We start from the raw sequence: 72089 nt of genomic DNA on the forward strand, positions 1-72089 counted from the left end.
TAGCTCTCAGGCATCCATTTCAAATTCTCTCCACTTTTGACCTAAGAATGCTCAGGAGAAGTGAATGAAACTATAGTCTTTTGTCTTCCCCAGTTATTTCTCACTCCCTACTTCCCTAAGCAAACTTTGTCAAATGCACATGTACATGAGAGGTAAAAATCTCACCCTATCATCCTAAGAAGTTGAAAACCTGCAGGTTATCTTTGGCAGGCTTCCAAATTAACCGACCTGGTGGAGGTCCCGTGATTCATGGCAGCATCTTGTCACTGAGTAAAGAATATTATCATGATTTCTTTAAAATTATTGATGTACTGATTACTATGTAACCTACCGACACTGAAAAGGATGCTGATTTGTTTCTGAATCATGAAGTTTTGCTGATCTGTTTCTAAATCAGGAAGTTTTCCTGATTGTCCTGCCCATAGACATTTTAGCCTAGATGCTGCAATCTGTACCCAATGATTGCAACCTCTATATTGCACTCTCCAGTGAAAAAGGACATCTCCAATATGAGAAGCCACCCTCCCTTCTCCTAAACATTCTGATAAAAGCCTTTCAATTTCTAACAGGCCCTGAAACACTGCCAACTTTGTTGGTGTGTCTCACATTTGGCATCCAATTAAACCTTCATCAAATTATTTCTGTCTCAACAGCCTTAATTGTAGTTAATAAAGGGAACATCTCTGGTGAAGAGCTCAATACTTCACAAGCCCATCTCCCATTCCTGGGAAAACAATACAGTGGATCCCTGAGTAAAAATTCTTGAGAATCTATGACTGAGTAAAAGTAGCCTTTCTTCCTGTCTTTGCCTACAATTGCCCATCAGTACTTTGTTCACAGAGTAAAATGTAATTTCCTTAAGGACAGACTTCAAAGGCGTTTGATGATTAATAGGGCTGATACAGCCAGTGTAACACCTGTGAAAACTGCCTTTTCCTAAAATTCAGTTTGAGCCTGCACAATTTGCAAATCAAAGACTTTCAGTAGATAATATATATCGAATAATTATATTGTACTAAGAGTTTATGTACATTGTCTTACTGAATTCTCACAATATAAGAGAGAGAGTTTGATTATCCCTGTGTACAGATGAGAAAAGCAAAGCTTAGAATTTTTAAGTAATTTGCCCCTGGTTCCATTGCTATTAAGTAGCAGAACTAGGAGGAGATCTGTGTGATTTTATTTGCCAACCTAAAGATTAAAGGCAAAGAAGAATAATTGGCAAAGTCTACTAAAATAACCACTGTTTTTTTCGAACTTAGTTACCAAAACCAGCAGGGGAAGAGAAGGCAAAAATTTATTATAAAATATAAACATTTTTAAAACGTATAATCTGATTTTTTTTCTTGATTTAGTTACAGTTCTGCCAACTGCCTTCTGCCACCAAACTAGAGAAAGTTGATTCATTTTAAATGAGCTATTTCCTTTTACCTTTCTTCATTTCAAACTAGTAGCATATTGTATTTCTTTATCTTTTAATTTTAGTTTAGGTTCAGGGGTACATTTGCAGGTTTGCTATATAGGTAAATTGTGTGTCTCCAGGGCTTAGTGTACAGATTATTTGTTCACCCAGGTAGTCAGCATAGTACTGAGAGGTGAAGCCAGCTGGGCTTCTGGGTCGCATGGGGACTTGGAGAACTCTTCTGTCTAGCTGAAGGGTTATAAACACACCAATCAGCACTCTGTGTCTAGCTAAAGGTTTGTGAACGCACCAATCAGCACTCTGTAAAAGTGCACCAATCAGCGCTCTGTGTCTAGCTAAAGGTTTGTAAACGCATCAATCAGCACTCTGTAAAAATGGACCAATCAGCACTCTATAAAATGGACCAATCAGCGCTCTGTAAGATGGACCAATCAGCAGGATGTGGGCGGGGCCAAATAAGAGACTAAAAGCTGGCCACGCAGCAACCCGCTGGGGTCCTTTCCTGTGGTGTGGAAACGTTTTTTCGCTCTTCACAGTAAGTCTTGCTGCTGCTCACTCTTTGGGGCCACAGTACCTTTATGAGCTATAACACCGCGAAGGTCTGCAGCTTCATTCCTGAGGCCAGCGAGACCGTCAACCCACTGGGAGGAATGAACAACTTTGGATGCACCACCTTTAAGAACTGTAACACTCGCTGCAAAGGTCTGTGGCCTCACTTCTGAAGTCAGCAAGACCACGAACCCACCAGAAGGAAGAAATTCCAGACACATCTGAACATCTGAAGGAACAAACTTCGGACAGACCATCTTTAAGAACTGTAACACTCACTGAGAGGGTCCGCAGCTCCATTTTGAAGTCAGCGAGACCAAGAATCCACCGGAAGGAACCAATTCTGGACACAGTACCTGATAGGTAGTTTTCCATCTTTACTCTCCTCCCACCCTCCACCCTCAAGTAGACATTGGTGTCTGTTGTTCCCTTCTTTGTATCCATATGTACTCATTGTTTATTTCCCACTTACGAGTGAGAACATGGGGTATTTGATTTTCTGTTCCTGTACATCCTGGCTTAGGATAATGGCCTTCAGCTCCATTTATGTTACTGCAAAGAACACAGTCTCATTTTTCTTGCATAGCTGCATAGTATTCCACAGTGTATATGTACCACGTTTTCTTTATCCAGTCTACCATTGATGGGCATTTAGGTTGATACCATCTCTTTGCTATTGTGAATAGTGCTGCAAGGAATATATGTATGCATGTGTCTTTATGGTAGAACCATTTATATTCCTTTGGGTATATACTGAATAACGGGATTGCTAGGTGAAATGGTAACTCTATCTTGGGTTATTTGAGAAATCACCAAACTGCTTTCCACAATTGTTGAACTAATATACATTCCCACTAGCAGGGTATAAACATTCCCTTTTAGCTGTGGCCTCACCGTAACATTATTATTAGTATTTTGCTTTTTAATAATGGCCATTCCAACTGATGTGAGATGATAGCTCATTGTGTTTTTCATTTTCATTTCTCTAATGATTAAAGATAAGCCTTTTTTAGATGCTTTTTGGCCATGTGTATATCTTCTTTTGAAAAGTTTTCATGTCATTTACCCACTTTTTAATGGGATTGTTTGCCTTTTTCTTGTACATTAAATTCTTTATAGATTCTGGATATTAGACCTTTATCAAATGCACAGTTTGTGAAACTTTTCTCCCATTCTGTAGGTTGTCTGTTTACTATGTTAATAGTTTCTTTTGCTCTGCAGAAGCTCTGTAGTTTAATTAAGTTCCATTTGTCAAATTTCGTTGCAATTATTTTTGGCATCCTTGTCATGAAATCTTTGTCAGGTCCTATGTCCTGAATAATATTTTCTAGGTTATCTTCCAGGGTTTTTATAGTTTGAGGTTTTACATTTAAGTCTTTAATCCATCTTGAGTTGCTTTTTGTGTATTGTGTAAGAAAGGGGTCCAGTTTCAGTCTTCTGAATATGGCTGACCGATTATCCCAACATTATTTATCGAATAGTGAGTCCTTTCCTCATTGCTTGTTTTTATTTATTTTGTCAAAGGTCAGGTGGTTGTAGATACGTAGCATTATTTCTGGGCTCTCTATTACGTTCCATTGGTCTATGTTTCTATTTTTGTATCAGTACCATACTGTTTTGGTTACTGCAGTCCTGTAGTATATGTATGGTATTTTTATTAGGCATGTGGAAAACCCACACATAACAAAACAAACAAAAGAAACAAGAATGTGTTCTAAATAACACACTCATTTTTGTTGTAGTCAGTAAAAATACTCAGCTATTATCAGAAATTCACATTTTAATTTTTATTGTAAAGGTGCAAATAAATATAATATTTGAAAACATATTTGAATAATAAGTGAATAACACCGAGAGTTGAATTAATTATATGTGTGTTCATAATCCAACAAAGGGTTGTTTTGCAACTGAAGGGAATCTTCATTTAAAAAGATTCTTCCAATAGTAAGTTCTGGTTAAAACAGATATATACCTTTACCCCCAGATGCAGTTCTTTGCTTTGCATTAGCCTAAACTGTTTGAGGATGCATAGGCATTTATACTGAAACGATCCAGACTAAATACCTGTTTTAAGTTCTTTGCCTGGAAATGGTTTCATTATCAGTATATTGCTTCTTCAGTGTTTAAATGCTGCACTATTTCAGCAAAGGAGGGCAAAATTAGCCGTGGATATTGAATAGTTCAAACTGTTTTATATAATAAGTGTCTACTTTCAACATTTCCTGAGAGGTTATTTCACTTCTTGCTACCTCATGAAGAGATAAAACTGTGTATAAAGTCAGAAATGTGTCTGCCCTCCAAATTTCAGAGCAAAATAACTCACAAAGGATAAATCATCCACAATAATGAAAACAATGTTCTCTGAGGGACTCTTCTTACATAATACAGAGAAAAGATAGTAAACATTTTAATTTTTCATCTGAATCTATTGCTTTAGGCCATTAGCAAAGACCATTACATCCCTAAACAAAAAATCAAACTAATGTTCCATTGTCACCTTTCAAGTGAGCAGGAACCATTTATCATGTTCAGAAACAGAAAGTGATGTTTCTTTAATCAAATAGGCATGAATAAATTCATAATCTATAATATGAATTACAAAGTGTGCTCTTTCAAGAGAAAACTGGCTTTTAGAGTTAAGCAACTGGTTTAATTCCTTTTTTTTAATTTTTGCTTTTCCTTCTCTATTGAGTATATTAGTAGCATTTATATGAATGTGAACCATACATAGATACTTTATAATAATAATAATAGAAAAAGAAAAAATGTATTTTTTAAACCGAGCCAGAATTGTCCTAAATGCTTTATATACATAAATGTATTCAAAATAGATTTAATTTTAATGAAATGCCACTTCAACTGTCATCTGGTATATATACCTCTGAAAAATTCCTTCTAATAATTGACCTATAATCTAAGGAAAATAGAAAGGCTGTATATGTCAAGGAAAAGTGACCCTGGATGTCATATTTACTTTTGCTTGTCCATACATTCAACAAATGAGAGGCCACTACATTCAACTCCCTGCAGATGTAAGACTTAGAATCGGCCTTTGAGATGCTTATGAGCTAATACAGAAATTTGTGTTCCAATAAGCTTCCTGTGTTTTCAAAAATTTCAAATCCTAGAACAACTTATGTAACCTTCCAAATTATCAAAATTTTCATAAAAATGAGGATAATTATAGGTTCCTATTGTAAAGTTTATAAAAATATTATGCAGCAAGTCTTCACTTAAAGAATGCTCAATAACCGGCAGCTAAAACTCAACAAATCATGTAAATCTTCTCTTTCCTAGAATCTTAGATAACTTGTAGGACAAACTTGTCAGAATTCTGGTGTTCTGGCATTGGACAGGAGAATACCTAGAGACCAATACAAGTGAGTAACTGACAGGCATAGCATCTGGAAAGTAATGATGAACGCCTTTATTTTATTATTATTTTTTAATTCTAAAGATAAAACAAGGTCACATGTAATGAGCTTTACATGAGAAAATAGCTCTCCCTTTTGACCCTTTCCTAGCATTGTGAATGATAGGAAATTGTCTTAGATATATCTCATGTTTTCATTTTAAGAGGATTAAATGAACCTTTCTGCAAAACAGCTGTGTGTTCCATACAGGACAGTAAAAAAAAAAAAAAAAAAAAAAAAAAAAAAGATGGATCTTGAAATTTTACCTGTTAGGCTTACATGGCATTTGAAGCTGCTGTTTCATTTCCTCTACCGCCCTATTTCCATCAATTTCCAAATTCTGGGAGGACAGATGCAAAGCCAAATTCTCTGTTCTTTATCAAACTTTTCTGTAAGAATTGTCCTCATTATCTCCAGTGATTTTGTATTGCATGTTTATTGCCTGAAGTCTGCAGATAAATGAAGGTTTTTATTCAGCAGAATATTGGGGATAATCTAATCTGTTTCTTCTCTTGAGTTTGCATAATATGTTGTTTTCTGGCATATCTTTTGTCCATAAACTTTGAAAGTTTTAAGTAACTTTAAGTCGTTAAAGCAAAAAGGCACATTGTAACAGTGGTCCAAGATTCAAAATTAAGAAAATATTAAGGAACAATAGGTAGGAATTTAAGAGAAAACAGTAACCTCAAATCTGAATTTAAAAAAACCTTGAAACAACAGGAAAAGAAGACAGACTCTGGAAAGTTGATAATCATCATTCATCAAGTGGCAGGGGAACCAGAACAAAATCAAAGATGATGTATAGACTTCAGATAATTGCATGGGTGAATTTTAAATTTAAGACAATAAGATTTGAGGGATTGAATTTTGCAAAAGTTTGGGCATTTAGTCAACAGATTATTTATGAAAGTTTATTAGAAAAAATTGGACCATTTCTTACTGAGGCAGGAAAACATGAAAGACTGAAATATATATAATCCTAACAATATTTGAGCAAAATTTATCTGCCACATAAGGCAGACATTTTAAATAGACCTTGGTCAAGAGGCATCAGAACTAAAAGCATAATTTTTGACCAGTGAAGTGTAATAGAAACATATTTTCTTAAATGATACTATACAATGATATATTGTCTCCCGTATCCAAGACTTCTATAAATATCTTTCGTGAATGTTTACCTTTGAGAGAGAAGTATGTGTAGGTAGCAGAGGAAAATTTTTTGTTTTTGTTTTTGTTTCTTCAGAGTTTCTCTTATAATGTATTGCACAGTTGTGTCAAATTTTAAATCAGTTTCACAATATAAGAAATTAGTCCTCCAAAGAGTTGATTCTCCACAATTCACCCAGTAGGTCCAATTTAACAGAATTAAAGCAGAAAACTCCCACCCCCAAATTCGTTAAAAATTCTTGGTTGCATTATCAAAAATCCAACTCAAATTGATTTAGACAAGTTAGCAGAGTAATTGTAGAGTGCATGTAGCCAAGATAAAGGCATATGGTAGCCAGGCATGGTGGCTCACGCTTGTAATCCCAGCACTTTGGGAGGTTGAGACAGGAGGATCACTTGAGGCAGGAGGATCACTTGAGGCCAGGAGTTCAAGACCAGTCTGGGAAACGTTGTGAAACCCCGTCTCTACAAAAAAATACAAAAATTAGCCAGGCGTGCTGGCATGCTTCTGTAGTCCCAGCTACTTGAGGGGCTGAAGCAGAAGGATGGCTTGAGCCCAGGTGGTCAAAGCTGCAGTGAGCCGAGACTACACCACTGCACTCCAACCTGGGTGACAGAGTGAGACCCTGTCTCAAAAAAAAAAAAAAAAAAAAAAAAAGGCAAATGGTCTCAGCGACACCAGGAACAAGGGGCAGGACTGCTTACCAAACTCTCTTTCTCTCCCCTGCCAACATTCCATTCTATCTCTTGTCTCCCTCTTTACTTCTGTCCTCACTCTGCGCTCCAGATATGCATGCTGCTGTCTTGGTTTTCTTTGTCTAAGCTAGTTTCCAAAGCAGAAAACAACTGCTGCACCACACCCATCTCACCATTAGATGTGGGATAGGACACTTCTCTATTCTCTAGTTTGAAAGCCCCATGTCATGCTCTGAACATCTGAGCTGATTTGTGTACTCATTTTCATTGAAATGAAAAGTTGTTGAATCCCAGGGTCCTATGAGAACATGGAGGCCCCCTAAAGCCAAAGCCACATGGTTGGAATGAAATAGCTCTTCCAGAAGAGATGGAAATGAATGTCAAGGAGATCCTCAATCCTTTATTTATATGGCTCTATCCCCTATTTTATTTCAAAGGAGAATAGGGCCCCCCCCCCGGAAACTATTAACAATTGGCCATGCTAGATATACATTTAGCCTTGCTGCTTATAGTGGGCTTATAGTGGTTCCACAGCTTGTTTTCTGATTGTCCAGCTCCTCCCTGCTTAGTTTTACCAGCATAGCACTTTGTGAAGCCATAGCTGTGGGGAAAGCTCCCAGCAGAATTTGGTAGTGAGCATTAGTTTTTTAACCTGCTCAACTTACCTAGAATACCTGGGCAAAGGTGCTTAAGCGATGCATAATGTTCATGGACAGTTTACAATTCACCGTGCTTTTCTTCGGGTCAGGAGTCAAAGGGAGAAATTAGCAACATACGCTATATATTTATTTATTTATTTTTTTGACAGATCTCTGTTACAAAAAAGCAAATCTGAGTTGTTTAGAATGGCACTTTAGCAACCCAAAGTGGAAAAAAATTACTTTTCTTTCAATTTTTTAAACACAGTGAACAATATTTCCATTTATATCTAATGCAGAATTTCTCTATGTATTGTCTTGGTCCACCAGCTATACAGGTGTTGCTAGTTTTGTTAAATCCATTAAATTGAACCTTTAGGGGTTGGCCTCAGTATATCTGTACTTGTAAAAAAAAAAATACCTCAAGTGATTCAAGTATAAAAACCATTGAAAGTATAAATGTTCTGTATATTTCAGCTCATCACTGCTTTTCACATACCCAGTACAATGTCAAATTTTATCAGTATTTTTTTTTCACCGCTGCTTTATCCATTCAGCACACACTTTTTTTCTTGAGACAGTCTCCCTATATTGCCCAAGCTGGTCTTGAATTCCTGGGTTCAAGTAATCTCCTGCTTCAGCCTCTCCAGCACCTAGGAGTACAGGTGCATACCAACATACCCAGCAGCACACGCTTGTTGAGTGGCTAATATCTATTGCACAGTGTGCATCTCCCTTGTCCTTCCCTTCTACTGCATCAGTTGTAACTAAATAATAATCCAACATGACGGGATCATTTCATTTCTTCATTCATTTGCTCACTTCATTTATCTGCTCATTCTGCCATTTAAAAAATATGAAGCACTTGTTTCATGCCACATGCCTTGTAGTTACTGTGAATAAAAATAAACCAAACATATAGCCCCTGTCTGGGCTCACAATACAAGGGCAATGACTGACATTGTGTGGAAATGCATTACACAAAGAGGGATATTTGGCAAAACGGGATCTTCAGACCATCCTTTGCCCTCCTTGGATGCGCCAAAGAAGACATCACCTACTCCGATGCTTTAAATAATGACATGTATGTCTGGAAAAGGCTCAATTTAGTCCGCAGTATTCAAGGCACCAATAGTGCTAGAATCTTTAGCATGTATGCTTGTGAAGAAGGCTTTGCCTTTGGTAAGCTAGTTGGGTGTCTATGACTATAGGATACTGATTTCAAACCAATATCCAAATTTGATCTCAGGGAGAGAGAACAAGGATATAAAGATAATACATGTATTAAGCTTACCAGTAACTTTGGGTGTAAAATGTAATATAAAGTTGTAATATCTATTACAATGAATATGTAATATCTGTTGTATTATATATGTATATACAATATGTATATCTAACTGTGTGAAATATAATGTGAAGTTCTGTATTCATATGTGTTACTCTGTACCCCACCTTATTCTGCAAAGGATTTAAGACAGTTTACATAGATACATTGAATAAAAGGTCAAAAATATGTTAAAAATAAATGGATACCCCTTTTCCTATATATATATATATATATATGAAAATACGTATAAAAATATAAACATATATTTGTATATGTATAAATACAAAATATATATATGTGTATATATATATGTGTGTGTGTGTGTATATATACTCTGCTGCAGAGGGTTGAGTGTTGTAATACAAAAGTTGCTGTTGAGGTAAAAGAAAGAGCGATTAATGGGAAAACATTGCACCATCTTCATGCAATCATCTACCTACTCCAAACATCGTAATTATCTTGATTAATTTTACTAAACTTATATTTTGAGATCATTATTTCAGTAGATCCATAAAATGTTCCTGAACACTCATTTTGTACAAGGGAGTATTCTGAATACTGCTGGAAAAACACAAAATGATAAAGATTTGTTTTTAAGCTTAAATTGCTAGTGACATAGTATACCAGCAAATGGAAAGATATTTAGACATCCTGCAATGCATTCCTATTATCCAGTGGATTGAGTCTAAAATATTCACATGTCACCTTAAAGCTTTTTACTGGGGCACAACCTTTACAGATAACATTAATTCTTTTATTCTGATTTCTGGAGCCCTCCCTCAAACCTACCCAAGCATTCTTGTTAAAGGCAATGTTCATAAAGTCACCTGCTTTCTCTCTTTGAGCTTTCTCTTACAGTTGTTAGTCCCTGAACATACACTAATTTTCTAAACAGATATAAGTGCCAAATTTTCATTTGCCCCAGAAATATAAAAAACAAGGGAAATCAGACTGTTATGTATCTACATATGTTCCCTTGTTTTATTTACCTATTCTGAGCTGTTCTTTAAGAAGACATGTCTTTATGCTTTTTCTGCTTTCAGGGATGCTCTTCACCTGAATCCTTATTTGACTATCCTTTCCTCCTTTTCAGGTCTCAGCCTCAGTGCCTCAGCCTTAACCATCCTAATCATCCAAACCCAAATCTGTTTTACTGTTATATTTTCTCTAGCAAGTTGTACTTTCCCTTTAAAGCACATAGAACAAGTTATGTTATTGGTTGTTATGCATGTTTGTTTAATATGCTTCCTCTTTAAAATATAATTCCATAAGGACTAGATTGGCACTTTTTTAGTTGCCACTGTGCCTGCAGCACTAAAGACCCCTAGCTGGCTTACTGTAGTATACAAAAACTAATGTGGAGTGGATAAATTCTAAAAATATATTTAGAAATTTTGTTATAGAAAACTGTCAGTATGTGAGAGACTCAATGCCAAGCTTCGTTATATAAGATCTTAACTATGATTGCACTTATTATCTCTCTCGCTCCTTTTGCAGTTAAGAATTTATAGAATAGCAAATATTAACTCAAATTTTATGCTGCTATTTCGTAAGTTTATGTGTTGTACTTTCAATTAAATTATGTAATACTTAAGGTTAAGGGACTTTGCCTTGCTCATATTCTTCATTGCCCAGTGTATTTAGGATGACATTGAGCACATTATACATTCTTATTACTGCTTAGTGAATCAAATTGAGCTGAATTGAATTGAAATGAATCAAAGAAGAAACTTTCATAACATTTTGCCTTCTGGGTTTGGCAGATAGAACAGTGAAGTGCTAGTTAGAATTACTGTACTTAGCTCTCAACCAGCAAGTAATTTTGAGTCATTTGAAAGCTTTCCAATTCTCCATCTAGAGAATATGGATGATGCCTGTTATCTTCAAGAGGATGCCATGAAGATTATATACCATCTCTACATCAAAAAAAGCTTAATAAATATGAAGTATTCTCATTCAATACCTGGACACGTTAAGCACAGAGCTGCAAGTGATATAATTAAGGCCTAATTAAGATATATGAAAATTTGTTAGGGTGGATAAAAATGCATAGAAAAAAAGTCGTAAGATAAAACTTTTGTGATTTGGCTGCACCTGTCTTATTAGCTTAGTAATTCTGAGAAGCCTCTGAGTTCTTACCTATTTTTGGATCTTGGAGATGGGTATAAAGCTTGCATTAATACCATACTCCCACATTTTACTATAATCTTCATCATACACAAGGGGGCCCATATAAGTGTACACATGACTCAAGGAAGGCCAATCAGAAGCATGGCAGGAAAACCAATAAAGGCATTAGATGGAAGAAGTATTCCTTCAATATTGCAAATCCCATGAACATTGACAGCTTAGATCAACTACTGGATCTCATCATTGCATATAGACAAAGGCTAAGATTAAAGTCACCACAGTGGAAAACAGAGCTGAAAGATAGAGAGAGAAATAAGCAGATATTTAATGGCATGGTTGGAGGAGTGAAAACATCTGTTATTGCAGCAATTGTCCACCATTGGACTTCCACATGGTTATACATAAACACATCATCTATGTCTTAAATAAATTTGAGTTGGGTTTCTATAACTTGCACCTGAATAACCCATTCTTATAAGCTCTATCTACTGTAGAACATGAATCTTCTGTCCCATCTTCATGCTCCTCCATTCCATAGCAACAAACCCAATAGTATTCGCCATAATTTGGAAGCTTTACGGGTATAATTTTTCCAAGAACTCTGAAATAATTTGGTATAAGTATCAGTGAATAATATGAAACGTGAAATTTAGGATTTCTTGTTGATTGCATTTAGTCTAAGCTTGTGCATAAAAGTACTTCATATTTGCTTATATTATTATCATAACATTTCCTTTGCATTGCACCTGACTAAATATTATCTTGTCCTCAAATGAAGAAACAAAAATAGAGATATATTGATAAGACATTAAGGAGTGACTTTAGGACTTTGCTCAGTCCTTAAATTTCCAAACACATGGCTATTTGGTCTGAATTATACCTCCAGTAGCAAAAACACATCAGCTTTAAGGAATTCATTCCGTTTGGGTGCATTTTTGTTTAAGAGAAAGGCTTCTCTATATTGATCTAAAATCACCTTGTATTGACTTTACATTGGCCAATGATCTTTCTCCTTTTATTCTATAATCTTGAATACACAAGGGGCCATTTCTCTTTTGTTCATCATTGCATTCATATTACGCAGAAAGTGTGTGGATTATTATATATGCCCAGTAAATATTTCTGAATAAATAAAATTATAAATTAATGCATGAATAAATAAATTGATAGGTAATCTCTGGGACCATGTAGAATAATTCCAATACTGAAAAATGACTGTTATACTAACCCTTCAGTTTTTCAAGCTGAACAGTTCCTTTCTTCAAGCTGTTAGTCAAATTCCTCACTCATTGTTCTTCTATGAATACTTTCTAATCTGTTAATGCTTCTTTAAAGCATATTCTTCTATAACTCTGTGATTGCATCTTAAGGCTCAGCTGATTTTTGCTTTTACTTTACTATTTGTTTAATATTTGTTTGGTTACTGACCATATTATTGACTCAACACGAGTATGGAGTAGGATAGAAATCCTAGAATGTTCTCAAACTGTACTTGTGTAGGTCTTTATATATCAATATTCTCATTGCTAGATTGGATCCATTTATCCAGTCATCCAAAATAATTTCTGATAACTTTGTCATTGAACAGATTTATCGTTTAGTTTGATGACTTTGGTAAACTTTTGCCTATTGTGACATTTACACAATTATATTGAATGGTGGAAACATTGTAAATATTTTCTAATAAATGAAATCCGGGAATCTAATGAAACCCATGCTATATCTGATGCAACTGAAAGTTAGAATGAGCATGAAGTTAAAGCTATTGGGAATCTTAGGTTTGGTACTAACCAGTAGAGAAAACTTTCTTTGTCATATCACTTTCTGCTCTCAGTATTGCAATATGCTAGTGAGAAGTACAAATATACTGGCCAGAACAAATATCAGGAGAAGATTTGAACTTCTAATCTTTGTGTTTTATTATACTCAGCGCTACTTTGTTTTTATCTGATGTGTTGCCAATTTAGTGTTTGTCTGACTGGAGTAAATTTTCTTTGACACACATTGAATATAAGCTGTTAGACACAATGAACCTGAAAAGAAAAGAGAGGATTCTCCTGCTTTGGCTTCCTCTTTCATCTCACAGATAGAGTTTAGGAATGAGCAACAGGATACATACAAGAGAAGTGTATGCAAAATGGAAAGAAGTGGGTCTTTGCTATGGTTTGAATGTATCCACCGAAGCACATGTGTTGGAAACTTAATCCCCAATGCAACAGTGTTGACAGATGGCACTTATAAGTGGTGATTAGGTCATGAGGGATTAATGCTGTCATAACAGGGGTGGGTTATTTATCACCAGAGTGAGTTCCTGACAAAGGAATGAATTCAGTCCCCATTCTGAGACAGTCAGGTGGGAAGGGCTGCCTGCCAGAGTCTCCAACAGACCTGTGCACTGGAAGAAGTGCACACTGGGGTGGAGCCAGAGAAGTGTGTGCCATTTGCAGTGGGTAGGAGTCTGGTTCCTTCTCTTCCGGAATGGAACCTGGAATTCAAGTTGTGAGACGGGAAGCACACTAAAGGAACTCTGGCCTTGCAGAAAGTCCGGGTTCCCCCATTTTTCCTTTTCACCCAATAAAACCCTTTTTAACTCACTCTTCAAATCATCTGCGAGCCTAAATTTTCATGGCCATGGAACAAGGACCCTGTCTTTAGCTGAACTAAGGAAAAGTCCTGCAACAATGTTCTCACTCTCTCACTCTCTCGGGCTGTCTTGCCTTTCTGCCTTCTGCCATGAGATTGTGCGTCAGGAAGGCCATTGCCAGATGCCAACAACTTAATATTGAACATCCCAGTCTCCAGAACTGTAGAAACAAGTTTATTTTCCTTATAAATTACCCACTCTGTGGTATTCTGTTACAGCAACAGGAAACAGTCTAAGACGGCCTTGAAAATATCCAAGGGAACTCCAGGCCATGAAATGACTAATTAGTGTCTTCATTAGTGCTTCACAACACAAGAAATATGAGCATAGAGGGAAGAAACTTCTTCATTTCTCTAGAGAAATGATAACAAAGTACTCCTTGATCTGATTCTTCTCTTTATGGACTAATAGGAGACATAAATAAGCTCCCACCTTCTGCTAAGCTGCAAAGGCTGCACCAATTGCTGATTATTTAAATGAACAGGGAGGAGAGATGCCTACTGGAAGTGCACTTAGAAAGAAAGAGGCCAAAATACCTCTACCATGGTAATAATAGGTTCTGTTCCCCTTTACTCACTTATATGTGTACATTCAATATAGAAACAAAGGAGCCCTGAGCTCTAAATTCTTGTACCTTTACTTTCCACAGGCTTGACTGAATAAGCACTTAGAAGAACCAGTTACCTAGGTACAGCATTCAATTAAGTCAAAGAAAGGGAGATTGTGCCTATCTCCTGCAAAATATCTGTTTTCTTAGAATCCACATCTTCCTGAGAGTGTAAAGTTAGTATTAGGTCATGTTTACCAAAATATTCTTATTGCCAGGCTTTCCTGAAAGGTGACAGAATTTAGATTTTCATCTCAAGATTTCTCAGTAGAATAGTGAAAGCTAACATTGTAATGTTGGCAATGTGCCAGGCCGTATTCTGAGCACTTTGTATATATTGATTCATGCACAGATGAGGAAACTGAGAGTAAATAATTTCCTCAAGTTCTTGCAGCTGATACATATTCGAATTGGGATCAGAATCCCTGCACCCTGACTACTGTATCTGTGTCTTAATCATCCTGCTAAAATGCTTATTTAGTGATCAGCACACTTAGTTATATGCCAACCATAGACCACCATCTAAACCATACGCAGGTAATGTCACTGTAAAGAAATATATGGCTTCTTTTTACTCATTCACCACGTAAACTCTTTAACAAATAGTAACAATGACATAAAACTTATGTCAAGTTTCAAATATCTAATAAAACCTTTTCATATTCTATGATTTACACATTAGAAAGAGCTAGTGAAATGTATTGCATCCACGCCTTTTCTACAATTTTTAGTATGGTAAGATACATATAACATAAAATTTTTCCATTTCAATCATTTTTCAGTATACAACTTAGTGGCATTAGGCACATTTGAATTCTTGTGCAACATTCACTACCATCTATCTCTGTCCACCTCTTTTATCTTGCAAAACTGAAACTCTGTATCCACTAAACAACCCTCTCTTCTTTCCTCTCACAACCCCTGGTAATCACTCATTCTACTTTCTGTCTCTATCAGTTTGTCTCTAGGTGCCTTATGTATCTGGAATCACATAGTATTTGTCTTTTTGAGACTGGTTTATTTCATTTAGCATAATGTCCTTAAGGTTCAACCTTGTTGTAGCATATGTCAGAATTTCCTTCCTTTTTAAGGATGAAGAATATTCCCTTATATGTATATACCTCATTTTGCATATCCATTCATCCATCAATACTCAGTTGTTTCTATCTTGTAGCTATTGTGAATGATGCTGCTAAGAACATGGGTGTCATCTGCCACTCATTAAGCACAAAAGATACTCCTCAAAAATTATTACACAAAATATCAAAAAATAATTTTAATTAAATTTTTAAATCAGTGATTAAATTATGAAACTATTATGCCAGCTTATCATAAAAAATATTTGCTTTAATTTATGTACGCATGTACTGAAGGAGTTCAGAACACATTATCCAAAAATATGTCATCCCGGCACATAAATTGTTTTGAGTTAAAGACATTTAAAAAAAAAAAAAGCAGATACAAAAAGGGTTCTCTGGATTTCCTAAAAGCTAGGGAAGAAATCTTCCGTGTGGAAGATGTGCTCACTGACTCTGAAGGAAGGAATGCATTCTGATCACCAGAGACGGAGAGCTAAAGCTGGGAGAAATCTGCTTAAACAAATCTTATTAACTAACCCTTATTTTTTTTGTCACTTCTTGATGATTAACTACTGTAGTCTAAACCCCCTTGCCTTGTCACATTTTCACAATTTACTGCTCTTTGTCCACACAGTATATAAATGTTTTGTCCAGATTAGTATATAAATGTTCAGCTCTAACTGTGTTTGGGGATTTTTTATTTCTTTATGAAGGCTCCTGTGCCACATAAAACATGTATTAAATAAATTTGTATGATTTCCTCTTGTTAATCTGTCATATGACAGTTTAATCCTTAGCCCTAGCCAAAAAAAAAAAAAAAAACAAAACACTAAGAAGATAGAAAATTTTACCTCCCCCATAATACCATTGGGAATATTAATGATAAGTTTAAAGTCTATTTATTTCACAACCACTAAAGAATGCTAATTTTGTGCAGAGTACTTTGAATAAACCGATGACTTCAGTGATTTAATGGTGATTAAAAGATGACCCTTTCCCAGATAGGGCCCAAGAGCTAAACTAAAGTTTAGTTTTGAAGTTAAATCAATAAGATAAATAATGTGTAAACCCACATAATAAGATACATATGAAGTATTTGTCTAATAATTCATTCAAAATAGTAATCTAGCACAGCATCAATATTTTTGAAAGAATTATTTTGTCACATATCCTCAGAATAAGATGAGAACTGCAGTAACAGAAATATAAACTAAAATTATATTTGTGTGGATATATCTGATTGCCATTGCTGTATGACAAACCACCTCAGAACTCAATGGTGATCTAAGCTATGCTCAGCTGAGCAGCTTGGTCTCAGGCTGCAGCAACTGGGTGGCTCTGGTTCTCACTGCAGGTGCACGGGCTGCTAGCTAGCCATTGCATGTAATTTTGACAGCAACGTCGCATGTGCAAGAGAACAAGTGGAAACATGGAAGGCCTCTAAGGGCTAGGCTCAGAAATTGTACCTTGTCACATCCACCTTATTCCTTTGGCCAACCTCAGAGTCAAAGGTAAAAAGGATAAATATATACTTGACTCCAACCCAGAAGAAATGCAAATTCACGTGGCAAAAGGTATGAATAAAGAAGGAGAAAAACTGGCACAAATAAGGTGAACAACCACAATGGGAAGTACCTGTAAATTCTGACTACAGTATTCTCAGTTGGCTTATAGGGAAGGCTTTATCTTAGCAGGGAACCAGAGTTAATGAAGGTTATATGAGATGAAAATCACTGTTATGTTATTAGATGCACCTTAAAGCAAATACCTATCACAGATTGTGATTAGACATCACTCACGGTTTTCAGTGTAGCAGCATAATGTCTGAACTTGCAGTATCTGAAATGGGAAGGACTATAATTAAGGATGTGAGGGGTAGAGGAAGGTAGGTATTCTTGGAGTTGTGTATGGTATGATTAAAAGTAAAAAAGAATAATTGAGGGAATGGTCAGATGTAGAACAATTTGTTTAAGGAAGTAGTGGGAGATAGGGAGTTTAAGAATGTTTTTAAAAAGAATATTTAGTTTTAATTCAAAGTGTTCTGTGGAATCTTAAAGACTTTTGAGCAAGTGATTAAAATAGTCAAAATAGTGAAATGGGAGAAAAATAATCTTGCTGGGCATGTAGGACGGAAAGGAATGGGAGAGTCTCCAAGGCAAGGATTCTAGGTAGAAGGCTGTTCAAATAATTGAGGAAGATGTGGCCTTGAACTGGGTGAGAATAGTGGTGACCAAGGTAAAAAGATGATTAAGAGAAAGCAGTTAGAGTGGGATGGCATTGGGAACTTGCAAGGAAGGCAGAGAACTGGAAGACTTAAAGTTTTCAAATCTGTGTGACCAAAGAGACAATCATAAGTTTACTTATCAAAAATCAAGAGTAGGGCTTATTTTAGACATTTTTCTCAAAAGAAAAGATTGTGAGTGTCCTAAGGTGAAAGAATCTATGACCAGTTAAAAGAATTTAAAATACAAAGACCAATATAATTAGAGTTTAAGAAGTTAGGAGTTGAGAGAGTAAAATAGAGAAAGTGTTAACTGCCAAGACTGGAGAGGTAAGAAGTCACATAGTAAGAGCTTTTTAAGTCAGGTTAAATAATTGAAATTTTGTCTGAACAAGAGTAGGAAGTTTTAAACACAAGTAAAACATGATCTGCTTAACATTTTTGAAAGATCAGCCTGAAAGCTCAGTTGACACAGGTAAGAAAATTACTAATTAAACCTATTATATACATTGTACAGAGTCTTTCAGCAAAAACATTTCAACACTCAGAATATGTCAACATGCTTTCTTTATAACAAGATAACTAAAATGAGTTGAACCTATTTTTCTGAGTTACAGAAAAAGAAGGTAGAATCTCTATTTTTAAAATTAATTCATGCATTTTTTTGCATTGTAATACCATTAACTATTTGGGGACAGGTTAAATATGTCTATGATTTTGGAAATAGAAAATTTTAGTCTAAAAAATGCAAGTCCTTTTGGTTATCAAACTCAGACATTGAAATGAAAGTGCAGTTAGTTATGTCATTCTCCCCCTTTAAATTATGTATTCATCTCTTGAAACTGTTCACTATTGCCACAAGTAAATATATATTAAACTAATGATACTGCATTGGACACTGTATCTCATACCCTAAACCAGAAAGATATATGTCTAATCAATAACCAATGTTATTTCTTTAAATAAATAAAAATTTCTGACAAAAAAAATGCAGTGCAATTTGTGACAAAAATAAAGCAATAGCCAGGCATTCAGATATATCAAAAGTCATTTCCTAGCAGTGACAATATAGTTATCTAAGAAGGGAGATGTAAGAAAGTCTTAGAAGCTCTCATAATCTTACCTAATCAAAATGTATTGTATCTGGCCAGAACACGTTGGTTTTGGCATGCCAACAATACCAGTAACTTTGTTTTCAGGTTGGAAAAATGGGTATATTATTTTGGTTATAATTGAATATTCCTTTACTTATTGCTGCATAATTTCCCAGTTTTTCTTCTTACCTTGGAATTTTGACATAAAATCACAAATGTATAAAATATTCAGGTGATGTAAAAAAAGAACATTTTGATTAAGTATTGACTGCAAGAAAAGGAGAGTGAAATACATGGTGTACAATATCTCAGTTTTCAAAATTATCTAAACATATTTTGGATACAAAATTGACATTTAAATATATCATAACTTTGCATAATGTTTCTCACTAAAGATTTATCTCCTCCTGAGAATGATTACATATTGTGTAGATTCACATATTAATGTATTACTGATAGATTATTACTTTAAATATGCAATAGTGACTTTTTACTTAGCCTTTTAAACTAAACTTCTATAAAAATTTAAAGGCTTACATCACATTAACCAAAGTTGAATTTACTGTCATTAAATTAATTACTTAAAAGGAAGGAGCAAATATTCATTTTATACCAGTATGTCATTTTTTAAAGTATCAAAGTAAATATAGTAGTAAAATATACTTAAACTCTCTAAAGGGCAACCATTAGATGTAAAAATAAAAAGGGAGTAAGGAAAACGAAATAATAGTCATGGTATCCTTTTTTTTTTTAGTATCTTTTCTATGATATGGGTTGCGAATATTTTGATTCTTTACTTTTGTTTGTATTTTGATTTTATTTAAGAACATATTTTCTATGGAGACATTTTATGGTTCAATTGAATTCAACAATGATCTCTAGAGTTGCATGAGAATTTTGTGAAATGCTTAAAAATAAGTGCAAATAAAGTCTCCCATGTTTTCTTCTCGTGATTTCTTTTAAAAAATGATTCTTATTTTATATTAAGATATTTGGCTCATTGAAAACCTGTTAGGCTAATAATTAACATGAAAACCAAATTTTGTTTTCCTGTGTGCTATTTTTATTTTGTTCAGTAACTCTAATTAAATGACCCACTATAATCAATGCCACTTGTATTACATACTAATTCTTATATTTATGTAAATAGATTTTAAACTCTATTGTGTTTCTTTGATGTGATTTTTAATTTTTGAATCAGCAGTTGTGTTAGTCTGTTCTCATGCTGCTGATAAAGACATACCCGAGACTGAATAATTTATAAAGAAAAAAAGATTTAATGGACTCACAGTTCCACGTGTCTGGGGAGGCTTCACAATCATGGCAAAAGGCAAAAGTCACGTCTTACATGGCAGCAGGCAAGAGAGAATGAGAGTCAAGTGAAAGGGGTTTTTCTCATAAAACCATCAGATCTCCTGAGACTCATTCAATACCACAAGAACAATGCAAGGGAAACCACCCCTATGATTTAATTATCTCCCACCAGGTCCCTCCCACAACACGTGGGAATTATGGGAGCTAGAATTCAAGATGAGATTTGGGTGGGGACACGGACCAACAATATCAGCATTATAGCATTTTAGGTATTACAACTTTATAATTTATTTTAACATGTATTAAGAATAGTTTCCTACCTAAATCATTTAATTGACAAATGATGATAGTGAGTCAAGTTCAAAAGAGAAATGAGATACATGGGCATATCAAACAAGTTTTACCAAAGATAAAGATATCAGCTCAGCAATTTTGAGAGTAGAGAAATTAGAAACATTCTCAAGAAATAGAGGAAGCATTATCTTCTCGGTCTCCAGAACAGACACACAGTGGTAGATTATAAATATGAGACAGGGAGAGCCAAGTCAGAACTTCACGGCAAGCTCAACTGTCCTCTTTCTAGGTGCAGACTTAAAAGAATGACATGATAGCACTGTAGTCCTGCCTGGACACTTCCTAGAGACCACTCCCACTGGGCTGGGGTACATCTTAACCTAACCTTACACTTACACAGTGCACTGCATGACTCCAACTAGAATGTGCATGGCATGAGGTGAATCCTGGAGATATAGAGCAATTGTTTTATATTCCCAGGTTTAAGAGCTGAGCCTGATATAGAATAGGAATATAATAAACAATTGCTGAATGAAGAATGCGTAGATGGAAAGAATTCTAGGATAAAGCACACAACATACTTCAAGTGGAAATAGCTCTTTATGTATCACCATCAATGTCTTGAGATAACTCAGCTTGGCAGAACTTACAATTGTAGGAATGGAACAGGGGTCAGTTTTGTCACTGGGAGTTATACTACTCAGCTCTCAGACAAACTATAATGCCTATTATATATTATCTGCATTACTCTCCATTTTCAGAAATTCATTGGTTATATACACAGTTGTTCTCTTTTAATAAGTCTTTAAAAGTGAGAAAATCTGACAAAAATAAGACAGTATCTGGAGGGTATGCAGTTAAAATAATATATTATTTGGAGAGAAGTGACATATTTATATTTAGCTGCCCAATTTCATAGTAAATTATGTCTTTCTATTATTTAAAGCCCTCTTCTACAACCCTACATAGCTTTATAATTTGTTTTCTCACATGGATCTTCCACAGTTTGTGTTAAGTTTATTTCTAAGTATTTTACACATTATATGCCTAATGCAAATGAGTTGTGTTCTTTAATTTGATTTTCTCATTGAAATTTTTGGTATATTGGAAGAGAAATACTTTTACATATAAATAATGGATGCAGCTACATTACTGAATGTTCCTATTAGCAATAATAATATTCCATTTCATTGTCTTGGGTTGTATGATTATGTCATCTGCAATGATAAATTTTTATTTTCTCCTTCATTTACTTTCGTATTTTATTATTTTTTCATAGCTTGTAGCACTAGTAAATCTAGAACAATTTTAAATTAATTAATTAAACTAAAATTTAATTAAACATGTTTGATCATCTTGATTATGAAATGCTGGTATTTAATTACAAGACCTAATGCTAAATATATGTGTAATCACATTAAAAAGCTATCCATATATTCCTGTTTATTAAGGATTTTTAAATTTAAAATAGCTTTAAAATCTGTATGTATCTAAAACAGCTAAAAAATATTTACCAAATGTAAGTTTAGCATTTCTGGCAATCATATGATTTTTTAATTTTATTTAATATCATGACTAACAGATTTTCTGTTATTAAAACATGATTACATGCCTGTTTAAACAAGAATTACTAATGTTGTGTATCATAATATTATACAGTATTATTGTACGGTATATTTTGGTATACCGTAGTAACATGAGTACATGAGTGAATAGTTCTGTTTTGTTTTGTTTTTGAGACAGGGTATTACTCTGTCACCCAAGCTGGAGTGCAGTGGCATGATCACGGCTCACTGCAGCCTTGACATCCAGAGGCTCAGGTGGTGATCCTCCTGCCTCAGCCCCCCAAATAGCTGGGACCACAGGCGCACACTGTCACCATGCCCGGCTAATTTTTGTATTTTTAGTAGCGACAGGGTCTCAAATTCCTGAGCTCAAGTGATCCACCTGCCGAAGCCTCCCAAAGTGCTGGGATTACAACTTAAGCCACCGTGCCCGGCTCATATTTTATTAAAGAAATTTTCATAAGTGCAATTGCTCTGTAGTTATTTATATGGGAGGATGTATGTATCTGTGTAGATATAAACACATGCTGATACTGTTCCAGTCTTGAAAATGTGTCTCTGAAATCTTTGACATTAGGATTGTAATTAACGCATGGCCCCAGTTGCCACATTCACACATCCATCATTTGCTCCTGTGCCAAGCATCTTGTGGGCTGCTCCCAACTAATAACGAGTGTGACCCAGATAGTATGATTTTCGCTTAGACTCCCCATGGGCCTTGCTGAATTTCCTTACAACTGTGCTGAAATTTAAGACTCATCCCCCAAACAGTTTTTTCCTTCCTTCTCTTCTTCCTAAGGATCAGACACACATGACAGTCTGATGGCTCTACCAGCCTCCCTTGTCTCACTTCCCATACTCTTTCATGGTCATTTCCCTTAATAAATCACTTCCTTGTCTGATGTTATCTTGTCTACTCTTCAGAAGACTTAAACTATCATGTTCATGTGTACCCAAAGATGTCAGAGAAAACAAGCAGTTAGATGGGGATTTTGGACCAACCCACAGGGCCAATAAACTATAACATGTAATTAGGGGCTGAGTGGGAGCCACTAATTAAGAATTAAGTGGCATGTACCATCAGGACTCAAGGAAGTATTTCTAGGAGTGAATATATTTTTTTATTAAAGTTCCAAAGAATTTATTATCAAAACTAAAAACAAAACTCCAGTTGTACATAAAGTAACAAACCTTTACAACAGCTGTTGAGGGAAAGTGGTGATGCAAATTTACAAACATTGTTGAAGGCCAAGAGGAAGGGCAAAGGAGAGTTCCAGTTGGAATATCAATTACGTTCATGCAGCTTACTCTTGAATTAAACACTCATGACCCATTGAATGAAATCATCACATGGGAAATTCACAATGCCTTGCTGAGCAGTATGCCGTCTTCAAAAGCTATCTTTCAGAGCCCTAAGTTTGACACAGCAGGTGATGTATTCATCGATGATGATCTTTCCATTGGTGGTGTATCATTTTCCAATTGAATTCGCTGTCTCGGGACTCAGTCTAAATCCCGTTGTCATCAGGGCCTTCTGCAATTCTTGTGGATCCACCATTCCACTCCTATAGGTGTCAAAACTGATGAAGCGTTCTCTCCAGCCAACAGCCAGAAGGTCTCTGTTGTAGCTTTTATAGAGGCCTTTATCTCCTCAGTTAGAAGGACAGACTCAGTTGACACACAGGCCAATGATCTATTTGTTAGCATTCCAAAGCTCCACACATTTAAATTTCAAACAAGGCAGGCCTGTTATACAAAGGTTGGGACTCTGGTGAAGAAACCGCAGGACCCTGGACATGAGAAGAGGTCATCTGCATGGATTTCCCTTTAGATGTTGACTCTACAGTGTTACGTCTCAAACTCTTGAGGCTTGCAGAGCTAGCACCTCTACCCTAGTAAGACGTAGCATTTCCACAGTTCTGGAAGACACTACAGAGGCCTCTCTCCTAGAATGCTGCAGGTGGCCCCTCAGAAGCTGCCTCTACCTTCTTTCTTAGCTGTCAGACCAATAACAATAATTAAATACCAGGAGAAGGCCGGGCGCAGTGGCTCAGGCCTGTAATCCCAGCACTTTGGGAGGCCGAGGAGGGCGGGTCACGAGGTCAGGAGATCGAGACCATCCTGACTAACACGGTGAAACCCCATCTCTACTAAAAATAGAAAAAATTAACCGTGTGTGGTGGCGGGCGCCTGTAGTCCTAGCTACTCAGGAGGCTGAGGCAGGAGAATGGCGTGAACCCGGGAGGCGGAGCTTGCAATGAGCTGAGATCGCGCCACTGCACTCCAGCCTGGGCAACAGAGCAAGACACCACCTAAACAAAACAAAACAAAACAAAAAAACAGCAGAAAGTGGCTGGGGGTATTCTGTGACTGATAAGAAGGGAAATAGCCTATATACCAACAATAATTGTAAGAATTAAGTGGCTTGTAGCAGCAGGACCCAAGGAAGTATTTCTAGGAGTAAATTTTTAGAGTGCTTGATCAAGCTGTTTGGAATATCAGACTGGATAAGGGTTCATGATTGGGGTATTTTCTTAGGACATGGAATTTAACAGCCCAGCAAGGATATCAGGGGATGGGCCTAACTCACTGATGGAATGACTCTTAGAAACACAGAAAAAGTGATAGACAACATTCAGAAAACCTTGAATATTCGAGTTGCCCTGGAAAATGGTAGAGAAAAAGCCTGACCGTTGAACAGACTGAATGGATCCTAAAAAGTGGTTGTAGAGTATCTCAGATTCCACCACACAGTAGCCCCTATGATAGCTGCTTTGCTAATGTAGTATCATCACTAGAACACATTAATTTGACTTTAGAGAAATGGTATGTGGCCATTGATTTAGTGAATGCATTCTTTTCCATTCCAATTGGAAGAGAGGGTCTGAAAAACTTTGTATTTAATATGTCAGCAAACAATATTCATTTACAGATTTGTCTTAGGGCTTTTTAAGTCTCCTGCCCTGTAGTCATAATACACTATGAAGAGACCTAGACAATCTGAACATTCAAGGAAACATCACGCTGACTCGTTGCATCAGTGATATCACACTCAATGATAAAATGAGGAAGAGGCATCTAGGATGTTGCAAGTTTAAAAGACAAACACACACTAGAGGGTACAAGGTAAATTTTATGAATGCTCAAGACCTACCACTTCTGTGAATGTTTTAGAGGTTCAATCATCAGGTTCATGCCAAAGTAAAAGTTTCTGCGACATTCATTCCCTACCATCATTAGGGAAGCACAACAGTCTTTGACTTCCGAAGTTAACAGATTTTATATTTATACATATTAAGCATGACCATGTATTGGGCTACTTTGAGTCAGTCCCAGAGGATAGGACTGTGCAACAAATTCAGACTGTGTGACAAACAGCTTTATTGCTTGAGTTATACAATCTAGCAGTCCCTTTGGTGGTGATAGTAGTGGGAAAAGATGCCTTATGGTCCTATGGCATTCCTGAACACATGTACCCTCCCACAGCTGGACCAGGAAGAAATTGAGTCCTTGAATAGACCAATAATGAGTTCAAAAATTGAGGCAGTAATAAATACCCTACCAACCAAAGAAAGCCCACGACCAGACAGATTCACAGCTGAATACTGCCAGAGGTACAAAGAACAGCTAGCACCATTTCTCCTGAAACTTTTCCAAAAAATTGAAAAGGAGAGACTACTCCCTCACTCATTCTATAATGCCAGCATCATCCTGATACCAAAACCTGGCAGAGATGCAACAAAAAAGAAAATTTCAGGCCAATATCCTTGATGAACCTCAATGCAAAAATCCTCAACAAAAATACTGTCAAACAAAATCCAGCAGCATATCAAAAAGCTTATCCATCACGATCAAGTAGGCTTCATCCCCTGGATGCAAGGTTGGTTCAACATATACAAATCAATAAATGTGATTCATTACATAAACAGGACTAAAGACAAAAACCACATGACTATTTCAATAAATGCAGAAAAGGCCTTCGATAAAATTCAACAATCTTTCATGTTAGACAGTCACAATAAACAAGGTATTGAGGCAACGTACCTCAAAATAATAAGAGCCATCTATGACAAACCCACAACCAATATCATACTGAATGGGCAAAAGCTGAAAGCATTTCCCTTGAAAACTAGCAAAAGACAAGGTTGCCGTGTCTCACCACTCCTATTCAACATAATATTAAAACTTTCTGGCCAGGGAAATTAGCCAAGAGAAAGAAATAAGGGGTATTCAAATAGGAAGACAGGAAGTCAACTACCTTTGTTTGCAGATGACATGATCCTACATCAAGAAAATCCATCACATCAGTCCAAAAGCTTCTTAAGCTGTTAAGCAACTTCAGCAAAGTCTCAGGATACAAAATCAATGTGCAAAAATCACTAGCATTCGTATACACCAACAACAGGCAAGCTGAGATCCAAATCACAAATAAACTCCTATTCACAATTGCCACAAAAGGAATAAAATACATAGAAATACAGCAAACAAGGGAAGTGAAGGACCTCTTCGAGAAGAACTACAATCCACTGTTCAAAGAAATCAGAGAGGACACAGACAAAGGGAAAAATATTCCATACTCACAGATAAGAAGAATCAATATTGTGAAAAATGACCATACTGCCCAAAGCAATTTATAGATTAAATGTTATTTCATTAAATTACCATTGACATTCTTTGAAGAATTAGAAAAACAATTTTAAAATTCACATGAAACCTCAAAAGAGACCAAATATCCAAGGCAATTCTAAACAAAAAGAACAAAACTGGAAGCATCATGTTACCTGACTTCAAACTATACTACAGGGCTACGGTAACCAAAACAGCATGGTACTCATACAAGAACAGATACATAGACCAACAGAACAGAACAGAGAACCCAGAAATACAACCACACACCTACAACCATCTGATCTTCAACAAACCTGACAAAAACAAAAAATGGGGAAAACATTGCCTATCTGATATAAAGTATTTCATCTAAATTCTGATGATTTGGTTTGTATTGGAATGTCTGTTTTTAATAAGTTTTGCATTTATCTTTTTCTTTCTTCTTTCTTTTTTTTTGAGACAGAGTCTTGCTCTCTTACCCAGGCTGGAGTGCGGTGTGCAGTGGCGCGATCTCAGCTCACTGCAACCTCCACCTCCTGGGTTCAAGAGATTCTCCAGCCTTAGCCTCCCAAGTAGCTGGGATTACAGGCATGTGCTTAGCATTAAGCCTAGTTAATTTTTGTATTTTTAGTAGAGACGGGGTTTCGCCATGTTGCCCAGGCTGGTCTCGAACTCCTGAGCTCAAAGTGGTCTGCTCACCTCAGCCTCTCAAAGTGCTGGGATTACAGGCGTGAGCCACCACACCTGGCCCATTCTTATCTTTTATTAAATATACCACACTTTCTTTCTCTGAACATTTTTTTAGATATGGTGGTAATCATATTCTAGTATGTGAAAGTTGCTGTATAGAAGTCTGAAGCTAATTTGAAGTCTTTCCCTTTGGAGGTGACTTGATATTTTGCCAGAGTGGAGAGCTCATTTATTTTTTTGAGATACAATCGTAATGTACCATGTTACGTATATATTTTGTGTGGCTTCCTTTTTACTACTTCTTATCATTGAATCCATTTAATTATACAAGAAAAAAGAGATTTTTGAGGCAGGAGTTACATCTGAGTTTGGAAAGTATCCTGAATTCACAGAGAAGACCCTTAACTACTGACTCGTGTGTGTTGGTCTAAGCCTACCTCTTGCTTATCAATAGCTTCCTGGCCCCACATTTTCCTGGGTTTCTACAGCTCTTCCTTCAATTATCTGAACAGTCCCAAGATTCTTCACATGAAACTGGAGCTTATTTATTTTCTTTCTTCCTTAATTAGAATGAGCTGGATTTCTGTTACTTGAACTGAAAGGAAACTAACACACGTTTTAAAGTAGACAACATAGATATTTGCGGGTAACAAAAGTAAAGATTCAAACATCTTAGCTGCTCCTTCAGAACAGTAAAACAAAGGCTTCAGACCTTTGAATACTGGCATGATTTCTTATCCTGTATGTTGTAGCATAACTTAAGCACTGAATGTATCCCCAAGTTCATATATACCTACCTGATCCTCAGAAAATTAATTAAGTATGTAAGTTTCTGTCCCTCACTCAGCCTTGGTTATCTAATATGTGACATGAGTTGGAGAGTATGGTAATAATCATCTCAAGGTACAGACATAAGAATTAAAAGCAATGCACATACAATATCTGATTCAATGCATGGCATATTGTACATAGACAATAAGCAATATTGATTAATGGTAAAATGGTATTAACCATATTATTAATGAATAAATAAATTGAATTTAAATGGCAGCCGCTTCCTGAGCTGTGAAAATTTCATAAACTGATTAAATTTCTTAAATGATTAAACTAAAAATCATATTATCAAGTCATCTAATAAGAACTGCACATGTCGAAAAAAAATTTTGTAACAAAACAAGATACGAGATGAGAGTTTAAAATATTCAAAATTTGGATCTTGATGGCTCTCACAGATGATTACTTCTATTAACTTCTGAAAAAATGTTTTCATATATCATAGTGCCAGTGGACTCTAGCAAACAGAAGCTCTATGATATTATACAAAAGTCACAACTATGATATGTGGATAAAACCCAAGAGATGCAATGAGGCAGAAACAGGAGCTGTTGGCAGGTGTCTCACTCTGCCCCAAAATATCTCGATTCGGAATCATTGCAGTGATAGTTAACACACCAAATCTATGCAGAATTTTGAACTTTATTGTACTCTAATCACAAAAACTAAGTTAATTGACTTCACCTATTAATTTTAGATTGAAAGAATATCAGAACGTCTATGTCAGGAAATGCTATTGTTTCTAGAGTTAGTTAAAACAATATGATAAAATTTCTTATTTTGACCAGACTTCCCAAATTAGTCAAAAAGGGACATTGGAGATAATTACTTCCACTCTCCCAGTCTCATTTTTCATTATTCTGAATCTGGCCTAATGCTGATTTAAAAATATGTCAGAAAATAAGGACGAAATTATATTCCCCAGAAATGTCTTCTAATTCTTTATAACTCACTATTAACATAAATGAACATAAATGAGTTAATATAAAAGTAAGTGTCTCAGAAAGGCATGGTTTCAGCCAGTGTCATTTTTTCTATACTACTATGTTTTGTTTTATACCAATAAAGGGCAAACCACATAAAGATATTTTTCTAATCCCATTTTCATGATTTTTGTTTCCTTTTCATTTTTTTATTGAAGGAGATATTTTGCATTACAAATAAAAGTGTCAATTATGTCTAAATGTAAATAAAGATAAAGTTTAAAGATTGTATTGGTGACCCCAGAGTAGAAGTAGCTATTGGAAGCCTGTGCCAGCACATACTATTTTGTGTGCTGGAATGAAAACCCAAAAGCTGAAGCCAAACTCAGACGGCCTAAGGGCTGGCATGATAAAATGACAGTGAGCTTGTTTGAAAAATACTATCAATTATCAATAAAACCTGAGTGGCTCCCTGTGGTACAAAGCATTAGTTAAAACAAAAAAAATACACTTGAAACAAGACATTATCTTTATAGGTCTCTGATAGATTTAAACATTACATTGAACACGACCAAAATATCCAACCCTCTTCATTGACTTCCTTCCCATTTTGCTGTGAAAATGATTTTCCAGTTAGGCTTCCTCTGCCAGTGCAACAGAAGCTCATTTAAAATCATTCTTATGTGTAGAAGACACATTGCTTTATCGTTTATGAGTTACTTCTTGATCACCATCTATTCCTGAAAAAATGGATCAATCAGTGCCTAAAGTGTAATATTATTATTCATGAAAACTATTTTCATTACATTCATTAAAATACATCCCATTATTAAATTCTTACATCAAGATGGCACATATTAATACCATTTTTATTTTATAACAAAATGTATTGTTCAAAGTCACACCAATGTTGGTAATGGAGAAGGAAATTATATAAAACCAGATCTTCTAACTTCATGACATTTTCAATAACTTAAAATTCTTCTGGATACAATAGTCATCTAATTCCCTTTTACAACAGTACATGTGAACACTGGTCATTGCTCTTCATGAAAACAAAAAGCAAGGTGGCATATTATTAAAAAAAAAAAAAACCTTAGCTTTGAAGTCAGACAAAATTGAGTCCAAAATATACCCATGCCACTTACTTGTATGGCTTTGAACAGAATACACAACTTAAACCCTATCACTCTCAGCTTCCTTACCTGTAAATAGAGATGCAAAGTACCTTATAGAGAGGCTGATTTACTAGATAATAATCATCAAGCAGCTAGCATATAAATTATTTAAAAATATTAATTATACACCTTTCCTTTGTATAAGTTTATTTTGATATTGAAAAGTTTTAAATTAAAATAATGGTTAAATTCAAATATATTTTTTTCAATTTCATTCTCATTAATTTTTCAAGTAAAACAAATAAGAGCCAAGAAAAAAAAGCCTTCAAAAATAGAACATAGAAAAGAAATGTGTGAACACCAGGAAATTCCTTTAAGTATAGCTAAAGAATAAAACCCCCTCGTTCAGGGATAGGTTTCATTTGACTTTTGAGGATGCAGATCTGATAGACTATTTCATTTAATTGGAAAAGAGCCACTCAATGGCTTTTCTCAAGAAGGAATATGTTTTATTTGACCATTGAAGATGCAGATCTGATGGGCTACTTTGTTTAATTGGGAAAGAGTCACTCAATGGATTTTCTCAACAACTTCTAGTTTATATCATTAAAATTGAATTATAAAATGAGGGGAAGATCAGTGTGTGGAAATCCCATGTTACATAAACATCTTGAACTGTTTTTTTTTTTCACATGAAGCAAATTTGGTCAGTATCATCTCACACACAGAATTTGTTTTTACAGTTCAGGGCAAGTTCTGTAGAACAGCCAGATAACAGGAACGATTGTACTAGGGAAGACCAAGTGAGGGAATACAGGACAGTATACCAAGGAGAAATTAGAGCAAGGACTTTACACACCTTAACTGCTTAGAGTGGAATGTTAACCTGGGATGAAGCTAAACAACGTGGTACCCAAAAATGTGCTAAGGAAATGTCAGCACATGGTTTCCAGCAAAAGGAGACATTTAGATTTCTAGGAAAGGACAGGAATATGGTTTGGATGTGTGTTCCTACCAAATCTCATGTTGAGTTTTCATCCCCAGTGTTGGAGGTGGGGCCTGGTGGAAGGTGATTGGATCACGGGGGCAGAAGTCTCATGAATGGGTTAGCACCATCCCCTCAGTGCTGTTTTAAAATTGTGTAGCACCTTCCCCGTCTTCCTCCTACTTGTCTTACTATGTAAGACAAGTCTGCTTCCCCTTCGCCTTCCTCCATGTTTGTAAGACTCCTGAGGCCTTTTCAGAAGCTGAGCCGATGGCCAGGCTGCTTTCCATAGAGCCTGGGGAACTGTGAGTCAACTAAACCCCTTTCCTTTATAAATTACCCAATCGCAGGTATTTCTTTATAGCAATATGAGAACAGACTAATACAGACAGTAAGATTTCAGGTCTAAGTTACTGGACCTCATCTTCCCTGCCTATTGTAGCCACCCTTCCTTAATTCCAAAACCCAAGGCTACCAGTGTCTAAATCTTTAGAAAATGTTTTCTGGAAACCAGTTTACTTTCCACCTTTCTTTGCTTATTCAGAAAGTGCTACAGGTTACTCAGTTATCATCTCTTTGGTTGACTACTGACTTCCAAAAATATATCACTGTTGTCTTACATTCTTTTCTTTCTGTCTAATTATTCATTAGATGCTTATTTTGCACTTCTTATTTACAAAACGCTGTTCATATACAGGTCTCAATGTTAAAGTGTTAACCCATGTAAAAAAGCTAAGGCAGTGAAGTCCACCTTGGTACAAATTTCAAAAATGTTATAAACTATATACTATTTACCAAAAAAGGTAGTAAATGAATATACAAGAGGGGAGATTACTTCTGGTGAGGGTATTGGGAATAAAAATTTGCAAAACAAATGTGGTATTTGAACAGCAAAAGGAAAAACACACAGTATAGGATTTCTACATGATAATTAGTGTCTGCTCTGATATACTTCCCCCCACCTAGTCTGCATTTAGCACCTGATAACGTTTGCTGTAGCATAATGAATGTGAACACGTTTACTTTTTGGAACCCAAACTATATCCAACTATAAAACTATATCAAAACTGTATCAAACTATAGCTTTGTTACTAGTTTATATGATCTTTCACATCTTCCTGGAGCTCTAGGTGCCAGGGTTTCTATTCTTGTAAAGTGAAGCTAAAATAATATTCATGTAACAGTGTTGTCATGAGTATTAAATTTGTTAATATATGTAAAAGTACTTAGAATCGGGCCTGGCATATAGTAAACTGTCATTACATGTTACAGATCTTTAGAATTCAAAATTATATTACCTATTGCAGTTTTCTCTGTTCTTCTTTGAAGCTTCCATCTCTAACTCAACAGTCTCCCTTTGTTCTGGCAAAATCTGGCCCAGATATTTTCTGTTATCTATATCTCCTTTTGCTTGCCCTATAATTTTAGGCTCCAGAAACATTTGCAGCAATAAGCAATATTCTATCTTGTTAACTGTCCCGATATTCTATCTTGTTAACTGTCTTTTTTTGGCCCTGGTGCTTTCAAGTCCTGGAATGGTTATCTCTGCTCTTTCCTGGGTGATAAATTCAACCTCCAAATTTTACTCCAGCCGTGATATAGTCTGTGAAGTCTTCACTTACTCATCTTTTCTCCAGATTTGATTTCTCCCTGTCCTGTGCTTTGTTGAATTGCATGGAAGGTAATATAATTTTATGGATTGATTTGTAGTGACATGAACAAAAGAGCTTTCTAATCTTAAAATATAAAAAAATAGAATAATTGAATTTCTGAGAAAGAAAGGATGTGGGAGAATTTTGTCTAATCCTCTGCTTTTACATCCAAAAATACCATGTAGCTTGCTCAATGGAAAAAGAATGGTAATAACAAGTAAGACACATTGAGTACTATGCTCCATGCACTTTCCTAAGCACTTTATGTGCTTAACTCAGGGGTCCCCATCCCCCAAGCCACAGACTGGTGCTGGTCAGTTGCTTACTAGGAACTAGGCCTCACAGCAGGAGGTGAGCGGTGATTGAGCTAGGAAAGCTTCACTTGTACAACCGCTCCCCACCGCTTGCATTACCATCTGAACTCCACTTGCGTTACCTTCCAAACTCCACCTCCAGTCAGATCAGTGGCAGCATTGGAGTCTTATAGGAACTCGAAATGTTTTGTGAACTGCACATGCAAGAGCTCTAGGTTGTGCTCTCCTTATGAGAATCTAATACCTGATGAGCTATCACTGTCTTCCATCATCCCCAGATGGGACTGTCTAGTTGCATGAAAACAAGCTCAGGGATCCCATCCATTCTACATTATGGTGAGTTGTATAATTATTTCACTATATATTACAGTATAATAAGAATAATAAAATGCACAATAAGTGTAATGCTCTGAATCATTTGGAAACCAACCCCCCCATGCCAGTCTGTGGAAAAATTTTATTCCACTAAACCAGTCCCTGGTGCTGAAAACGTTGGAGACCACTGCCTTAACTTATTTAATTTTCTTAATAACTCTCTGAAGTAGATATCATTACCATATCTTTTTTACAGTTGTTATGCCTTCCCAAATGCCACTCACCCCAAGAGAAAAAGGAGATATAAAGGATATATTAGTTTGTTATGGCTGCTTTAACAAAGTACCAAAAACTGAATGTCTTAAACAGCAGAAATTTACTGTCTTGCAGTTCTGGAAGCTGGACATTTGAGACAAAGGTGCAGCAGGGTTGGCTCCTTACAAGGACTATGAAGGGGAAATTCATGCCTCTCTCCTAGATTCGTTGGCTTCTTCTGCATCATTCCAATCTCTGCCTTCCTCTTCACAGGGTGTTCTTCCAGTTTGGATGTGGTAAGGAAAAATACAAATTTAAAATAAGAAATTTATTCTACATGTTGAAATAAAGTAAGAGATTTCCCTCCCTTCCTGTTTGTTAGAGCATTGGCCTTAGAAAACTTTTCATTTATCCTCTTTTTGAAGTGCATATAAATCCTTTTAAAAACTATATAGGCATTTTCTCAGCTCTACTGACTCAGCAATATCTTTATTAAGGATATCGGAGCCATCCCTCTGAAATGTAAATATAAAGGAAGATAGCACCCCTATCTCCCAGTTTCTGTGAGAGGGTAAGGGCTTAACTTCAGTGAGTACCTTGCTCCAGGTTGCAAAACTACCTTCTGCCATAAAGACATGAGAAATTTGTTTTTTCCACAGATAAAACCAATTAGTTAACAGAGATGGTTATCCCAATTACCAGGTAAAATAGAATTAATTATATATCACAAACGGTATTGTCAAGTTCTCTTGAGCACTAGTTACTGTTTACCTTAAGAACATACATGTGAAGCCGGGCGCAGTGGCTCACTCCTGTAATCCCAGCACTTTGGGAGGCTGAGGTGGGCAGATCACGAGGTCAGGAGTTCGAGACCAGCCTGGCCAATATGGTGAAACCCCATCTCTACTATAAATACAAAAATTAGCCGGGCGTGGTGGTGCGTGCCTGTAGTCCTAGCTACTCAGGAGGCTGAAGCAGGAGAATCACTTGAACCCGGGAGGTGGAGGTTGCAGTGAGCTGAGATCATGCCACTGTACTCTAGCCGGGGCAACAGAGTGAGACGCTGTCTCAAAAAAAGAACATATATGTGAAAGGGTAAGATTTCTTTCTGTCTTTGAAATGTATTAGCAGATTACCTGTTACGTGCATCATATTCTGGCTAAATGCTTATTCAATAATAAAATTGTTTCCTTTCTCTACTGCCTTTGTGAAGAGGTTTTCCAAATTGGAAGATTATATTTTAAGTTATGTTTTCCAATAGTGTGTCTATATTCAAATTTCCCATTTTTATAAGGGCAGAATTCATATTAGGGCCCACCCTAATCACTTAATCTTAACTTTTGACATCTTTACTAACCCTGTTTCTAAAGTCACATTGTGTAGTACTGGGGGTTAAAACTACCGCATATGATTGGGAGAGTAGGGAGATTCCAACCATATTGGGAGAGTAGGGGGATTCCAAAAAAAAAAAAGACTAATTTGTCCCATGCCCAATTAGTAAGAGAAAAAACAACCAGAGTACATGAACCATGCCCTCATATTTTATGTCATGCTTCTAAACACTATACATGGTTATTTCAAGTACTTTTTTCACTACATAGGAACCCTAAAGTAAATAACCAAATTTCACATAATGCTAGACTCACTTAAAAATAAACTGCAACTCCTGGCTAAAGCATCCCTAATTGTTATTTTTCTAAGGAAGAAATTCTATTCACCTCTCATGCTTTTACTCTCAGATCTAGGAAGAACTATATTATTAAGAGAAGTAGTTTCAAACACAAAAAACCGTTTTAGATCTTTAACATGAATTTAAAATGACATTACATGAAAGTACTTTCTGAAACAGAAAGTGGTTATTTTTTTCCAGAAAAATAACTACCTGGCACATTGCATATAGATTCATAATCTTGTGATTATACATGCAACTTTTACTAGCCTGAAACTTTAATAGGAAGAAGGAAACAAAGACAGTGTGTCCCTAATTCCTAGTCACAGCCTCTCTTTCAAGTCCAGGGATCTTCTGCTTTTTCTTCTTTAATTTTGTAAAAGTCCTGCAAATTCTTTCATTGCAGCATCTCTGCCATACAAAACCATCTGAACATGGATTATTTCTAATTCTTAATAGGACTTCCAAGTGAAAAAAATGTGTTTATGGCTTTTATTGTTCTATTTCATCTATTCTCAGGCCGGACTTCACTGCTGGTTTCTTCTTTATTGGTGCAGGAGAAGTTTATTGCATAATTCATAGCCCATTAATGATCTGGCAACCAACAAAACTCTTAAGGCACTGCAAAAATAGCCATGCCCACTAAACAGAGAGATTAAGTGTGCTTGGATGCTGTGAACAACCATTCAGGGAAAGCAAGTAAATTGAAGGGGAACATTCTTAGACAAAGACACTAAATGTACATTTCCATCTTCTTTTTCAAAGAGAATTTTATTTTAAGTATTTTCTCAGGGGAAATCTGAAAAGCACTGATATTCCTCAGGCATTACATGAGCACAGAAATATTTACTTAACAAATATTAACAAATATTTCTTTACCTGAAAATATAAAACTTTCTTTCTATGGAAGTAAAATTGTGAACATGCTTTAATTAATTCTGCCAATTGGATATATTACTGTTTAAGATATGGCATCAGTAAAGCCTGACACCTTTTCAATATTTTTATTCATATTTAGTCAGTATGCAGCTTCAGGAGGCAAACTTTATATTTCAGTTTTTAGCCATTCCTGATGGGCCCTACATCTGAGTATTCCATTTTTCACAGCAATGGATATAACAAGTCTGTTGGCTTTCAATAATATTCTTCTTACCAATGCAAGTTCATCCTGGCACAGATGATATGACTTGCATGAACTATTAGACGATCAGCTTTAGACTATTCACTGTACCACCAGGTCTTACCCTCTTTCTGCAGTAATTCTCTCATAATTCTCTGCAGCTGTGTTACTGATACAGGTAATACAGCAAGCATTTATAAAATATTTGAAATTTTTCTCTTTTAGTTGAAGTCATGTTCAGAGCTTTCTTCAAGTCAATTCTGGGAACCTTTGATATATTGTGTACTTTCTAAAATAACTTGTGAGTTTTTTTTAAAGTAAGTTGGAGAATTTCAATATAGAAAAAGAAAAGAAAACTGACTGTTAAAATTATTTTCAGATACATATAAAAGCCACATATAACAGGCTTGCAAAGCAGAGAGCCACGCACTGATTTCTGAAGCTTTTTTTTTTCCGAAGTGTCAGCAGCACTGTGACCTAGAAGCAACCTTTCCCTTTTATTGCTTCGGCTTCACATCTTAAGTAGTTCCCCTTTGCATGTCTTTGATGGAAGCAGTATATGGATCTGTCCCAACCTTACTTCTCCAGGCTTCTTTCCCATCATGCCAACTCAAAAAGCCTGTATCAACATCAGGTTACTTTACTTATAATACCCTAAATATAGACTATTCATGAAATACTCTCAGCTATTTATTTTGGGGATCTCACCACCTAGAATCCCTTCTTTTTTCCTCTGTGACCTTTTAAATTCCTCAAAACCTTAAAAGAAGCCTCATCTTCTCCAGGTTAATATATTATTTATCTGCATGTCTATAGAACTTAGTATAAAAGCAGAAAGAACTCTGGTGGATATTATAGAACAACACTTTCATTTTGGGGGAAAAAGAGTCTGTGTGTTAACCATGGCTCACCCTATGAGTCATGATGTGAAAATATTTCTATATCCCTTGAGAAATATCCAGGAAAAAAATGCAATAGTATAATTAGTCTTAAAGATCAATAAAAATAGTGCTCATGTTGCTTTTGTAAACCAACTTGTCAATCAACCAATAAACATAAAATGAAAACCTACTATGTATGAGTACTATTTAGGTGTTATAGGAACTATGGAGAAGTACACATATGACACTTGCAGGTTATTTAAGTGTTGAAAGAATAGCTAACGTCAAATGTGGAAAGAATTACAGGAATGTGGGAGGAAGGTCACTGTGGAGTAGAGACAGACTTTGTAGAGGAGATCAACCTTAGACTACATCTTGAATTATGAGTGAAAAATGGCCAGTTAATGAGAAAATATTAACATCAAAGGACTGGAGATGGCAATTTATCAAGTCTGCTTTAAGAACTTATTTATGTGAAAGTTTATAAAAACAATAGAAAAGAATGGGTTTAAAAAGTTAGCCATCAGTCACCTGTTGGGAAGTGCCTTCAATTCCAGTTTTAGAAGCCTTGCCTTCATCTTCAAAATGGATGATATGGTGTGATAAAGTAAACTTTAAGATTTTTGAATACAGAAATATGGCCAAAAAAAAAGCAGTGATCCTTACAGGATTAAACAAGTTTAATTCTGTAGATTTAATTTGTGTGCAGGGACATTGGACAGAACATGATTAGTTAAAAATGTATGGTGATAATCCAGAAGTTAGATGACAGATATAGGAGAATTTTTTAAAATAAAACAAACAAAAAATTAACAGTAGCACTTGTGGGATATATGGCCTTGCATAGTATTATGCATATAGCATGTTTCCCAAATTTTATGGTGAAAAAGTTAATAAGTGAGCTGCAATCAAAAGGAAGTAGCATCGAGAGAGTTTCCCTGGCATTATTTAAAATTGATCCTAATATTTACTGAACAGTAGGGTAAACCTTTGCCCAGTAGGGACATTGTACTTCATAGGGCTAAAATCATGGCTTTGAATTTGGCTTCTGGCATATTCTCAGCTCTAAGTTCTTAAAATCAGGAATGACATTTTTCCTTGTGTCTCCTAGTCAAGTAAGGGTAGAAATAAAAGAAAGAAAAGAGGTAAAAGGAGAGAAATTCAAGAAAGATAAGAGGACATTTATAGGCAAACTTAGCAAAAGGAGGCAGCAATTCCAAGAATTACCATAGAAGTTGCAAATCGCACACACTGCAGTGTTCATCCAAGAATACCAATGTCTAGTGATAAAAGTACTAAATGAGCTACCAAGAGCTTAGCCTGACATTGTTATTAGCCACCCACTGTTCTTAGCCTGACAACTTCTAGTGCTACCCCTGCCAAAGATTTGATATCCTTTGGAAATGCAATAACCAGTATCATTTCCAAAATGACCCCAGCCATTATTACTAGTACTGGAACTACTCGAGAATTCTGTTTTCATTACGTACCACAATGTATAGAGAAGTAAAGTTCATTTATCTTTAAGCTGCCTTATATTTATAGGAGCTCTTATAGAGCCAAGTTATAGGCGTATCTTAATGATAATACTTTTCCTATATGTACCTATTGCTCTGAAGCCAGATGCATGGATTTTGACTTTTTCCTTTGTATAACTAATTACCCAAGATGTATTATATAAATAGATTTTTGATGGACCCACTCTCTAATTCTCCAAGTATCACTGAATGCAAAGTTGGACAGAATATTGACTCAATCTAAGAGTCTTATCTTTCACAGTCAAGAGATATTGGAAAGTTGCATAGTCTAGAAGAGGTTAAGTGTAAAGGCTTTGAATTCATATGAGTCTAGATATGAATGCAAATCCTGGTTCTGACACTTACTTAAACAGTCAGACATTTCACTCCATTACCATTTATCTTCTAAGTCAATTAGTTAAAATAATAATAGCAAACTCAGAGTTGCTGTGGGGATTAAATGATATACTGAATATAATGTAATTTAGCTCACTACTAGAAATAGAATGTTTGCTCAATAAATGATAGGTAGTCTGTTTTCCGTAGAGAAAAGAAAGGAATCAAGTACTGAACTTTAAAAGAGAAAATACAGTGAATGTCTTTGGCAAGTAGAAAGCAACTAAGATAATAATAAGGCTATGGAAGGTAATGCAGAAATGTGCACATTGAAAATGCCTTACTATTAAAACTGGAAGACACAGAGTTTAGGTAAAAAAAAAAATTAAGAATTCTTAAATATAGTTTCATGCCATCATTTCTCTATTTATATAAGCAACTTACAGAATAAAAAACAATAACATTGCACAATTTAGGACTGTTAGAGTTTTTATATTTTCTTAGTGTGATTTGAATTTCTGCTTTCAGCAGTGCATGCCGTCTATAGACAGGTCCATGATTGGCACACAAAAAATCACCTGCACATATTTTTCATACTCTCATATATATATGTACATATAAATAAAAATATCTTGTTAATATCAGCAGTTTTAAGAAGCTATAAAACCAAATACCACATGTTTTCACTTATAAGTGGGAGCTAAATGATGAGAACACATGGACATATAGAGGGGAACAACACACACTGGGGCCTTTTAGAGGGTAGAGGGTGGAGGAGGGAGAGGATCAAGAAAAATAGCCAGTGGGTACAAGGCTTAATATCTGGGTGATGAAATAATCACAAGAAACCCCCACAACACATGGGGGTTTACCTATGTAAAAAAACCTGCATTTGTACTTCATAAAATAAAACTTAAAAGTTATTAAAAAGGACATAGAAATCAGAAATAAAAAAAGAAGCTATAGTATGGGTTTAATTTAAACCAAATCGTATCACAAGTAATTCCGCCTTTGAGTACAGCAATGGTTTTTCAGTAAAACATGCTCTAATCTACTCCTAATGAAAGAAATGGACAGAAAAGAGTAGTGGATTTCATCTAAGAGCTTTCCTTCTCACTTAGCCACATGTTTAATAAACCAGATAGAAACTATAATGCAGCAATGATTATACAAAGTATGATAGATAAAACATATAACTGATATAGTAGCAATAAGTCTATCATCCTTACCAAACCTTAAAAATATATGAATTGACAGAAGCATTAAAATACTTGGCATGTTATTTATTTAATTCATTTTTTGCACTCCATTGAAATGATAACAAAAACATTGAAATAGATTCAAGGCTTTGTTACAGTAGGTAGCTAGTCAGGCATGAGTAGGGCAGGAAAGGGCCCCGCTCCACACGAGCACACCCCCCAGAATGTCAGATGACCACCAGGTGATGATCAGATGGTTATTAGCTGTCTCTCTAAAATAGTAATTGTTCACAGCTGGCACCAAGGAAAGGCAATCTCCCAAAACATAGAAAACACCTGAAACTGGTGACAGCCGCTTCCCAATATCACCCTCTCTTGCCTTTCTGCTTTCTGCCATGAATTGATGCCGCAGGAGGATGCCAGCACCATGTTCTTGAACTTCCCAGCCTCTAGAACCATGAGCCAAATACATTTCTCTTTATTATAAATCTTTCACAGCTACTCTGGGGGCTCAAGCAGGAGGATAACTTGAGGCCAGGAGTTTGAGACCAGCCTGGGTAATATAGCAAAACTCCTATCTTTTTAAAAAAAAGAGGGAGAAATTCTCTATCTCCCACAGTTCCCTCTACAGATGTCTATGTTGCATTCTTTTTCTTATGGGCAACTTCTGTGTGTTTATCTCTATGTTAAAACCCACACGGTGTGCTTATTCAATGTTTGTCAAATGAAATATTGAGTGAGGAGATGAATCTGTGTGAGGATGTAAAGTGAGTGAAAACAAAGCTGTGTGAACAAATGAATATATTTCTCTTCATTATTTGCTCCCATTAATTATGTGTCTATTTTATGAAGGATGCCCTGTATTGATATTGCAGATTTGGGGTAAAAGTAGAATTTTAAAAATATTCAAGGACACTTTAAGGAAACACCAGGTAAGAAAATGACATAAAAATCTCCCCACTGTACTTGAACTAATAGTGAAACTTTTTAATAGTGAAGCATTAATGCAATGTGATTTTAAATAGAGCCAGTCCAAAAGTGCTTAATCTGAATGATGCAATTAGTTTAGAATGTTGGAAGGTAAATTATAAAGAAAACATTTTATTAGTCATAAATAAGTTGCCAATCATTTCTTTGTTGTTAACTTGTTTTCTAAAAAAGGATATTTTTGAAATATGGAATTTAACTACCATACATTAATGAGATTAAATAACTCACTAAAAGTGGCAGTTTTTAATTTGCTGAATTTTAAGTTACAATATCTTATTTCATTTTAGTAACACCCATAACTTTTTAAAATTATTTAATACATGATTTTAATTCCCACTAAGCAGTCTCTACTAAATGGCTTTAAAATGTTATCATCACGATAGAAGAAAATGTCAACCTGTTTTACAAAAATTCTCTTTTTGGACTGCTTTATTGCTATGTGCAGGCATTAGAACAAAGTCTAGGCTGATATGTTATATGTATTTACAAAAATGCCAGACATGTAAATAGTTTACCTTCTATTCCTCTTTTTAAGAAAAGGGCAATTACTTAATAACTTTAAGTCATTTGATATTAGAAAGAAGAACTGATGCTGAAAAAATTTTAATACTTGTGATGCAAGAACAGTCAAGATGGTATAAGTGAAGCTGTTAACAATTATTAGACCAGTAGTAAACAATTAGTAAGTATTATGTTTAGAGCTATAAACATAATATTTAAGCATAATATATAAACATAAATATTATGGCAGAGTAAGAAGTTGGTATGAAAACTCTCTTTATAATAGTGTAACCTCGTAGGACCCTTATATAGACAGTCACCATACCTCTCTAATTTTCTGAGATACACCTAATGTCTTCATCTGTTTTGTGCTGCTATAAAGAAATACCTAAGGCTGGATGATTTGGCTCACAGTTCTGATGGCTGGAAAGTTTAAGGTTGGGCATCTGCATTTGGAGAGGGCCAGTCTTCTTCCACTCACGGTGGAAAGTGAAAGGGAGCCAGCATGTCCAGAGATCACAGGGTAAGAGGAAAAGCAAGAGAGGTGGGAGGTACAGGCTCTTGTAAACAACCACCTGTTAGGAGCTAATAGAGTGAGAATTTACCTCCAAGGGAGGGCATTAATCAATTCATGAAGGATCTGCCCCCATGACCCAAAGATCTCCCATTAAGCCCCACTTCCAACACTGGGGATCAAATTGCAACATGAGGTTTGGAGAAGATGAACATAGTACACCTTAATTCCAAACTATAGCATCTATTTCAAGCATTCTATCTTTTCTTCCCATAAGTATTATGAGAATCATCAGGCAATAAATCTCAATTTTGAATTCAGATAATTCAGCTATGCCACTGATCCACCCTTTCTTCCAATGATATTTAAATTACTTAGTATTTAAGTCACTCTATAACATCCATTGAATTTATCAACTTCTCTCCAAACCAACTTGAACCTACCAGCTCAAGCTACCATTGACTGTTATCTGCAATCACCCTTTAACTAGATTTCCACATTTATTTTTTGAATTCCACTGATATACTCTCTAAAGAGAAACAAGAGGAACTTTTAAAATATTTAAATTGGTCATGCCAGCCATCTACTGAATAACATCAGTGAATTTCCACTGCAATTGGGGTAATATCCAAAATCTTTTCCATGCCCTCTAAGACCTCAGTATTCTGGCCTCTACCGACATCTCCCATCTGAATTAGATGCCGTCTCCCTCTCCTACTCGTTGTTCCAGCAACTTTTTCTTCATTCCTTAACACGTTATAATTTTTCCCATCACAGGGTTTTGCCTGCCTTTGCTTAGAATGTTCCTCCCACTCTGTCCTTCACTTGTGAACTCTTAATAACTCTCAGATCTCTCTTTAAATATCAGCTATTCAGGACCCCTAGTCTTTTGCACACACATATTTTTCATTTCTCTTTTACCACAGAAATCTCACTTTAACAGTTTCTTGTCTGTCTGTCTCCTCTACGAGATTTTAAACTTTGTCATCACAGAAACCTTGTCATGTCTTGTCGACATTATATCCCTTCCTTATGATTAGGTCCTAGAAAAATATAAAGTAGCCATACTGGGCTAACCCTGAGCAGGAAATTATCAAGCATCCCCTCACCAGTTCTACTGATGCTCATTGCAATGAAACGACAGCACAAGGAGGCCAGAAGTTTAGGTTGGCAGGTCCCTCACAGGTGCCGTTCAAAGCAAAAAAAAAAAGGCATTGGTGAATTACAGAGCTACATGCCTCAACAATGTGAGTTAGTAACACAAAGGAGAGAGAAGAGAACTGCTTTAAGATAAAAATAATTCAGGTTAGAAGTGCCAGTCATAACTTCATAATCCACAAGTAGAAAACAACGTCAGGTATTACTTCATGGAACTTCCTAAATAATGAGAAAATATTCTGTCATATTTTTCTTATTTTGATTCTTCTCATTGTGTTCCACCTTCTAAAACAAAACTGCTTTGATACAGTTCTTGGATGGTGGGCCCTGTGGAGACAGAGGAAGCTCTGGGTGTTTAGAGAAAAAAAAGACAGAGCCTGGAAGGGAAGTAATCTTCCCAGGCAAGTGCTCCTTGGCAAGGTCAATGGCAAACATCCCTTCTTCCTCACCTACACATTTCTCCCCTACTTTTTACTCTCTCCCATTTCTTTTCTCTTTCTCTCATTCTATCCCCCCTATCCATTATAAATCTTCTCCCAATTCCAATGCTTGAGCTCTTTTCTTTTTCTCTCTATTGTCCCCTTTTATCTTGCTAAATTTCCTTTAAATAAAATTACTTCCTAGCCAGGCACTGTGACTCACAACTGTAATCCCAGCACTTTGGGAGGCTGAGGTGGGAGGATTGCTTGAGGCCAGGAGTTCAGGACCTACCTGGGGAATACGGCAAAACCCTGTCTCTACAAATAATAGAAAAATTAGCGGGGCATGGTGGCACACACCTGGAGTTCCAGCTATTCAGGAAGCTGAGAGAATAGAACTACCTGAGCCCAGGAAGGTCAAGGCTGCAGTGAGCCATGATCACGCCACTATACTCCAGCATGGGTGACAGAGAGAGACTCTTTCTCAAAAACAAACAAACAAAAAAACAAAAAGTGTATTTTTTTCAATTGAACTTTTTAATTGAAAGATAGTTTTTATTTCTATTTCATTGAGCTTAAAAATAAAAGGTGGTAACAAAAATAGAAGGAAATTGGACTCCATATGCTACCATATTCCTCCGTAAATTGGGCCCTATGAAGCAATGGTGAGGGTGGGTATAGCCAGAGGGAACCCTAGAGTGACACGCACTTCAACACCTTTTTTGTATTCCAGTATAGGCTATAAAGAATCATACTGAACGTTCTGAATGAATGATAATAAAGTAATTGTGAGGTAAGGTAATCTACAACTACGCATATGAAATAACATATTTCTTACTACAAGTATTTGATTTGAAACCTTAATATACCACTTCAGAAAAGAAGTCAGGTCTTTCCCACAAACAAATTACTTGTGAATGACATGAATAACTCTTTTTTATTTTAACTTTTCACACCCACAGTATCTTGCATTCATACTCTCAAGAACTCAAGGGCTGGAGAATCTTCACAGATTAGCAGAGAAAATTTACTTCACTTGTCAAAGAGATGGCGTCTCCTCTGGGGAAGGAGCTGGCAGCTCTTTAGCAATGCATTATGCCTCATGACATTCTAGAAGTTGAAGATTGGATTGTGACTGTTGTGATAGCTCCTCCAAGCTTTCTTACAATAGATTCACAGTCTCTGCCACATGGATTTTTATTCTCTGAGCATGACTTCTTATAAATAAGGCATCTTGCCTCTCTACCCTTTTGTCAGGTGTCAGAAACTTTACTGATTTATGTTTTAGAAGTATATAGAGCTGATTTTCTCTCACAAGGTGCAAGAAAAACAAAAAAGAAATAATTTCTAAGACAGTGTCTCTGGCCTTGGTTCTATCTTTTAATATCCTGCATATCCCTTGAACTCTGTCTCAGGTGCATTAATAAAAGTTAGGTATTACTATTTTAATCTGCCTGTGGTTGTCTCAGCATTCATACTATGAAGTCTGTGCATGTTACTTCTTCATTAAGACAATTTATAAATTCAACAGATTTTCATTATGGTTCCACACTCTTCCAAGAACTAGAAATACAGCTGTTAACAAAAAAACTCTTGTCCTCCTGGAGCTTATTTTCAATAAAGGGCAGATAGACAATAAACAAACAAATAAATAAATAATGTCAGATTTAGAAAAAATAAGATAAAAGAATAACAAATGATAATGGTGGTAAGTAACTGTTATATATAAAGTGATCAGAGTGGTATCTCTGACAAAATGATGTTTTAGCGGAGACCTGAAGGAAGTTAGAACATGAATCATTTGGTATCTAGAAGGAAGAGTGTTCTAAGCAGAACATAATTTAATAGAGACCACTGTTCTTAGCCTAGGGGAGAGTAAGAGCAAAGAGGGGAATATCAGAAGATAAAGTCAGAGAATTTGCCTATGAGAAATAGAAAGGTTTGAATTTTCTCAGAGATAGGGCACAGGTATGACTGTGTCATTTACATTTTAACAGGACCACTCTGCCTAATCAGTGGAAAATAGACTGGAAAGCAAGGGTGGAAGCAGAAAAACCAGTTTAGGAGGCCATTGCAGTAGCTCTGCAAAGAGATGATGGTGCTTTGAATTAGACGATATATGGAGCATAATAGTCAAGAAGGAAGGAAAAGTGTTCAATGGAAAGCTTGGCATAACTCAACAATTCAAACATGGAAAACAGAAGTCATTTCTAAATTATAGAGAAAATATTTAAAAATCTTCAGCTGAGATAATGATCATAGTGTGAATGTAACTTATCTTTTTTATGCCATTGTTTACCAGCTGTTTTCCAGTGTGTGACATTTCTTTGCAACTAAGGGAGAAATGAGATTTTTTTCTCTTCCATCCATTGGTGTAGTTCTCTCCTTAAAAAAAAAAAATCCCCCTTTATCACTTTCTTCTTTTACTTCATAAATGTAAACACACAAGTAGAAGCAAACACAGATACACACACTACACAATACACACACACACACATACACACAAAACTATCCTCTCTTATAACAACTTTACTCTTCAAGGAAAAATACTTCATATTCTCATGAAGATAAACATGTCATGGCATTTTAAGAATAATGAACCAGGATCAAATTTGTAAAAATACACATTGTATTCGTGACTAGTCATAGTTACCTATAAATTTTGTCCACCCTTAACTGATAATTTATTCACACATGTTATAATTATTTTTAATCACCTATTATGTACTAAATGCTTTCAGATATATAAATAAATTGACGTTCTAGTGAACAATTGCCTGTAATTATAACAAATTCAATGATTGCGTGTATATTAACTATCATATCCCTCCTCCCATAACATTAACATATTATTTGCTTTTCATTGTTCAAAAGAGACATGTATCTTCTTTCCCAGAGGTAATGGAGGTAAACAAGAAATAGGGAGTTGGGAAAAACTCAAGAATTAGGAGATATGCATGTCTTTTTTTTTTTTTTCTCTCCTTTGGTAATGTTTTCTTTTTCCCTCATTAACTCTCAGGAGTCTATTTCAAGAAGACACACAAAGAGAGATTTTCTTAACTTGGGTTGAGAGGTTAATGAATTTCTTGGATTCAGGAACCCATAAAATTATAATAAAACATTAGCAATTTGGGCATAAGTTACAGCAAATAGAAACCTAATGTGAACTAGTTTAAATTAGAAAGGGAATTTTTTAGTTCATATTACCCAAAAATCAAGGGGTACATTTGGCTTCTTGTTCCAGAAGCTTAAAGGATATTGGGGCTTTATCTGCTCTCTACCATCAAGACAGACCCTTGAAACATGCCAGAAATGATGTCTTCCCTCTGCCCAAGTCTCACACTCCATCACCTTAGAGCCTGAGGGAAAGAAGTCACTCTTGCCACAGTTTCAGAAAGAGTTATGTGGAGAGCTGTACCTGGTCTAGCTTAGTTCATGTGTCCATACATGAATGAACCACCACGGTAAGGGAGGTCCATAGCTAAAGGGTCAGGCCTGGGTAACATATCTAGTACTTTCCATTTGGAGGGTGAGGTCAGCTCCAAATGCACCCTAATGTGCTCCAAATGCACCTTCAATGTGTTCCTCGACAGAAGAGAGGGGAAATCTACTGTAATGAAGAGGGAGTGATATGGGCCACCAAAAGCAATAGATGCACCTTAAGTGCATATATGCATGTTTTTGAGCAAGAGCAAAGAAGGAAAGGCTTTCCTCAGACTTTAAAAGGGGTCCATGATTTCCCCCCCCCAAAATTTTAAATAGCATTGAACTGAGTATAGACTTGCTACCTGGAGGTACAGATCAAGAAAAACCCCAAGCACGAAAAAGATATTTTTCTATGTAATTTTGATTTTGACTAGCATTACATTTTTTATCAAATAACCATAATTTAGCATCCAGAAGCTTATTCAAGTTTTTGTAGAAAGGAAGAACATAACCTTCCAGAGCCTAAATCACTTGGTGAATATAAACTGAGCTTCTGAGGAGGTGAGTTTGTTTTCTTGATTGGTTGCTTGCTTGGTGTGTTATTTTCCTCTTATACCATGACACGTATACAGTCATGAAGAGACTTCATTTTATCTCCAAATGTCTCTTTGAATTTCATCCACTCAAGTAAGTTCTTTGCTGATATTGTATGAAAAGTTGGGCACTGCCAGGGCTTATGTGGTGGCTCCTAGATAACAGCCATGGTACTTTAAATTGCCAAACACAGCGTGACTCAGAATGTTAGAATGTCTATAATAAGTAAAAATCTGATCTTCATTTAAATTTCATTGGACATCCTGGCTCCGTTTTTTTGTATAAGAATTTTTTAGGAAATCCAGCATGCATTTTTGGTAATGTATAGAGATTGCTACAAAAATTCTGAATGGACCCGCATATAACACAATCAGTATATTGAACAAGCCATGCTAGTGGAATCGAATCCCAAAGCAAATGTATTTTCTTCTTCCCTGTTCTTTTTACCTTTATTCAGGGAAGCTAGATTTTTCTACCCTGAGTAAAAGCTTAGTGTTCAAAACTTAGATAACACAAAGTGTCTTTAAAGCAGCAAATGCATAGATGTGATTCATTATTTAGAATGTCCAGACTTATGTAATAATCCAAGCTTCTACTTTCATTCAAAGTTACAGCTACTCTGCTCCCAGCTAGGGTCTACAGATAGAAAAATAAATGAACAAAAGAAGAAGGTCTATTCAGCTTTTTTCTTCTCTCTCTGTTCCGCCACTATATCACCAACCATAGTTTCTGAATCAAGTTGGAGCATAGGGAGGGACAAAAGTTAAGTAGAGGAAAGGACATTTGTATTTGATTGTTACTGTCATAGCTAGTTCTATACTTTCTGGACCTTGACAGTTTTTAAAACTAGCTTCAATTTGTGTAGGCATATTTGTTGATCATATATATATCTATATGAGTGTATATATATGTATATATACGTGTATATATATTTATATATACGTGTATATATGTATATATGTGTATATATGTATATATGTATGTATATATGTATATATATGTATATATATGTATATATATGTATATATATGCATATATATGTGTGTATGTATGTATGTATATGTGTGTGTGTGTGTGTGTGTGTGTATATATATATATATATACACACTTTTTTTTTTTTTTTGAGACGGAGTTTCACTCTTGTTGCCCAGGCTGGGGTGCAGTGATGCGATCTCAGCTCACCGCAATCTCCGCCTCCCAGGTTCAAGCAAGTCTCCTTCCTGAGCCTCCTGGTCCTACCCCAATTTTTAAGGACCCCTCACTTGTGGTATTCTTGATTTGGCCCATTCACTTACCTCATTGATTTATCTTCCTTAACCCATCAGAGTGTCAGTACGAATTCAACATGTTTGTGCTGAGTTTGCTCTTCCAAGTAACCCGCTTGGTCAGGACTTGAGATAATTTTACTGAAGTTCGATCTTACTCTTGCCTACATCGGTTTCAAATGACATACTCACTCTTCTTTAACCTTTATATGCTCAGAGAATGCAGGCCCTCCCCACAAAGCCACTTCATCTCTGGCCATTTATGTAGTGGTAGATACATATATGAACCCATGGTATTCTCCACTCCCACTCCTCCAATGCGGAGGAAGCATCAAACTCTCCCTGTACGCTTAGATTAAAACGTGGGATATGTGGAATAGCCTTTCCAAAGAAAATATTCCTCACTCTTCAGTAACCTGACACTTTATACTCTCAATTTTGACAAAGGATCATGTAATTAAAATAAATATTTCCTAGCATTTTGTTCTGTCTTTTTATTTTGGACTATTAGGTTTATTTGATTTTGGTGACTCAATCATGTATTTTAACAGCCTATTTAAATATCATTAGTTATTTTAAAATATAGTTCTCATTTTGTGTCCACTAATATAATCTAATTCTAAATAAAATCAGTAGAAAAATGTCTGTGTGATTCTATAAATCACAATGTTTACATATCAATTCCAGTTTCAGTGTTCATTTACTCTAAAATTGTTTGAAAAGAATAAATATACTTCACCAGAAACTATTTCACCTTCTCTTTATATACATTCTTAATACATATAGTATATATTCTTAATACATATGGTATATATTCTTAATACATACAGTTATATATTCTTAATACATATAATATTCTTAAATGTTTTCAAATTGGACAGTATGCACATTTCTCTCATGGATTTGACCTTTCTCAGGAATATATGTTTGTTTTTCTCCTCCAAGTCACAATACTGAGTTGGTAAACACACATGATTCATTTCATCCTACTCACTTTAAGTAGAACTTCCATACACATGGGTATCATCCCTGTCCTACTGCACACTGCCATTTTCAGAATCAGCCCAAATAACCTTGCCTTGGATTTGCTTGCTTCTTCTAATCCACTTATCTCCCCACCTGAGCTCCTGGCACTAATTTTATTCAAGATACTTTTCTCCACATGCTACTCTGGCTCTCATGATTGTGGATGTCTTCTTTGCCCAACAGTGACCCACAGTCAGGCATCCAAGGCACCTCTGGCATGAATGCACTGAAGCCCATAAGTTAAGAGGGCTTCAATAGGAAGGGCTGACTCTTGCAATCTAATGGTAGTGCTTATGTGTACCTGTTTTCATGGTAGTATTAATTGCTATCACAAGACCTAAGGATCTGTTACTAGCTAGCCATTTATTTGATAACATCCACTTGATTAAGAGATTTATTTTAATCTTGAAAGCAGAGTGCAGTTTTTAAAATGAATCTGTCCTTTAGCTAAAACAGGGAATGCTTGCTTTCTTCTCATTTCATCAATCAAAGCATCACAAAGCTTTGATGGATGGCCAGCCATGATGGATGAGAATTATGTCATTATTAGAAAATGTCTCATCATCACTTTTCCAAGTGTATATCAATTATAGAGTCTTAGAATTGAGATATTAGTAGCCAGGAAAACATCTTTCCGTTCATATCCCTTATACAGATTTGCACATTTTGCAGTTCACTCTTTCTTTGCTTTGTCCCTAATGGCTGTGATTTTAATACCATTGTTTCAACCTAAATAATAGTTTAGGCTCCCTCTAAAGACATTCCATTTGACAGCCTACTTAATCACTGCTGGATTCCTTCGGCACTTTCTAGTACAGAGCAACCAAGTGAAACTAAAGTAGAGAGTACATTTTACTCCACATCCAAACAATTGTCATTCACACAAGTTGACATTTTGAGTCTCAGTTCACTATTTTAAGAATAAGTCATGCACTCATTATACACTGTCTCATACATTTTATAAAAATGCTCACAATTTGTAAGACACAATAAAATTTTTTGGTACTATATGTGGCAATATTTTCTCTATTCTGAAACAAGCTGATAAATGAACCATTCATTGAACGGTACCCCGTAGGGACGCAAGGAAGCATTATGGTGTTTATGGAAGCTGAGCCATAGTGAAAAGTGCAAAAACTTTAGAACCAAAATTCCTACCTCTTTGATGCTTTAAATACTTAATCTTTTGCAAATTTCCAAAGCATATTTGTTTTATTATTGATATTTTTATATCTGAAAATTAATATGCCAAATACATATGAATGTTCAGCATGATTGAGAAATTAGATTTGACCCACTGAACTTAATGGTAAAAATAGTGGAGACAGTGGTAAGAAAAATATTATTTCTTAGTTATATATTCTTAATACATATGGTATTCTTAAATGTTTTCAAATTGGACAGTATGCACACTGTAGTCCTTCAGTAAAGACAAGAGGAATGCAAATTGTAGTCTCTAGTGCCTGGAGGAAATCATAGGGGAAAAGAAGCAAAAAAGTTACATCCAAAGTTTCATTAAATTGGAAATTGTGACATAGAATAGATTTTTTTTGTTTTGACAGAATTTTATTTAACAATATTAAAAGTTTTTAAATTATTAATTTTAAAATTTTAGATTCAGGGTACATGTGCAGGTTTGTTATACGGGTATATTGCATGATGCTGAGGTTTGGTTTTCTAATGATTCTGTCTTTCAGGTAGTGAACATAGTACTTGATAGGTAGTTTTTTGACCCTTTCTCCCCTCCCTTCTTCTCTTTTGAAATCCCCAATGTTTATTGTTCCCATCTTTGTGTCTATGTGTACCCAATGTTTAGATCACATTTGTAAGTGAGAACATGTGGTATTTGGTTTTCTGTTTCTCCATTAATTTGCTTAGGATAATGGCCTTCAGTGCATCCTTGTTTATGCAAAGGATATGATTTCATTCTTTTTCATGGCTGCATAATATTCCATTATATCTATGTATCACATTTTAAAAAATTCAATCCACCATCAATGGGCACCTCAGTTGATTCCATGTTTTTGCTATTGTGAATAGTGTGGTGAAAAACATAGGAGGACAGATATCTTTTTAGCTGAATGATTTATTTTTCTTTGAGTATATACCCATAATGAGATTGCTGGGTCAAATTCAATTTTTAATTTTTTGAGAAATCTCCAAATTGCTTTCCACAGGGGCTGAACTAATTTGCAATTTCACCAGCATTGTGTAAGTATTCCCTTTTCTGCACAATCTTGCCAACATCTGTTATTTTTTGACGTTTTAATAATAGCCATTCTGGCCAGTGTGATTTTTATTTGTATCTCTGATAATTAGTGATGTTGAGCATTTTTCATATGTTTTTTTGGCCACTTTTATCTCTTCTTTTGAGAACTGTCTATAATATATATGGGTAATTTATAAAGAAAAGAAATTTAATTGACTCACCATTCTGCAGGCTGTACAGGAAGCATGGCATTGGCATCTGCTAAGCTTTGGTGAGGGCTTAAGGAGCTTTTACTCATAGCAGAAGGCAAAGTGGGAGCACGTATGTCACATGGCAAGAGCAAGAAAGAGAGAGAGAAGGGGAAGATCCCAGATTATTTTAAACAAACAGATGTCATGTTAACTAACTGAATGAGAACTCAGTTATCACTAAGGGGATGATGCTAAACCATTCATGAATGATCGACTGCCATGATCCAGTCCCATCCCACCAGACCCCACCTCCAATATTTGGAATTACATTTCCACATGATATTTGAATAGGACAAACATACAAATCATATCAGTAGGGGTGCAGTTTCATTCTTTTGCATATAGTTAGCCAGTTTTCCCAGTATCACTTATTAAAAAGTAAATAAGCTATCTTTCCCCATTATTTATTTTTGTTGACTTTGTCAAAGAAAGGGTGGTTATATATGTATAGCTTTATTTCAGGGGTCTCTCTTCTATTCTGGTCTGTGTATCTACATTTGTACAAGTACCATGCTGTTTTGGTTACTGCAGCCACAAAAGTTTTATTTTTATAATGGAAAAATATATAAATTATAAATTAGAATATATAGTGCCTTGTCACAATTGCAGAAGGATAGTTTAATCATCTAAATGCCATAGTTGCTTTGTTTAAAAAAGAAAACTAAGCCTTAATTGGAGAAATCACAGGTCATATTATTTATTTATTACTACTACTTACTTAATATAATTACTTTTTATTATTACTATTAACATTTTCCAAATTTTATTTCAAAATAAAGTTTAATGGAGTAAATTGCCACTAAATAAGTCTATATTCATGTGAAACTCTCAATTTTTCTTGTACTTGTAAGCAATTACCCAGCTTCAGTAATTGCTGGGTAATAACACAAGAGAAGAGGATGTCACTCATATTTTCAGTTAGTGAAATTCACCCAGAAAAAACTTCAAGGACTGGCAGGACCATATTCTAGGTCTGGGTGCATTGTGAAACCATTTATTTTTCTCTCCTGTAATAAATGTGTAACACTACTTGCCCTGGATATCATTCAGAATACTTATAAAAGAAATAAATAAAGATGAAATATATATATATTAATACTCTAAATAAAGTGTAAAGTGCAACCCAAATATAAAACATCTTAATTGCAGAGCTCATTTCAGTTTTTCTGTATTTCTGACTTTGATGCTATTAATCAAAATAGTTTCAGCATTTGTATTTATTAACAAGATTGAAGAAAATTATATGACAAGAAAAAATCCCAAAGGAGATGCATTTATGTCACAGAGCTTTTGTCTGGCTGTGACTATTATATTACATTAGCTGATGTGGACGACAGTCTAGAGTGGCTGCCCATGATCCCGGCCTCCTTGTGTACACAGCTTTGTATAATTCCCTCTCTTGGCATGAGAGTGGGGTATTATTACCTACTCCTAGACAATAGAATATGGAAAATGTAATGAGATGCCACTTCTGTTATTATATTATGGTATATAAGATTCTGTACTGTTAACAGACTGTCCCAAGAAACTCTCTTTGCTGGCTTGATGAACTAAGTGAACATGTTGGAAAAGTCATGTGACAAGAAAATGTGGGTGACCTCTATGAATTGTGAGCAGCTTCCAGGAACTGAGTGCAGCCTCCAGTAGACAGATAGCAAGAAACCAAGGCACTTGGTTTATAGTCACATGAAACTGAATTCTGCCGATAGCCTCAGTGAGCTTGGAAGTGGATTATTCCTTATCTCCAAATAGGAGATGCACATCTTGATTGCAGCTGTCTAATGCCCTGAGCAGAGGTCTCAGCTACTCTATGACTAGATTCCTGACCCTCAGAATCTGTTAAGTAATAAATATGTGCTGTTTAATGCTACTAAGCTTATGATTATTTGTTGTGAAGTAATAAAAAAAAAAACTTCTACAGTTGGTAAAAGTGTCATTACTAACGTTACCTAGCTAGTGATACATCCCAAAACAGAAGGTTATCTCATCTTTTCATGAGTCACAACTCTGACATTGATCATTAGTCCCTTTGAGATAGTGATCATAAAGTGAATACTTCCAATATTTGCACTGAATCAGTTGTATATACTCTAAAATTTGGGAATCTAAATCAAAAGGTTATTTTTCTTTAACCAATATCTACATATTGCTTCCTACTAATTGTTAGAGATATCAGAAATACTGGATTCAAAGATATATAAGCATATATATATATACTGATATATAAGTACATATATATACTTATATATCTTACTCATATATACAAAGATATATGAGTAAGAAAGTATCTGTAAATTATGTCTAGCTGCCTCCTTACCACTGTCTGCTTCATCACTAAGAGGCTAAAAATAAGACTTTTATAACTGAAACAAAAAATATGTGTGCAAATGTGATGTAAGCAGAACATATTTATCAAGTACTCCTCAATATGTCTATTTTCTAGTAGTGAAATACACCAGTTATTTCCACTTTCGAATTCTGTTTTGTCATTCTACTCATGATTGGAGTCTTATTCTTCTCAATTTCTGATATAAACATTCCAAAGCACATGGAGAAATAATTAAGAAATTATTTAACTCCAGTGGTTATTTTACCTGCAAAGTGGGCTCGAAAGAAATTAAAGGAAATCTGTTAAGTCTTCTCCCGTTACTTGGGAATTCAGGAATCCTATGAGATCAAGTCCTTAACTCGAATGTTGAATGTACCCTCAACTGTCTTAGTTCATTTTGGGCTGCTATAACAGAATACCACAGACTGGCTAATTTATAATGAACAGAAATTTATTTTGTCATAGTTGTAAAGGCCAGCAATTCCAAGATCAAGGCACTAGAACTGGCAAGGGCGTTTTGACTGTGTCATCACATGGCAGAAGACAGAAGGGCAAAAAGAGGAACTCTGTCCTCATATGGCAGAAAAGTGGAAGACCAAAGTGCAAGAGAGTAAACCCATTCCCTCAAGCCCTTAAGGGCATTAATCTTGAAGGAGGAATCCTCATGAAACAAATACCTCCCATTAGGCCCTACCTCTCAACAGTGTTGCATAAGGATTAGCTTTCCAGCACATAAATTCTGGGTGAGACATTTAGACCATAGCACCAACCATCCAAAACCATGTGAGCCAGCTCTCTATTTGACTTCTAAATAAAAATTAAAATCTCAAACTTCTTTTCTTAAACAAATTATAATAATAAAATAAAAATTTAGATTATAATTGGAAATGCATTGTATGTTTGCAATAGTCAAGGATAGGTTTCCAATAACGTATTCACTGATCTGTTTTTCTTATAGTCTATCAAGCTGCATTCATTAACCCAGGAGCCAGTGACTAGTCCCTAGGAATGCAGCAACTAAAAAGTTCAGAGTTTGAATCCCTGCTCGTTAGGCAACATATGGACCTTCTTTTCCCAATGCAGAGACATCAAAGACGCCTTTTGGTCAATCAATTTTAATGCTTCTATTTAAGTACGGGTGAGGTAGTGAACAATGATAATGACAACAAAACATTCTTTTTTTTTTTGAGATAGGAACCCCTACCTACAAAGTCATGAAATGCCTTCCTGAATCACCTCCCCAACCTCCTAGTGATGGAATAGCAACTATTTCTTTGCTGGGAACACAACAGTTCATATACCAGAGTAAGTGCTGGAAACTGGTTTGCTACTATTTTCTAATGGTTCTTTCTATGGCTTTGGGTAGTTTCAACCCAGGAATAAACAAATAAATGCACAGTCCACTATTACAGATTCACCTCTCTGCAGATCTCCAGCTCTCTTTCTCTGTCTTCTCCTGTACTATGTCCTATATTCTAGCCACCTTGCTGTCCTGATACTCTAATTGCTATGTTCTCATCTCAGGGCAACTACTCGGCTCTGTTTGAGACATCTCACCCTCCCTCCTTCTGTCTCTGTGGCACCATAAAAACTGCCTTTAGGCAGTGAAGTAGGCAATCATGGGCTAAGTTCACTTTTTACCCTTTTCTTTGAGAGCACAGATCTACACTGCCTGTTGTCTAATGTCTCAAAACAATTATTTCATAAATTTTGTCCAATTTTCTGGCTGTATGGCAAAAATGCAATTATAATGGCAGTTAATCTTCTTTGGGCAATAGCAGTAGCCCTTTGACCTATTTATCGCAAAATTTGGGACACCATGTGTGACTTGACATTATCATAGACAGCACCAATATCACACAGCTTGTGAGCCCCAAAGAAGTTATAAGCTGAAGAGAGACATATTCACTCTGGGGGAAGCAATTTGGAAGTTTTGCACACGGGCATACATCCTGGTTTTACATCCTGGCTCACTATCTATTCGTTATGTGACCTTTTGCAAATCATTTAAATGTTCTCTGTCTCAGTTCTCTAAGATGTCAAATGTAAATAGCAATAATACCTCTCCTAAGAGTCTTATGAAGGTTAAATGATTTGATATGTGTGAAGCCTGTGAAGAGTGCCTAGTTCATGTTAATTATTATGTTACCCAGAATAGTTATTATTACTGCTGTTATCAGCTTGTCACCTGAAAAAAAAATAAAGCTCGGAAAAATGGAGATATGACTCTGTTCCTTTTTTTTTTTTTTTGGTTGAAAAATAGGAGAAATAAAGAATATTCTTAAATACATGTGAGGTATTATATTACCGAGATGAGTTCCGTGGTCCTAAAAGAAAAGGTGCTAAAAACTGCAATACATGCAATTCCAATTAGAGAAGAAAAAATTTCTTGATAAAAATGGTAATTGAGCCTGTCGCAGTGACTCATGCCTGTAATCCCAGCATTTTGGGAGGCTGAGGAGGTAGAATCACTTGAAACCAGGAGTTTGAGACCAGCCTGGGCAACATAGTGTGACCCTATGTCTACAAATAATAATAACAACACTAATAATAATATGAAAACTACCCAGGCATGGTGGCATGCACCTGTAGTCCCAGCTACTTGGGAAGCTGAGATAGCTTAGCTGGAATGCAAGCTACCATCACAACATTCCAGCTGGAGGGACAGAAAGACCCTGTCTCTTAAAAAAAAAAAAAAAAGGTGATTGAACACAGAGTTGGAAAGTTCTTTGAAATGCTCTCTGACTTTTTTTTAAGCTTTTATTTTAAATTCAGGGGTATACATGCAGGTATGTTATATAGGTAAATTCTGTGTCACTTGGGTTTAGTGTACAGATTATTTTATCACCCAGGTCATAAGTGTAGTACCCAATAGGTAGTTTTCTGACCCTCATCCTCCTTCCACCCTCAAGTAGGCCGCAGTGTCTGTTGTTTCCTTCGTGTCCGTATGTGCTTGATGTTTAGCTCCGACACATAAGTACGAATATACAGTATTTGGTTTTCTGTTCCTGTGTTAGCTTGCTTAAGATGATTGCCTCCAGCTCCATCCAAGTTGCTGGAAAGGAAATGATCTCATTCTTTTTTATGGCTACATAGTATTCTGTGGTGTATACATACCACATTTTCTTTATCCAGTCTACCATTGATGGGCATTTACGTTAATTCTATATCATCATGATTTTGAATAGTGCTGTGATGAATATATGCATGTGTGTGTCTTTATGGAAGGACAATTTACATTCCTTTGGGTATATACTCAATGACAGGATTACTGGGTTGAATTGTAATCCTGTTTTAAGTTCTTTCAGAAATGAAATTGCCAAACAGCTTTCCACAATGGCTAAACTAATTTACATTCCCACCAACAGTGTGTAAGTACTCCCTTTTCTTTACAACCTTGACAGCTTATGTTATTTTTTAAACTTTTTATAATAGCCATTCTGAATGGCGTGAGATTGCATCTCATTGTGGTTTTGATTTGCATTTACCTAATGATCAGTGATACTGAGTTCTCTTTCATATGCTTGTTGGACATATGTATGCCTTCTTTTGAAAAGTGTTCATGTCCTTTGCCCACTCTTTAATGGGGTTGCTTGTTTTTTTCTTGTGAATTTGTTTAAGTTCCTTAGGTATGCTAGACATTAGACCTTTTTCAGATGCATAGATTGCAAATACTTTCTCCCATTCTGTAGTGTGTCTGTTTACTCTGTCCATAGTTGCTTTTGCTGTGCAGACTCTCTTTTGGTTCCATTAGGTACCTTTTGTCAGTTTTTGTTTTTGTTGCAATTGCTTTGGCATCCTTGTCATGAAGTCTTTGCCCAGTCCTATATCTAGAATGGTATTTCATAGGTTATCTTCCAGGGTTTTTATAGTTTACATTTTTTACATTTGTCTTTAATCCATCTTGAGTTGACTTTTGCATGTGGTATAATAAGAAAGGAGTCCAGTTTCAATTTTCTGCATATGGCTAGCTAGTTATCCCAGCACTACTTATAGAATAGGGAGTTATTTCCCCATTGCTTGCTTTTGTTTCTTTTTGAAGATCAGGTGGTTGTAGTTGTGTGGCATTATTTCTGGGGTCTCTATTCTGTTCCACTGGTCTATGTTTCTGTTTTTGTACCAGTATTATGCTGTTTTGTTTACCGTAGCCCTGCAGTATAGATTGAAGTTTGGTAGCATGATGCCTCCAGCTTTGTTCTTTTTGCTTAGAATTTCCTTGGCTATTCCAGCTCTTCTTTGGTTCCATTTAAACTTTATTTAAAGTTTTTTTTTTTCTAATTCTGTGAAGAATGTTATTGGTAGTTTGATAGGAATAGCACTGAATCTATAAATTGCATTGGGCACTATGACCATTTTGGCAATATTAGTTTTCCCTATCCATGAGCATGGAATGTTTTTCACTATTTGCTTCATCTCTGATTTCTTTGAACAGTGTTTTGTAATTCTCATAGTAGAGCTCTTTGACTCCAAGGTTAGCTACATTTATAGATATTTTATACATTTTTGTCTATTGTGAGATTGTGTTCTAGATTTGGCTCTCAGCTTGGATGTTGTTGGTGTATAGGAATGCTGCTGATTTTTGTACATTGATTTTGTATCCAGAAACTTTACTGAAGTTGTTTATCAGATCAAGGAGCTTTTGGGCAGAGACTATAGGCTTTTCCAGGTACAGAAACTGAATCAGTAGCAAACAAGGATAGTTTGACTACCTTTATCCCTATTTGGATGCCTTTCATTTCTTTCTCTTGCCTGATTGCTCTGGCCAGGACTTCCAGTACTATGTTAAATAGGAGTGGTGAAAGAGGGCATCCTTGTCTTGTTCAGGTTTTCAAGGGGAATGCTTCCAGCTTTTTCCCATTCAGTGTGATGTCAGCAGTGAGTTCATTGTAGATAGGTCTTATTATTTTGAAGGATGTTCCTTCAGTGCTAGTTTGTTGAGAGTTTTTAACATGAATGGCTGTTGAATTTTATCAAAAGCCTTTCCTGCATCTATTAAGATGATCATGTACTTTTTGTTTTTAGTTTTTGTTTATGTAATGAATCATATTTATTGATTTGTATTTGTTGAAACAACCTTGCATCCCAGGGATAAAGCCGACTTGATCATGGCGGATTAGCTTTGTGATGTACTGCTGGGTTTTACTTGCTAGAAGTTTGTTGAGAATTTTTGCATCTATGTTCATCAAAGTTCTTGGCCTAAATTTTTCTTTTTTTGTTATGACTCTGATAGATTTTCATATCAGGATGATGCTAGTCTCATAGAACAAATTAGGGAAGAGTACTTCCTCCTCAATTTTTTTTGAATAGTTTCAGTAGGAGTGGTATCAGCTCTTCTTTATACATTTGGTAGAATTCCACTGTAGTCTATCGGGCCCTGGACTTTTTTTGTTTGGCAGGGTTTTTGCTACTGATTCAATTTCTGAACTTGTTATTGGTCTGTTCAGGGATTCAATTTCTTTCTGGTTCAGTCTTGGGAGGTTGTATGTGTTCAGGTAATTTATCTATTTCTTCTATGTTTTCTAGCTTGTGTGCATGGAATTTTTTGTAATAGCCTCTGAAGGTTTTGTTGTTGTTGTTATTGTTGTTGTTGTTATTTCTGTGGTGTCAGTGGTGTCCCCTTTCTCATTCCTGATTGTGTTTATTTGAATCTTCTCTCTTTTTGTCTTTATTAGTCTAGCTAGTGGTCTATCTACCTTATGAATGTACTTAAAAATCCAACTTGTGAATTCATTGATCTTTTGTGTGTTTTTTGCATCACAATTTCCTGCAGTTCTGCTTTTATTTTCGTTGTTTAGTTTCTTCTGCTAACTTTGGGGTTAGTTTGCTCTTGCTTCTCTAGTTCTTCTAGCTGTGATGTTATGCTGCTTATTTGAGATATTTTAAACTTTCTGATGTGGACATTTAGTGCTGTTAATTTTCCTATTTACACTGCCTTAGCTCTGTCCACAGAATCTAGTATCTTGTGTCTTTTTCTCATTATTTCAAATAATTTGTTGATTTCTGCCTTAATTTTATTCTTTACCCAAAAGTCATTCAGAAGCAGGTTGTTTAATTTCAATGTAACTATGTGGTTTTGAGCAATTTCTTAATATGGATTTCTATTTATGTTGTGCTGTGGTCTGAGAGCATAGTTGGTAAGATTTGGGGTTTTTAAAATTTCCTGAAGATTGTTTTATGTCTGATAGTGTGGTTTCTTTTAGAGTATGTGCCATGTGCAAATGAGAAGAATGTATATTTTGTTGTTCTGGGGTGAAGTGTTCTGTAGATTTATTAGGTCCATTTTGTCAAGTGTTAAATTCAGGTCTTAAATATCTTTGTTAGTTTTATGCCTCGATGACCTGTCTAATATTGTCAGTGGAGTGTTGAAGTCTCCCACTATTATTGTATGGGAGTCTAAGGCTCTTAACTTTCTTTATAAATCTGGGTGCTCCTGTGTGGGTGCATATATATTTAGGAGTTCAATATTCTTGTTGAATTGAGCTCTTTACTATTATCTAATGCCCTTCTTTGTCTTTTTAAATCATTGTTGTTTTAATGTCTATTTTGTCTGAAATTAGAATAGCAACCCTGATTTTTCTCTGTTTTCCATTTGCTTGGTAGATTTTTCTTTATCCCTTTACTTTGAGCCTATGGGTATCATTGCATGTGAGATGGGTCACTTGAAGACAAAATACCACTGAGTATTATGAGGATCCGGGATCCACTGAGCACGAGGATAAAGTTCTAATTTGACCTGACATTAGGGCACTTCCCATTCAGTCATGAGTCTGTTTTCTCATTCAGTAAAAAGCAATTAAGCATCTACTGTGTATTCTGTTTAAGTTCTTGTCTGATAAAAGATGAGTCATGGAGTCTCCGCCCTTGAGTAGATAGCAATGTTGAGTAAAAAAAAAATATATAGGAACACATAATTTCAAAGCAATGTAATTAGACTTCTAGTCAAAGTAAGAACAAAGTGTCATTAAATAATAATGAAAAATTGTGTAAGAGTACTTGCAGCCTTAAAGTTAAATGATACAGTGTTGATGGATTATTATAAAAACTTCACCTCACATTATTTTCCCATAGAAGTATCAAAGAACAAAAAATTAAAAATGTAAGAGGTGTTTCAATATATTGAGATAATAAATGAATAAATATTATATGCCAATAAATATATTTAATACTTAGCTAAAATTATTTTCCAAGTACTTAAAATAAAAGCAAAGATAAGCATTGATTCTCTCCTTGCTTATGTTCCTTAATAGATGAAACTAAACTGTGATTTTAAAAAAAAATGAGAATGAGGACTAATTCTAGATACTCCCATAATGATATTCATCTTCACAAATCCATCTTATTTCATTCATTGACCTAATTTGGTTCATGAGAAACTTACAATAAGTATGTCAAGGCAATAGAGAATAAGAGATAAAAATGAATGTAGCTATTACTTAAAAATAATATTATGCACCAGGAAATGTTCTAAGTACTTAAGATTATTTACTCCATTTAATTTTCACATTCTTTATCTGAAGTATGTACTACTATTTTCCCTTTATAGGTATGAGAAGACTGAGTCTCAAGGATGGCAAATGAATAAAGTTCCTGTGGTTTGTAAATGGTAGACTAGGATTTGAAACCAGAGACAATTGTCTCAAAATTCCTGGCTCTTCGCCATAATATGTGCCACCTCTAGACCTCAGTGGTAAGCTTGGCTCAAATTGCTGCAATAAGCAATAAGAATTGAGGCCCTCAGAGAGACATCTTCCCATCCCCAAGGCATTAAATTGGAAGTATAATGGAGTGGTTTAAAACAACAATTCTTCAGGAGTTCCGTTTAAATATCCTATAAAAATTAGTTTCTTCCACTTTATTTCCTAGCATCATTTTTCTCCACTAAAGAAGATTTAGTATTCATGTAGAGGAAAAAAAATCACATTACTTCGAAGGACAAGATTGATGGGACCTCGGGAAAAAAAATGTTTGAAATTCTCAGCTGCTCTCCAAGGTGATTAAATCCTAATTGGGGGAAGGGCCTCACTTGGAACCTGCAGGCTACAGCTGGATGGTTTTGTGGGCTCCAAAGGAAATACAGTTGGATCTATTGCATTCTGCAATTGCTTTAGGCAGTTCTGTATCAAAGGCTTACAATTCGGTAGTAGGAAGGCTGACACTGTGATGATTTCTACCCTCCCTAATTATTCTGTGATGTTTGTTGATGTGCATAAGCCCAGGTTCTGAAGCGTCATTTAAGAGGGGATAGAGGACCTCTCATTTAGGTGAACAGAGCTCAATTTTAGAGGGAGTTGACATTCCATCCCCCTCCTGAAATGTATTGCCCATCCAGCCTTTGAGCCTGATGCCTTCAGGCTGTCATCATTATTTATCAATAGAAGATGACTTATAAGGGTGAAGAACTGACAAAGTCTTATAATATTTAAGCAGCAATTTATAATTTAGATTATCTTCAGACACAAAATCTCAGAAAAGAAGTTCACATATTTTCAAGAAAGAAACTTTCCCATTTTTCCATTTTGCAGATTGAGAAAATGAGATAAAAAGCGTTACATGCTTTGTCAAAGATGACCTAGGCTATAAAGAGCAAACTTGTGAGTTTTTGTTTTGTTTTTGAGTTGTGCTTTTCTGAGTTTTAAAAGAGCAATACTCCGTTTTTGTGTCAAATTCGCTTAGCAATTTTTTCACATAATGGTTACAGAAAAGGTGATAAATCCATAACTCATTTAATGGATCTTTTTTAGACATCTGCCATCTGCCAGTGCTGAATAAAACAAATGCTTTTCCTGTCTTCTGGGAGCTTATAATTGAGGAGTAAAGAAAAATTCTGAAAAAGTAATTGTAAGTAAGAGTCAGAAGACTGATTTGATTCTTGTAAACAATATGAGAAATTGAGAGAGAAGCACATTATTGTTTTTCAACAGATGTCATTTGAGTTTGGAGAAGGGCAAAGGAAAGAAGATAATCACTGGAGGACAACCTGAGAAAATAAAAAACAAAACAAAACAGATTTTGTTAAATGCTCAACTTAACTGAACACTTTGACTCCATTTTTTATGTTTGATCTCTGACAGCTTTCAGGACCCACCTCTCTTTTATTCCATTTCCACATATAAAAAAAGTCTGGTGCTCCCTTCCATGGCACCCATGGTAACATCAAAGAAAACCCTGGCCCCCCATGTGAGAACAGTTCTGCTAGTCCATCCATTAACCACAATACAAACCAAAGCCATCGCCTCTCACTCAGCACAAGAGGCTCTGGACCAACTTTGGTACCTGCATTACCCATTACCCCAGAAAGCCCTATTTTGTGAGAAACAAACTTTTTGTATCTTTTTAGTGCAGGTGTAGCATCATCTACCTTGACATCTGAACCAATTACTGATCCATGGGGCCAACACAAAATAAGTGGTGCTGTAAACAGGGTAGTCAAGATGATCACCACCAGATGGAGTCTCAAGGATGGCAAATGAAGGTCATGTGGTTTGTAAATGGTAGGCTAAGATTTGAAACCAGAGCCATTTGTGTCAACATTTTTAGCTCTCAGACACAATATGTACTGCCATCTTCCAGTGCTGAGGAAAACAAATGCTTTTCTATTTTTCTGGGAGAAAATGGGAGTCTTCTCTTCCTTTTGACTTGCTACTGGCTCTGTTCCCTGCTGGTGAGCATGCCTTGGAGCTGATGCCTTCTTGCTAGTATGCACCTTGAGCTGTACTGCTTCCTGCCGATAAGCTTGGGCTTTGAGCTGTGCTGTGCTGTGGTGCTGTGACCAAGTCCTATTAAGCTTTTATTTTAGATTTATTGTCCGAAGTTGCAATTTTCAATAATTGGCATGTAGGGACAGAAATATGAAATTGGGACCCTTCTTAAAAAGTATCTGGGTCATGTGTCTTAGCTTGCAACCATCCTTTTGTCTCAATAGTCAACAATAATATAATGTGTATTTAAAAGTGACTAAGAGAATCTTACATTTGATTCAAGCATAAGTCATAATGAATATTATTCAGAGAAAGACTCTCGCCCTGTTACCATTTCTTATCTGTTTCAATCAGGCACTGATCCCCGTTCTATAGAACTCTTGGGAGACATACTGATACATTATAAAAAATATGAGCTCATCAAGTAGCCATTAACGTGGAAGAAGAGGTCTACATTCCTAAAACCAAATGACTTAGTGGAATCGTAGGAGGCCTCACGTGTTTTTGCTACTACTGCCCATGCTTCTGTCAAACAAAATATTTGTATCATTGAGGTTAGAAGAGAAAATATGCATGACACCCCATGGCAGAGAATAGTTTACTTTCAGCCCTGTCCAAAAAATGGAAGACCACAATCTTAATATATAAGTAAAATGGACTAACAAAGACTCTGGATTCAATTGGGTTTTATGGATTATCAATATGTCACGGGTTAATTCAAAATCAGTTTAAGCCTTGGGTCCCTAAATCCCAAGAAAGCAACAATCACATTAGGGAGGCTTCTAATGCAGACAATATTTATCTGGGGCACTCTGGACAAAAAAAACACAAAACTTATAAATATGGGCAGGGTAGAGAAGACTTCCAGAACTATATCTAATAATCACACACACACACATATGCACATGCATGTGCGCATATACACACTCCTCGATACCAGGGGAAAAATAAAAATTGAAACAGAGGTCTGCTAATTGACTCAACTAAAAATAAAAAATTTACTATAGAGGAAATTTACTTTGAAATCATACTCCCAGATCACTAGATATTCAAGTTTGTGTTATACTGAACCTTATTTTATCAGCACGTTGAGAAGGCAGTCTTTGAGATGACGGGCCTTGTGGTTCTTGCTCTATAGCAGAGTATCGTTGAGTCCATGTGTTACATCTTTCTCTACTACAAACAGCTACTTGTTTACATACAAAATTCTTGAATTTCTTACACAGTGTGCACATGAGTTTCTTTTTGTATTTTGTTCAGTTAAATAGAGCTTACCTTAAATATTAGCTAAGTATCTTTCATTTTTCAAATACATGAAATATTAGTTGAATTGAGAGATAACTTGAGCTTCAAATTTTTTTTCTAATAAATATAATGTTTGTGAAAATGGGGAAACACCTGCTTTTGTCTAGGGTGTTTCATGTTGAAGTAAAACAAAGTATTCATTAATCATCTAATATATATTTATTGTCTGTCTACATGTATCATTTTGTAAGTATGTAACCATGAAAAACAAACTCTGAGTCTTTAAGTGTTTCTGATTTGCTTTATGCAAACTAGCTACACTTAAGGTGCTACTCTTCCTTGGATACGACTAATGCAGCAAGGTGTGGTCTGTTCACTCCACACACCCTGCCCTGGTTTGAAAGAGATGCAAATTAGGTAAACTTCATAAGTTTCATCTGTAGCCATCTCATGATTGTTTCTTTGAGTCATAATTCATGCATTCATACTCATGCTTTAATTTAAAATATTGATTGTTTTAATTTACAAGAAAAGGCAAACCTCCTCATTGAAAAGTGGGCCAATGTCATGAACAGACACTTTTCAAAAAAAGCATATATGCGGCCATGGCCAACAAGCATGTGAAGAAAAGCTCAACGTCACTGATCACTAAAGAAATGCAAATCAAAACTGTGAGATACTATCTCACACCAATCAGAATGGCCATTATTAAAAATAAACAGGTTAATAAAAAAGTATTAAAAAAAGCCAACAAATAACAGGTGGTCGGGGGGGTTGTGGAGTAAAAGGAACATTTTTACATTTTTGGTGACAGTGCAAATTAGTTCCACAATTACCACTGTGGAAAACAGTGTGGCAATTTCTCAAAGACCTTGTATTAGTCAGGGTTCTCTTAGAGGGACAGAACTAATAGGATAGATACTAAGTACTAATTTATATGATCACAAGGTCCCAAAATAGGCTGTCTGCAAGCTGAGGAGCAAGGAGATCCAGCCCAAGTTCCAAAACTGAAGAACTTGGAGTCCGATGTTTGAGGGCAGAAGCATCCAGCACAGGAGAAAGATGTAGGCTGGGAGGCTAGGCCTAGCATCTCCTTTTTACATTTTTCTGCCTGCTTTATATTCGCTGGGAGCTGATTAGATTATGTCCACCAGATTAAGGGTGGATCTGCCTTCCCCAGCCCACTCACTCAAATGTTAATCTCTTTTGGCAACACCCACACAGACACACTCAGGATTAATACTTTGTATCCCTAAATACAATCAAGTTGACACTCAGTATTAACCTTCACAGACCTAAAAACAAAACTACCATTCGCTCCAGCAATCCCATCACAGGGTGTATACCCAAAGGAATAAAAGTTATTCTATCCTAAAGACACATGTACACATATGGCCATTTCAGCACTGCTGACAATAGCAAAAACATGTAATCAACCTAAATGCCCATGAACAGTAGACTGGATAAAGAAAATGTGGTACATATACAGCATGGAATACTATGTAGCCATGAAAAAGAATGAGAGCATGTCCTTTGCAGGAACATTGATGGAAGTGAAGGCACTATCCTTAGCAAACTAACACAGGAACAGGAAACCAAATACTGCATGCTAAACATCAAGTACATATGGACACAAAGAAGGAAACATTCCTGGTATGCTTTATGTATAGAGTCTTCTCTATGCTTGTTTCTATACATCACAGAACTAGTAGAGAACATGGAGAAAGTACTAAAGACTTGAAATTAAAGTGGTAACATTAAATTAAAACAAAGCAAATTACTCAAATTTGGATGTAATTGGCTCATCTCTGTCTATAGATAGCCTTCTTATATGCCAAGTATTACTTTAGGAGATAACGATTGTATAAGCCAGCTGCCTTTCGCTTCATTTTACAGATGAAACTGAGAATTGGAAATGTTAAAGCATGTAATGAATACCAAAACCGGAATTTTAATTCTGGTCTAACAAATATGGCTAACACCAAATTCTTTCTGATTCTCACACTTCAGTGACTTAGGACTTTACCACACCACGCTGCCTGCTAAATACCATCTAACTCACAAAGTTTCTTATTTAGAAATAAAAAAGCTTTTAGATTGGATTCCTAGTAGCTTAATCAACAGATTTGATGGTTTTGAGTGAGGTACTTTGATACAAAGCGAAAAATGATAAACATATAATTGCCAACTGATTGTTCAGCATTAATTGGCTATTGTGCATGCATTTTTATCTTTGAGGTAAGGTCAATTAAAAACTTACAGATTATAGAAGCAAGGTCTGTAAACAGGGCTACTCTTGGTTACATGAAATCTGATAAAAAACATCAAAAACAGCAATTAGGTTAAGAACTTAGAGAAGAAATATATATATTTCTTAGGGAATAAATTTATATATATATGTATACACACACACACACACACACATTTCTGATTTTATGTTGAAGTTTGTTAAATGCTTTATACATGAGTGCTTTTCACTTGCTACTTCAAATCACTGCCATAGAGACTAAGAACTGGATTTTTGAAATATAATGAAATATGAACATGGACCCGTATTCTTTATTACATTATGTTTTTGTTTTGAGAATGAAACAACTCAACTAATTGTGTACCTTACTTCAAAAAAGCAAGCCCCATGAACTCTTCACTTATATACCTCTTCTCGTTCTTGTCTGCACTTATGTTTTTTTTTTTTATTTTTTTCAGTTAGGAAAATGGTAAGTGGTTATTGAGTTCAAAGAATTCACACTGAGCAACTGGGTTTTAGCAGTGTTTTTATAAATTATGTCGAGAAGTCTTATAACACCTATTAACCTCCACAAGAATATAAATTATTTGATTTGGCACAAGAAAGTTGTACACATAAAAGAGATGCTTTTTTCTCATGTAACAACTCATAGAACTCTATGTTATGATAATAATATATAAACAAGTGACATTTGGGTGGCACAGAAAGATTTATCTAGCTGTATATTGGGGATTAATGATATTTTACTCTTATGAAGGAAAAAGTTGCCTAGGAAATAATGAATTTTATGCTCATGATACAAACAAGTGTTTCTTTAGCATTCACAGAATAATCATACAAACAACAAAAAGGTAGGAGGTGTCTATTAGTCTATTAGGTGCAATATACTAACAATGTTCTATGTTAGGTATTAAGTAATTTTTTTGAAATAAATACAATATTTTCTCTCAAGGAACTTACTTTGTAAGTTAAAGATTAAAAATCATGCTGGCACTCACCCCTTTTGGCCCTTGACAGCAATGAGTTATCTAAGACATTGTTTTCTCCTGAGCCCTAATTAAAAAACCTAAACCCTCTCAGAACCTTAATTCTTGAGTCTCATGTGAATCCAGGAGATGGCTTACAAATTGGTACCTATTAGCCCATCCTAGTGAACATGTTAAAGGTGAGAGGAAAAGAAAAGGGGAGCAATTTTGAGCGGTATCTTGTCTGGACAACACACAGGGTCTGGCTGAGTTTGCAGAAAGATAAAGGACTACATTCTAGATGCTACCAACTCCTGCAGTCGGGACACAAGTAAAGAGAGGCAGGAAAGAACTGGCTTAAGTCAATGCCAACTTTTACTTAGACAACAATAAAAGAAGAATAGATATTGATACATTTCCTATTCAGTTTAGACAAGAAAACCATTGTCTAGCATTTAACTCAGTTGTCTAAATGGAAAGTCCTCAATGGAGTATTAGCACTGTGGAAAGTTCTATAGTAACAGCTGTTAATCAATTAAGGAAACCATATTTATTATGTATTTGTTCATTCAGCTAACAAATATAGAGCCCTATTTTGTGCCAAGTACCTTTGCAGGTACTGGAGATCCAGCAGTAAAAACCAAAAGTCCCTCATTGGAGTATGTTGAAAATAACAAAAGAAAAACCCACATATAATATTTCAGATGATGACAAATGTTACAGGAAAGAAGCAGGGTGAGAGTGATGAGCTGAATTTCTATTTTACACAAGACTTTTAAGAAAGACCTTTTTCAGAAAGTGGTCGTTGAGCATAGAATTGAAAGATATAGGTTGAGAGCAACACGGAGATATCTGGGAAAGGTATACTAGGTGGAGAGATCAGGAAGAGAAAATCCCAGAGGTGAGCATGAGTTTGTTGTATTCAAAGCACAGTAAGGATGCCAGTGTGTCTGAAGTAGAGTGAATGATGAGGTCAGTGAGGCTGGGTTAGATAGGAGCTTTTAAGTCATTTTAGCGAATTTGACTTTACTCTGAGCAATTTCTTACTGAAATTCACAGAAAAAGAAATACAAAGGGACACTGATATGGTTTGGCTGTCTCCCCACCCAAATCTCATATTAAATTGCAGCTTCCATGATTCCCACATGTCATGGGAGATATCTGGTTGGAGGTAATTGAATCATGTGGGCGAGTCTTTCTCATGTTGTTCTCATGATTGTGAATAAGTCTCACAAGATCTGATGGTTTTATGAAGGGGAGTTCCCCTGCACAAGCTCTGTTGCCTGATGCCATGTAGGAATTCCCTTTGCTCCTCCTTTGCCTTTCCCCATGATTGTAAGGCCTCCCTAGCCATGTGGAGCTGTGAGTCAATTAAACCTCTTTCCTTTATAAGTTACTCAGTCTCAAGTATGTCTTTATTTGGAGTGTGAGAACAGACTAATACCATAAATTGGTACCAGTAAAGTGGGGCACTGCTGTAAAGATATCCAAAAATACGGAAGTGACTTTGGAACTTGGTAACAGGAAGAGGTTAGAACAGTTTGGAGGGCTCAGAAGAGGATAGGAAAATGTGGGAAAGTTTGGAATTTCCTAGAGATTTGTTGAATGACTTTGACTAAAATGCTGATAGTGATATGGACAATGAAGTCTAGGTTGAGGTGGTCTCAGATGGAGATGAGGAAGTTGTTGGGAACTGAAACAAAGGTGACTCTTGTCACATTTTAGCAAAGAGACAGGCAGCGTTTTGCCCCTGCCCTAAAGATTTGTTTCTGATTTAGGGTATCTGGTGGAAGAAATTTCTAACCAGCAAAGTGTTCAAGATGTGACTTGGGTACTATTAAAAGCATTCAATTTTAGTAGAGACAGCGTTTCACCATGTTACCCAGGCTCGTCTCGAACTCCTGAGCTCAGGCAATCCTCCCGCCTTGGCCTCCAGAGTGCTAGGATTACAGGCGTGAGCCACCACACCCGGCTTCTGCTTCCCTTTTAAACATAAGTTTCAATTCCAAAGCATATCTTTGTGAATACATAACATTATTTTGGTACTTTAAGGTTTAATGACTGCCCTACTGGATTTTGCCCTTATATGGGGGCTGTAGCCCCTTTGTTCTGGCCAATTTCTCCCTTTTGGAATGGGTGTATTTACCCGATGTCTGTACCCTCTGTGTATCTAGGAAGAAGCTAACTTATTTTTGCTTTTACAGGCTCATAGGTGGAAGGGACTTGCCTTGTCTTATCTGAGACTTTGGACTGTGGACTTTTGAGTTAATGCTGAAATGAGTTTAGACTTTGAGAAACTGTTAGGAAGGCATGATTGGTTTTGAAGTGTGAAGATATGAGATTTGGGAGGAGCCAGGGGTGTAATGATATGATTTAGCTGTATTCCCACCAAAATCTTATCTTGGATTACAGTTCCTGTTATTCCCACGTGTCATGAGTGTGACCTGGTGAGAGGTAATTGAATCCTGGGGACAAGTCTTTCCCAAGCTTTTCTCACAATAGTGAATAAGTCTCACAAGATCTGATGTTTTTCTTTCTCTGTTCATCCTTTTTTGAATATTCTGGTAAGTATTTCACATTAATACAGGCTACATTACATACAGCCACTGTATGACAAGAAATTTACTCAAATTTTTCCTTTTAAGTATGTAAACAATTATACATGTATTTATCA

General features: G+C 35.8%; 1 long non-coding RNA gene across 1 annotated transcript; it reads left to right on the forward strand.

Annotated features, from left to right (window-relative positions):
* Window positions 1-1856: 1856 nt before the first annotated feature.
* On the forward strand, window positions 1857-56561 carry LOC134758248 (uncharacterized). Its single transcript, XR_010133229.1, has 3 exons — window positions 1857-2335; window positions 33991-34151; window positions 56450-56561. It is a non-coding gene; the product is annotated as an uncharacterized lncRNA (long non-coding RNA).
* Window positions 56562-72089: the final 15528 nt, after the last annotated feature.

Source organism: Gorilla gorilla, chromosome 3 (genome assembly GCF_029281585.2).
Source record: "Gorilla gorilla gorilla isolate KB3781 chromosome 3, NHGRI_mGorGor1-v2.1_pri, whole genome shotgun sequence".
Taxonomy (NCBI): Eukaryota; Metazoa; Chordata; class Mammalia; order Primates; family Hominidae; genus Gorilla; species Gorilla gorilla.